Source organism: Emydura macquarii, unplaced genomic scaffold (assembly GCF_026122565.2).
Source record: "Emydura macquarii macquarii isolate MOO-44397 ecotype Brisbane River unplaced genomic scaffold, CSIRO-AGI_Emac_v2 contig_3328, whole genome shotgun sequence".
Taxonomy (NCBI): Eukaryota; Metazoa; Chordata; order Testudines; family Chelidae; genus Emydura; species Emydura macquarii.
Genome location: NW_027133465.1, coordinates 7131080 through 7201047, shown reverse-complemented (window position 1 = coordinate 7201047; position 69968 = coordinate 7131080). Strand labels below are relative to the sequence as shown.

Sequence of the window (69968 nt, the reverse complement as noted above, 5' to 3'; positions counted from 1 at the left end):
CCTGCTCAAGGCAGGACCAACCCCAACTAAACCATCCCAGCCAGGGCTTTGTCAAGCCGGGCCTTAAAAACCTCTAGGGATGGAGATTCCACCACCTCCCTAGGTAACCCATTCCAGTGCTTCACCAACCTCCTAGGGGAAAAGGTTTTCCTAATATCCAACCTAGACCTCCCCCACTGCAACTTGAGACCATTGCTCCTAGTTCTGTCATCTGCCACCACTGAGAACAGCCTAGCTCCATCCTCCCTGGAACCCCCTTTCAGGTAGTTAAAGGCTGCTATCAAATCCCCCTCACTCTTCTCTTCTGCAGACTAAACAAGCCTAGTTCCTTCAGCCTCTCCTCATAAGTCCTGTGCTCCAGCCCCCTCATCATTTTTGTTGCCCTCTGCTGGACTCTCTCCAACTTGTCCACATCCTTTTTGTAGTGGGGGGCCCAAAACTGGACACACTACTCCAAATGTAGCCTCACCAATGCCGAATAGAGGGGAATGATCACTTCTCGTGATCTGCTGGCAATGCTCCTACTAATGCAGCCCAATATGCCATTAGCCTTCTTGGCAACCAGGGCACACAGTTGAAGGTTTCCATAGCATGGCAGTAAGGATGCCCTAGTACAGAGCACAAGCCCTCAGAAGACGTAAGATCTATTTGCAGCTCTGCCACAGACTCCCTGCGTGACCTTGGGCAAGTCACTTGAGGCCAGATTTTCAAAGGCACCTCATTGGATTTCCAAAAACTCCCCCTGGGCATTAGGTGCCTACACATTTTTGACAATCCCACTAGGTGTCTAAATCCCTTTGGGAATCTGGCGCTTAGGCCCAAATTGTCAGAAGTGCTCGATGATTGTAAATCCCAAAGTGAGTGGCAAACCTCCAGTGCCTCAGTTAATGGAGATACTTGCCAGTCTCTCGGGCTGAGCGGTAGTTTCTGAATGTCTGTAAACTCGGCTGAGGTCCTTGTGTGGCATGTGCTCTAGCGGTGCCTGGCACTGATGACTAATCCCAAGCGCCTCTTATAGGCAAAATCATCATGTTTGCTGCGGAAAATTCCGTTGCCTTAAACCCTAAAGCTTATTTACCCATTTCCCGGCCCCAGACGGTTTTCTTTGCCATTTCGCCGCCGCGCTCGGAGCTGGATTCTGCGCCACCGTGGTGGCTTCTCCCATCGATGTCGTGAAGACGAGATACATGAATTCCACCCCCGGCCAGTACAAAAATGCCTTGAACTGCATGCTCACCATGGTGATCCTGGAGGGACCCGCAGCGTTTTACAAGGGGTGAGTGGCGCTTCGGCTCTGAGACAGCTGCAAAACTGCATCCAGGCCTGTCCCGGGCCCATGGCCTATTCCAGGAGCAGCGCTTGCGTTGGTGTAACAAGGCTGCAGTGGAGACGGCCAGTGGGTAGAGCACGGGGCTGAGAGTCAGACAACCTGGGTTCTTGTCCTTGTTCTGCCACCAGCTTGTGTGACCAGGGGCCAAATTTTCCAAAGCGGCCTCTAATGGATGGCTTGGTCCTTGGCCCCCGGCCTGGGGTTTTCAGCGGTAATAAGCATCCCAGTGCAAGGGCCCGCTCCCCTGGCCCTCCCTTTTCTTGGATGGGGATACGCGTCTCTCTCCCGTCTGCCTGGAGCATCTCCAGGCTGAGCAGTTCCCTGCCTTCGCTGTGTTATTCCCAGCAGAGCCAGCCTGCCCAAGCAGAGTTGCTTACTTACTTTTCAGAGACGGTTAAGCGTGTGCCGGCCCCCAGCTATAGATTACCCCACCACTCTCTGTGCATCTCTGTTGTATTCTTAAGGTAAAAGTGCTACAGCAGAAATGTCACAAACAATCAGAGAACCTGCACACAGGCTAAGATGCTCTCTGGAGATCACCCCAGCCCTCACATGGTCTCTGGCAGCAGCAGTCCCTCAGCACCCTACACAGGGACAGGCTTTCCTTGTCGTTTCAAGTTCATCTCAGCTGTAACTCAAACCAAGCCCAGTCCGTCCAACCATCCCTGAAGGATTGGGGCCCTCCATGGACCAGGGGGTCCTGGCCGTTTTCTGGATCAGGAAGAAGGTCCTGAGCCTGTTCAAAACCAGGCTGTTTATCCCAAATCCCTTTCTGTGTTCGTTGAGCCTGGAGAATCCCATCTGAATTCCACTTCCCCAGGAGGTGGCTCTGAACACATGGCTGGAGGAATGCCATCAGCACCTCCCTCCTCCTAGAGGAGTTCCATACAGTGCCACAGTAACACATACACAATTGCGGTTTTAACACAACAGCCCCCACAGGTGTTGATCCCCCTCCAGTCGGGTCTAAGGCAATTTTATGCAGCTTATGTTCATTCCAGAAGGTTTTTCCAGGATATTGTCAGTGTCCCAATAAGCACCTGTTGGCTTCAGGGTCTCAGCGCAGGCATCCAAACTGCGAGATGACCAGAAGCCTTTACTAAACGGGATCCTGCAGCTCTCTGTACCTCTAGGTTCCTGTGTATAAAATGGGGAGAATTCTAGCTACCGCACCCAGCTCTGTACAGCGCTTTGAGAGCTACCGCTGAAAAGTGCTAGGGCCCAGGTGCTCAAAGGTATTGAGGCGCCTGACTTCCATTGAAATCAGCGGGAGTTTGGTGCCGTTGAGAATCCGAACCTAGACCTGTGCCAGGTATTGCAGATTAGTCTGAATTCACATGCTGCTGTGTTTGCAAAACATGGGAAAGAGTCAAGCCCGCCTAACGCTGTTTCATTATTTATGTAGCAGCCTAAGTGAGCAGAGCCATAGATACGGTGTCTGTAGCCAGGAGTCGGGGGCGATGCAGGGCAAGGCTACTGTTAAAGAACAGCAAAGGCCGGAGGAGCTGAGGGTGCATGACACCAGGCAGGATAGAAACAGAGAGGGGGATCCACAAATAGCAGGGATCCTAAGGGAGCTGGTGGTTGGGAGATCCACCACAGGAGGGCAGGAAGAGATACAGCTTATTGTTGGCTGCTGGGGGCATGGAGGGCTCTGCTTGGGGAGCGGAAGAGAAATTCTTCAGCCTCTGTGCTATTGGATCTCTTAATATCTATTGTTCCTTCCCTCAGGTTCACGCCCTCGTTCCTGCGGCTGGGATCCTGGAACGTGGTGATGTTTGTGACCTACGAGCAACTGAAGCGCGCCATGATGCTGGCCCAGGAGGCCTGGGCATCTCCGTCCTAGAGGCCAGCATGGGACAAAGCTTGCAGAGCGGGCTCTCGCGGCTGAACTGTGAGTGGGCCGCGTGTTCCCTGCCGCCGAGCTGGGGCGCCACAGCTGTGGATGGACGGTCTGGAGACGACCGCCTTTTCAAAACCCATTCGTCACAGTCGACGAGATGCCAGAGCAAATGCTGTGAGCTATTTCACCATGGCCCAGGGATGCACAGAACTGACGCAATGGAAAAGGACTTGGAAAAGCAAAACCATCAATGAAGCCAAACTTTAGTAAAGCTTTCAATATGGCCGCTGAGCGCGCCGAATCATCTTCACTCCAAGTGCTGCCATGTGGACAAGAAACTGGAGCATAATCCAAGGGTAAGGGATAAAGTGCAAGGTATCCTTCTGGGGATGGGAGAGCAGTCTAAGGGGGAGGCACAGGGGTTAGCGTTAGGGATAGTCTTATTGAATAGCTTCAGAGGAAGAAAAGAGCCTTCATGGGTGATAGGAAATAAGGAGGAAACTGCCAAGATAGATGGTTCTGTTACAGACGCGGGGATAATTATTCCCTAGCCTCACAGAGTGTTGTGAGGTGCTCGGATGCTTCTGTGGTGGAGGCCATGAACTGGGTAACACTACGCAGGGAGATGATTTGGTGAGGGGGGTCTGAGAGGGGCAGCTGAGAGTGAGGAAATTAAATGAAACATAGGAGGAAAATCAGGAAAGGTTTCCTAACAGTGAGGTTCAAGATCGGCGCCCAAGCGGTGGAAGCCCCGTCCTTCAAGCTGTTTAAAGTTAGGCCTGCTCTGCACATAGACGTATTTCTAGCATAGCGATATCGAATAGGGCCAAGTCAACACCTGGAAGGCTTCCCCGGGATAGGTACACCAGTGTAGTACATCAGCAAAGTGCTTTTAGTGTGGACGCAGCTTATAACAGCAAAATTGCGCCTTGGCTGCATAGCTTATTCCAGCGCCTCCAGCTCTCCTCTCAGCAAAATGAGCTATTCCAGTTTTGCCAGCATGACTGTGTCCAGTAGTTTTTGTTGGAACAGTTGTGTCAGTACAAATCCCACCTCGGCACATCCCCGCCTGACGTAGCTATGCCGGCAAAAGTCGGTTGTGTAGAGCTGGCCTAAGAGTGAGAAAAAAATCAGCCCCCTACTGGCCTAGCTATGCCAGCAAAAGCCCCAGTGAAGACACAGTTACCCCAGCCAAAAAGTCCTGGTGCCAGTATAGTTGATTTCCTTTGGAGAACTGGGATAAGGTGTACTGGGAGAAGGGCTCTCTTGCTGGTCTAAGCTGCGTCTCCACTAACAAGGTTTACCAATATAGTTGTACGGGCAAAGCTGTGCCGGCAAAGCCTTTCCAGTGTGGCCACGTGCTTAGATTGGCTTACAACTGATGAATAGACTTGAGGAAACAAGGCATGTGAAAGGACCAACCAGCTGGAGAACTGCCGGGTCTTTTCCATCTCTGGTCTCTGTCCGATTTAGCCAGCCCAGCTGATGTGCCGGGAAGCAGAAGTGGGATAAATAATGCAAGAGAAGCACCTACCCAGACCCAAGCATTGTGAAACTCACAGCTTCCTGGCTACCGTAGCAGGAAGCACTATATCTGGAACATGGGTAACCTTAGTTCCTCTCTCCCTGTCACAGAGCCGACCACCCACAGATGGATCTGCAGTGGGACACCGCTCAGCTGCTTGCGGTGCATGGAGAAGGGATTATTGGGGAAGCGTTGCCCGCCCCAAGTGGAATAGTGGCCATTAAACTGGGTCATTGTTATGAACCACCTGCGGCCATTGCTAATAAAAGGACTCAAGCTGCCCCCATGGGGTCTCATTGCAGGTCTCCTGTCTTTTCCTTGGCAGATTTAGTTCTCTCTCTCCTTTTCCTATCTGGTCCATGCTAAAGGGTCTGTCCTGTGAATCCAGAGGGGCCGGCTGAGGGATCTAAGCATCAGGTTAAAATTATCGAGAATGATGCCAACACTTGAATCCCAGGGGGGTCATCTCAGCCCTGTATCCTTCTGAGATGGACAAATTAGCCCCCTTGCTTCACTGAAATCACTAACCCAAGATCAAACCAACAGAATCGCTCTAATAAAGGAAAGAAAATGGCAGCTGCAGCAGGCAGGCACCCACCCGGGAAGTGGTGTGGAATTCACCCCGGGGAAGGTGCAAAGACCTTGTGCTGAATTTCCCTTTCAGCGCTGAGGTCACAGGCAGGAGCGATTCGGCGGTATCTGCTCCAGCCCCTTTCAGGCCTCCTGGGTTCACATCCTAAAGGATCAACAAGGGACACACAGTCAGTCTTTTAAAAATCTTCGCAGCTGTCGGGAGGGGACAGTCATTGGTGTCCCAAACGACCCGAGGCGTTGCAGAGCAGAGTCACTGGTTTGAGCAACACCTCACAGCACAGGTATCTTAGGGTCTGCAGACCGAGCAGAGCACAGAGTGAAATTCACCTGGGCAGTCAGTCCAAAGCTTCTGCAGCACCGATCTGGGATGTACGAACCCTCCAGGCTGAAGCAGGGTATGTGCTGCGTGCTTTGTGGTGATTCGCTGCACAGGGGTGAATTTCACCCTCCGTGCACAGCGGCTCTGCAGCCACAGCCAGCAGCCCCAGGTACTTAGAAAGCACTGAAATTCATAACACGGAAAGTTTAGCCAGCACAGCGCCCTGGTGCAGACTCAGCCTATGCCAACAGATGGCGTTTTTCTGTCCGTGTAGGAACAGCACCTCCCGGTGTGACGTTAGCTGTGCCGACAGAAGAATTAGTCCATCAACATAACTGCAACCACACTGGGGGTTAGGTCAGCGTAGTTAGATCAGTCAGGGTGTTTGCTTCATACCCCGACCGATGTAGCTGTGCTGATATAACTTGCAAGGGTAAACCATGCCTTAGATACTGCAGTGACAGGCACACTAGAAAACACTAAAACAGATGCATCACCATTTCATTCCACTTCTAACAGGACTATGGTTATGGCATTAAAGAATTCAGCCATGCCAGAGGGTGTCTTGTATTAGTTCCCTCTTCTGCTGTGTTGGGAAGCAGTATAATAGATTGCATCAAACCACTCAAAGAAGCATTGAGGAGTTAACAGATGGGATGGGTTCCCTTTTCTTTGTGTAGCAAAGTGATGCTTTTTAGAAGGTGTCTTCAAAATGTAACGGGGGGATATCTTGGCTGAGGCTAAGCAAAGCGCTAGTGCGTCCCAGCGCGTTCATGCCCCTTGTCAGCAATCGGTGCCCAGATATGAACCTCTGGTGTTGACGCACAGCGGCGACATTACTATCAAAGAGCCAACCAGCCAATCAGAACAGCAATTCTGAGGTAGGGGTTGGGTCAGGGTCTGGAAGTTAGGAGCCCTGGGTTCCATTTGCTACTCTCCGTCTACACTAGGGAACCCCTGATCAGCAAGGGTTAAAGTCCCTCGTGTGCTACTGTATTACTTTGGGCAAATCACCTGTTTTGTGCCTCAGTTTCTCCATTTGTGGAATTCAAGTGGAGTGAAATTCCCCCATTTTTTAAAGTGTAGCCTCTTTTTTGAAATCCCTCACTCGTCTGCACTTTGCTGGGTGGTTTTCAATCAGAATTCTTTAATTCACCCTTTTAAAAAAAAACAACGTTCCTTCATGCAATTTATCCCAACTCTGCCGGAGCCCAGCTTTCATAGAATCAGAGAAATGCAGGGCTGGAACAGGTGTCAAGAGATCAGCTAGTTCATCGCCTGTGCTAAGACACGATTAAGTAACCTTTGAATCCAATATTCCTCAATGAATCCCAGAAGAGACACTACCGAAAGTCCTGCGTTCAAAGGAAGTGGCAAAAGAAGCCAGCATCCTCAAGAGGATTTCCGATCTCCTGGTTTCTATGGCATCAAACCTTATCTGTTTGTCTAGCCCTTCTGATGGTAAAGGGAACCTTCAAATGTAACCATTGGAACCACTGCCTTTTTACAGCTCAGTAAAGAGAATGAAACAGTAGCACAATGAAATGAGAGCATTCCTCATTCATCTCAACTCTGTTCATTTTAAAGCCTCAGACTTCATGAGCACTTAAGTCAGGATTGTTCACCTTGACAATGCTGATCCCTGGACCACAAAAACCCAGCTGGTTTTAGCCAGCACATCATGCCCTGATGTTGCAGTTGTTTGAGAGGCTATTTCAGAGGCCTAAGGCTGCTAGTTTGGAACACACACGTGATTGAAAATTCTTTTGACAATTCAAGTAAAACAATTGCTACTGTTCTTAACTACTGGTTGTGGAAAGACCAACTTTTTCAAATCTGGGAATTCAGCTAAGGCACTGAAAGTGCTTAAAGAGTGTCCACACATGCCTGGATTTAACTAAATGAATTTAGAAACCACTTTAGTTACATGGGCGCAATTTCTGTATGTAGAGCAGGCCTAAACGGCTAAAGATAGGCACCCAAATCCATACTTAGGCATCTATAAAAGCAACCAGGTGTTGAATGCATGCACTTTTTAATTGCCTTACACCATTTACGTCAGAGCTGTTTTTGATCCAAGATCAATAAAAAGATTCATAGATTTTTCAGAATCATTTTATTTTTCAGGGACTGGTTAGCAGGGGTTGTTTCTGGCAGTTAAAAAGATGCAGTTAGTTGAACATAAACCTCCACTTCTTGCCTGTATCTCATGTAGCATGAAACAAATCATTTTAAATGGCTAAGCAAATCTTACCTCTGTTTTTTCAGGCAATTCTGTAACTGCAATCCCATGAAAAAAATTTCCAAGAACTCTTAAACAGTGAAAGTGTGTGAGCAAACAAATCATCTCCACTTAGATAATATCTGATTATGACTGTTGTTTGATCAAGGGTTATTTGTGCAACAGAACCTCGGCCAAAAGCACAGCCGAGAAATAAGAACATTTTATAATTGGAGAGACCAACAGAAAACAGTGAGATCTTATCCCGTAAGAATAGACTGAATAGAAATGAGGGTACATTAGGGAAGTCTCCATAGCGCAGACTATTGGTCATTTTTAATCTTTTTGCCTCTGAAGCCTGTTTTACAGACAAAACTCTAGTCGAAATTGGTTTATGGTGTCACAGTTGTAGCAAGGAGACAAATCACGATGAAAAAGAAGCGTACTCGGAGGCTCTCTAATAACAGCAGAAATATGAACTCAGAGGAACAGGCTGTAGGCTCCATTCTCATTTATCTCCATTCTGTCCCTTCCCTTTTCATTCTGTTTGCGGTTTCAGGTGAATTTCATGTTCCTGAAAGGTGCTGGGTCCATCGTGCGTGACCTCCTCTGCTTCACAATAGAACAAGGAAAGCAGCGGCGCCAGCTTCGTTTGCAGAAGCGCCACCCCTAAGCCCCTGGCTGACTTTGAAAGGATCACTTCTAGGGTTAAAAGGAGCATGTATTCCCCATGCCTGTTCCGTCCTTTTTTAGTGTCAACATCTCGCTGGGGCCTCCAGGTGTGGTGGTGGAGTCCCCCTCATTGGAGGTTTTTAAGACCAGGTTAGTCAAACACCTGTCAGGGATGGTCTAGGTTTACTTGGTCCTGCCTCCGTGCTGGGGGTGATGCCCCTATGATTCTATGAGGGTGAGTTTTGGGAGGTGGGCACTTGTCCGCTGCAGAGGCCACTGGGTAGCCATCAGATGGTGGCAACCTTTGATCCCTACCAATCTGTGCCACGCCCGCACAGAGGTGAAAGACCTTCTGTCCCACTAGCGCCTGCTAAGTCCTACGGCAAAATGTTCCTGCCCATTGTTTTGTTGTTCCTGGCAGGATTTTTTTCATTTTGGCTTGGTTGGTTGATCTGACCTACCTCCTGAGGAACCAAGGGAGAGCGACTAGGGAAAACCTCTGCAATCCTTGTCATGGTCAGTTGGGTTCTGTCCTCCGTAGCTGCCCTGAAGAGCACCCAAGTGCCTTTTTCACCTCTCACTGCCAGGGAGTGGCTCTCAGACAGCATCCAGCTGGTTCCTCTGCTCCTCACGGGACCCTTTGGCCTCGAGAACTTTCATCTCCAACTCAGCTGGACGGTGCTGATCGCTGTCACTCACCCCCACCCCCTGCACTCAGGAGGGGCCATAAACCCTGTTTCATCAGCTTCGTACCTTGATCAGGGCACCCGCCCCCCCCCCCGCAAGGAAAGGATCCCTTCCTAGCACTGCTCTCCCATTGGCTATTGCCGTGGGGAGGCTGCCCTGACTCCCAATCAGCACAGGCCGAGGCTGGGGAATGGCCACCTGCCAGGGTTCTGGGGCTGGGAAGGGACCCGTGGATCACCCCATCCCTGGCCACCTGGTCGTGCCATCCCCAGCAGACACTTTGCACCAGTTCCTGAGACCGGGGGTGGGGGAACCACTTCTGCCTCCTCCTTCGTGCAATGTACATTGGAACGGGAAGGAAATGCAGCCTGTCATCGGGGTAGCTGAGCAGCCCCCAGTGAGGGGGGGAAGGCAGGCAGGGAAAGGGGGTGATCAGTGGGGTGAGGGTAACACGAGGACAGGGAATGGGGTCGATCAGTGAGGGGGGAACCATGGGGCAGAGAATGGGGGTGATCAGTGGGGTGGGGGTGAGAGGAGAGCAGGGAATGGGGTTGATCAGTGAGGGGGGAAAACCATGGGGCAGGGAACAGGGGTGATCAGTGGGGTGGGGGTGACAGGAGGGCAGGGAATGGGGTTGATCAGTGAGGGGGGAACCATGGGGCAGAGAATGGGGGCGATCAGTGGGGTGGGGGTGACAGGAGGGCAGGGAATGGGGTGACTGCTGGGGTGAGGGGATGAGGGGTGAATATCAGGAGCAGTGTTTAGTTTGTGCCAGGGCTGAGCTGGGCAGTTCAGAGCCCGGCACCCCTGGGCTGGCTGCACCAGGTATGAGTGGAAGTCACATGTCTTGAGCCCCGGCGCAGGAGCAGCTCCTGCAGCGTCCCCTGTCCCACGGGGAGCCGGGAGCCGGGGGTGAGACGGTCACTTCTGCCCTGGAGACGCACGGGGGGGACCTGCCCCCCCCCCAGTGCTGGGGTAGAGCCAGGGGCATATCGCACTCCGCTCCGCACACACCCTGCTTGGAAGGGGGTATCTCACCGGCTCCCTTCACAACCTGGCGTGTGTGTGTGGGGTGGGGGTGTGTGGGGGGGGTGTTTGTGTGTGTGTGTGGGGGGGTGTTATAGTCCCTGAAGCCCTCCCCATGCGGGACGAGGCTAGAGGCGCAGAGGGTGTCTGTGAAGGGAGAACCCATTGTGATGCAAGGTGACCATGGGGGTCACACCCACATCCAGTGCCCCCCCCAGCCCCTGGGGGTCACACCCCGTCCCGCCCCCCCAGCTTATCGGGGTCACACCCCATCCCGTGCACCCCGTCTCCCCAGTTCTTGGGGGTCACACCCCGTCCCCCCAGTTCTTGGGGGTCACACCCCGTCCCGTGTCCCCCCCCAGCTCTTGGGGGTCACACCCCGTCCCGCGCCCTCCCGCTCCCGGGCCATGGGGGCACTGACCCCGGTGCCCGCGGGCGGGGCGGCGGGGCGGTCCCCGGGGACGCTATAAAAAGGCAGCGCCCGGCACCCGCCGCCTCTTCCTGCCCTCCGCGCCCCGCCGCCCCGGACCCCGCTGCCGCGCCTCCGCCTCGGCCACAGGTGGGTCAGCCCCTGCCCCGACTCGCGGTGACCCGCCCGGGCCCCCAGCCTGCCCGGGGAGGGGCCGGAGCCGCAGCCGCCCGAGCTCGCTCCCCGCTGGGGCTGGTGGCTGGCGGCTCCCTCCCAGGGCTCCTGATAGCAGCACCCCACCGGCCCCTGGGAGCAGCCGGGCCCTGGCCGGGGGTGGGGGGGTTGCTGACGCCCTGGGGGCTCAAGACATGCCGGGCGGAGTGGGGAGAATCGGTCCCCTTAAAAACAACCCCCAAACCAATCCCGATCCCGATCCGTTCCTCTTTGTGCCCGCGGGAAGCAGAGCTGGGCTGGCCTGGTCCCAAAAGATGTTTCCTGGGGGCTTCCTCTGGTCCGGCTGCGGCCCCCTCCCCTCTTTGCGGAGCTAAAAGTCCTCAGTAAGTCTTAGCCGGCAGGTGCCCCTGGGGCTGGAAATATCCCAGTCGGTAACCGAGCAGAGCCGCACGGATCCGGAGTGTAAGCCCTGCTTGTGGTGGGAGGCCAGGCGCTGGGGGGGACTTTTGAAAGCACCTACGGGATTTAGGAGCACAGATGCCCCCCCCCACACACACACACACAAATCTCCCCCTGAGACTTCCAAAGCCTTAGCACACGTTTTAGCTCTGACAAAAGCAGGGCCATCTCAGGGAGATGATGATCCACTCCTAATGTGCCCCCGGATTGCAAACTGGGGTTTGAAGTGACATGCCTCGCACTTGAAATCCCTAGGCCAGTGGCAGAGATGAGCCCGGTGTTGATCTGCAACCCCTGAGCCACAGCGGGCACGGACTACTTGGGGCTGCCCGTCTTTGTTTGCATCTGTCTTGGCTTTTTCATGCTGTCTGGAAAGGGCTTTTGTATTTCCTGCAGTCTGGTTTCCTGTGTGCTGCAGTAACAGGCCAGTCTTAGCTGGTTCTGGCCCTGGGGACTGCTTGAATCATAGAAGATGGGGGTTGGAAGGGACCTCAGGAGGTCATCTAGTCATGCATATCAGTGTTTCCCAGCAGATCAACAGGCTGTTCAGGAGAGATGCTGAATTACATTTCGCTTTCATGTTTGCTGCGGTCCATGCACCACTTTTGCATCCCTGTCCCATCTTGCATATTTGCAAAAGTAAAATAAAAAAGGTCACCCTGTGACACGTGCTCTCCTCTTCCTCCACAGGATCAGTAGTATGATTATTAGGGGTCCTGTTTCTAAACAGCTTTCCATGGAAAATAAAGAGAACCAGATGAGCGTCACATTAAGCGGATTTGACGAGCGGGATACCTTTAGAGAATCCTGATCAAACGGCCGTCGTCCTGAATTACTTGAATAAGGTAACTCTGCAACATGCTGTCTTCCGCAATGCTTTTTAGTTGCATGCGTCAGATTTGGTAGCACCGTATGCCTCTGGGACTGAAGTCTGAGCATTGGTTTCATAAAACAAATTGGGCTAAAACCTAATTCTGACTTGGTTGATCCGCGCTAGGTGCTGCTCGGTGAAAGGTCTCTTTCAGGTGGCCTCATTAAATATGTTTTCTCTTCATGAGCCACATGTGGACACTAACTCTTCAAAGATCCGCCTACGCAGGTTTGAGGGGTGGTCTTTGGTTGTGGTTGCTGATCACAACATGGCAGCTGCATTACTGAGTTGTTACGCTCAAAGTCTCTTTAATACGTGACATCCATAAATCCAATGTCTAATCTCCACTGACTAGATGGTTGTTGTGTACATGCACCTCTGTGAAATGGTCCTTCTGCAAGATCTCAGACCACCTGTTCTAGCCTGGCTTGACCAACAGCCATGTTTCTAGAGCGACTTCAGGAGGCAATAAAATGATGCCCTTCTAACAGGTGAAATATTCATTTAAGGGTGTAAATACCCTGATGAGGAGAGATCTCAGCAGTAAAATCCCTCCGTCATGCAGGGTGACTCTGTGGTAGTTATCAGTTCCTGTTGACTCATCTCTAGCCATGACGTGGTTAGAATGGGGGAAACCACCCATGCAGGAAAATCTTAGTGATGGCCAGCACAGATCCTGTCCACACTGAGACCACAAATGTCCTACCCGAGTTTCGATTGTGCTCAAACATAGTGGCTGCTAGCAGAGTGCTACTGCAGCTCTCTCCACTCATCTGGACTGGCTTGTCTGAGAACCTCCTTTGAAACAGTGTTAAAACCACAGATGTGGGAGTGATTGGGGGTTTTATTTTATTTTTAAAAAGCATTACGGGTGGCCTAGTCCCAGGAGTCTTGCTACAGGTGCAGTTAGGCCAGTGCTGAGGGCTTTGGAAAAATGCTACTTGTAGGCGACGCTAGAATTTCTCCCATGCTAGGAACATGGTCATCTGGCAGCTTGATCTTCCAGCGTCTGCGGGACCAAACCGTCCCCGTGATCACACCACAGCTCTGCCGAAGCCCGTTTGGAAACACTGTTGAAATGCAGTTTGCTGCTGTCTGCTCAGCAAGATCGAGGCAGGTTTTATCCATCATGGGGGATCCCTGTATCTGTGACTGTCCAGAGGACAGAGTCTACCGCTTGGTTCTTGGACAGAAAATGCATTGGTCTGGGAAACCCAGCCAGCAGAAACAGTACTCAGAAATAGATGTGCTGTCCTGGTGCATCGGACTACAGAGTCCTACAGCTATGTGCATGCAGCATTGGAGTGTTTTCTTTTAAGGAGCCATGAATTGCCATCGCGGGACAGGACATTGTTGGTCTAGCATCCAGTCCCAATATAGTTCAGTACTAGGTGCTTTGGAGAAAGATACAAGAAACCCGATCATGGACAATGACACTGACACTCCTGTGGCCCTTGTCAATTTCTATCCAAGGATCTCAAAGCACTTTACACTTTTGTTCAAATCTGTGTCTAAATACAATAGCTCTATTTAGGTGCCTCAGTCTGGACATGTTTAGACGCTTGTTTAGGGGTGCTTTATACTGCATTGTGCCTCACAACACCCATGAGAAGTAGTTCCAGTTCTGTATCTTGGTTTCCCCCACCCGCAGGGGAGCTCGGGGTGTGTCTACCGTGATCATATTGAATCCAGTCTCCTGTCTCTCTGAATGTAGCAGATGCTCCTGGGTTTCATGCAGGCCCCTGGAGACTATTGGCATAGGCTTGTTTTGTGGGAGTTGTAACTGCCCAGCTCTGAAGTCCACAGCCTGGTTCGGTATCTGTGCTTCTTAAAACGACTTTGATCTGTGCAAAGTCAAGCTGTTGAATTTTGATCCCTTCTGCTGATTGCCATGCCAGGAGGGAGGGGCTGTGTGTTTAAAGCTGTCTAGTCCCCACATGCCAACCGCACCAGACGCTGGGTTTCTCTGCTGGTCTAGCACCCCGTCACAGCAGCGCTCCAGGTTCATCTGATGTGTGTTGTAGCTACCCCATCAGTCACTAGGACAACAGTCTTTCAGCTGAACAAAACAAGCCTTTAGAATCTAGCTGGGGTGAAAAGGGGGTGGCTGGTGTTGCTATAGCATGGGGAAATATGTGCCACAACCGGCAATGCAAATCATCCTCATCTCCAGCTTTCACAGCGAGTGGGTTACCCGGCTTGACTCACACCAGATCCTGCATGCTGTCCTACACGTACGTCGGCCTCCAGTTGCTTGACGACAACTTCCCTATTTTAAAACTCAGGCTCTCAAAAGCCAGGAAATGGTTACGTCCTAGGCCCATATAACACACCCAAAGTTACCGAAGGCAGAGTAATGCCTGTTTCATCACAACGCAGCGCCCTAAGCTCTAAGGAACGGGGTTTGCATTGGCTCAGAGTTGAGGGTGTGTCTCTATAAAACCCCAAGGGGCGGTAAATGCCCACAGGATGGGTTAAACTTAGCTAAAGGGCAAGTCACCTATTGAAGCAGCAATCCCTTAACTCTTCTCCATGCCAGACGATATTTAAATGTGTTTAATCTTGCAAATTCAGCATGGGAGACAAATCAATAAGGCAGTGCGGTCTAGTGGTTTGATCAGGGAACGTGAATTCGGGTTTCCTGTCTCTTGTAGTCTCATTGATTCGGACCTCATTTGCCCATCTCAGAAATGGGTGTTACGAACGGCACAAGCCCCCTGCTTGCCTCTCCTGCTATGGGATGGGAGTATCTCCTCTTGGAATAGGTGGGAGTCGCTAGTATCCCGGGATGGGAGAACCAGATGCCAGGGATGTAGTGATGCTTCATGTTTGTGGTGATTCTTGGCTCCTGCAATAGAGAAAGTGGTCAGATGTGACCCAGATTTTAGACTTCTATTTACCACTCTTGTTTCTGTCACATCTAGAGTGCGTTTGTCTTGCCCTTTCGTACATCGGAACGCAGCTCGCTTCCTTTCTGCTCCTCGTCAGTCACTTGGCTTCTCCAGAACCAGTCAGAAGTTTGCAAAATGGTTGGATTCAAGCCCACAGATGTCCCCCCGACTGCCACAGTGAAGTTCCTAGGGGCTGGGACGGCCGCGTGCATAGCGGATCTGATCACCTTTCCCCTGGACACTGCGAAAGTCAGATTGCAGGTGAGAGCTTCTGCAAGCCTCCACGCTTATTCGGAGCTCGGTGCCCTTGAGCTCAGACGCTGCCTGGTTCTGAGCAATGGCAGACGTGCCTAAGTATCGAATCTTTAATTATGTCTGGTCTAAGTCCGCCAGCCCCTGGCCAGTCCGGTGAGTCTGCTAGTGCGGGGTCCCACCCAACGACGCGACCACCGCTTTCCTTAGGCCGTAGTGCCTCATTTTAGTGTCGATCCCAGGTTCCACCTGATATTCAGTCTGACTCTTCCTTTATTTCTTCCCACTGCTCCCCGTTACACCCCTTTGTACCGCTCCCTCCTCGGCGTGTCCCGCTTTAACCATGTGCAGACTCACCCCCTCCACTGCGTACCCCGTAGTCACTGCATTGCTAAACTGGACATGCTTAGCCCTTCAGATCTCCCCCTCCAGCCGTGGGGCTGATCCTGCAATGGGGGGCTGGGTGCTTCTTGTTGAGCACGTGGGAGTCGGGGGAGCGTCACGTCTCTCCAGAAACTGAGGGAAGGGCTCCATGCCATTAATTGGATGAAGCACTTAGTGCAAATCCAGCTTGGCACAGAAGGCTCAGTGGGGCTCGTATGTGACTGGATTTTGCGCTCGGCCCAGATTTTGTGGTGATGGGGTTCTGTTCATAATTCAGTGCCAGCAGGGGGAGAGTCATTTGCTACGGGGCCAGGAGGGCAATTGCTGCCCAGACTTTTTGGAGGTCATATGCTCCACTACGTCTTCTATCTCTTCCCCACCCCCAGCCCCAACACGGCAGGATATAATATCCCATATAATGTTCTAGATGCTGACCCAACGTTGGCCTCCCCCGGATTTTTCTGAAACGATGCCCGTGGCCAGAAGGGCCCATTAGATCATCTAGTCCAGGGCTTCGCCAACTTTTTTTGCTGGACCCCCTTTGAAAATATTTCCGGCTGTGACGACCCCCTCTCCCCCAAAGTGATGACCCCCTCCATGCATGTCACCCTTACCAGGATGCCCGGGGACTGACAGCTCCTGATCTCCCCCCCATAATAACTTTGTGACCCCCCTAGGGGTCACGACCCCCCAGTTTGAGAACCCCTGATCTAATCCGTAGCACAGGCCATTTAAATGTAACCCAGTTACCCTGCACTGAGCCCTTTGTCTGGGGCACTGGAAATTTGTTCTGACCTGTGGCGAGGCAGCACAACCCGCTCTTGCTGTAAGCTGGTACTGCTGTGTGGGGTGCTCCAGGCCAGCCTGACTCATAGCTCTTTGTTTGCGATTTCTCTTTGAACAATAAAGGACCCGAAGGTGCAGTCCCGCTCCTGCTCTCCAGGATGGAAATCCAGATGGCACCTCAATGCCCGTGGGCTGGGGGAGTGAGTTGGGCCAGGCCCCCAAATCCCTGTAAAGCTTCTTCATCCCATTCTGTCGTGTACAGATCCAAGGAGAGACCAAGTCAGCCACTAACACGACAGCTGTTCAGTACAAAGGCGTCTTTGGCACCATCGCCACCATGGTGCGGACGGAAGGTCCCAGGAGCCTGTACAACGGCCTGGTGGCCGGGCTGCAGCGGCAGATGAGCTTTGCCTCCGTCCGCATCGGGCTGTACGACTCGGTGAAGCAGTTCTACACCAAGGGCTCGGAGCGTGAGTTCCCGTCGGCCGCCTGTAACCGAGCGCGGGCGTTGGGCTGGGTGTAAAGGTTTGACGTTGCTGCACCCGCCGAGCTCAGTCTAGCTCAAGCAGCGTTGGCGCGGGCGCTTAGGGTTGCAGGTTCGCGCCCGCCGAGGTTCCCCAGAGGGTGTCGCGTGCACCCCCTGCAGTCGGCTTCGCTGGGCTGATGTGAATTTCTGTGAGGCTCAGGTGATGGTTTGGAGAAACCAGCCTCTTGGGGCCTGGTGCCTACAGGTCAAGAGAGAGGCCTGTGTACGTGTGGGCACCGTGCCGTACGGCCAAGAACGGCGCCTCAGCTGCTCCCATTGCTGCGTGTGGTGGCGGCCGCGAGGCTGTCAGAGGGTTTTGGGGTGTGTCTAACAACCAAAGGGTGAGGGCGGCTGTGGGGTTAAGGCTCAGGGAAGGAGGAGGTTTGGGAGCCGTTCTCTCTGGCATGGGGGTGAGTCACTTAACCCCGCCTCAGTTTCTCTGTTCGTGGGGATAAAATGACTCCTCGTTCATTCCTGTGTGAGGGGCTCAACCACTCCAGAGCAGGCTAGAGAAGGGAGGAGAGGAAGGATGGCCCAGGGGCTAGGCGGCTAGTCTGGGCCATGGGAGACAGGCTCCGTGTGTGACACCTGCCCAGCAGGAATAACAGCCCTGCCCTTTCACAGGGGTGCTGGGAGGAGAAATACAGTAAAGGTTGAGAGATGCTCAGCTTCCAGAGCACTGGGCCCGAGAGAGACGGCTCAACGTCTGCAGAGTCAGAGCCTCCCCTGGGTTAACTCGATCTCCCCCTCGCTGGCCTCGCTCACTCGATGTCCTGTTCTCTTTGCTAGATGCCGGGATCGGTAGCCGACTCCTCGCTGGCTGCACCACGGGGGCGATGGCCGTGGCCGTTGCCCAGCCGACGGACGTGGTGAAAGTGAGGTTCCAGGCCCAGGCCCGCGTGGAGAGCGGCAGGCGATACCACGGCACGCTGGATGCCTATAAGACCATTGCCAAGGAGGAGGGGCTCAAAGGCCTGTGGAAAGGTTGGCATGGTTACCGAGCTTGGCACGGAAGGGCCGGGTTCTAGGCCCCAAAAGAGCAGTGTAGACATTCCCGCTTGGGCTCCAAGACCCACCCCTCTCTGGCTTGCAGAGCCTGAGCTCCTGCCTGAGCGAGACCCATCTGCCCAGCTATTTTAGCCCCATAGCCTGACTCAGTGGACCTGGGGGCTGAGTCTTGCTGCATGAGCTCCTGCAGTGTAGACGTACCCAGAGCATTAATTTTGCTGACCGCTTTTTCCCCCTCCCCAATCTACAGGAACATACCCCAACGTGGCCCGCAATGCCATTGTGACTTGCACCGAACTGGTGACTTATGACCTGATAAAGGACACGCTGCTCGAACACAACCTCCTGACAGGTGGGTAGGACAGGCCTGCTTCGGCGGGAGCCCTCGAAACTCGGACTCGCCCATGCAGAAGGCTGACCTTTGTGTCTGGTTATTGCAAGGTGCTGGGTGCTTTCAGGTCAGGCTGCCCAGGGCCGTGAGGGGGATGAATGCCATCCAGGACTAGAGACGTGCGGACGTAATTCTGACTGAGAATGTGGGTTCACACTCCTAAAGCGAGTGAGATGGCTCCGTGCAGGCCGGAGCACGCTAGCAGATACCACTCGGGCATCTCTAATTTCGGACTGTCGCAGTCACCAGAAGTCCAGCCCATTCTGTGTGACAGCAGGCTGGGAGATCCTGTAGAGCTGTGCTCTTGGATGGGCTCCCAGAAAGTCCTGCACCAGGAGGGAAGGGTTTTGCCCCACAGAGCATAAACCCGGTAGCGAGCTGCCATGGCTGACGTTGCGTGTTGTCCCCCGGTGAGTGTTCTAGCCAGAGCGGTGCTAGATCAACCCGCAAGCAGCTGCGAACCGGGTTCCTGAACTGCACGTCTCAGGCGCCTGTCCCCTTTTCTGTCGGGCAGATAACCTGCCGTGTCACTTCATCTCTGCCTTCGGGGCCGGTTTCTGCACCACGGTCGTGGCTTCGCCCGTCGACGTCGTGAAGACCAGATACATGAACTCTGCCCCTGGCCAGTATGGAAGCGCTGTCAACTGTGCCCTCACCATGCTCAGAAAGGAGGGGCCCCTGGCCTTCTACAAGGGGTGAGTAGAGAATCCGAGCACGTGGGAGCTCTACGCGGGCGACCTCACATAGGGCTGCCCTGAGCACACCAGCCTCCCTGTACCTGCCACTGAAATGCAGCCACCTCCAGGGTGGAGCGCAGCAGCTGATCTGTGCACGGCAAAGCTCTGCACCGAGCCAGCAAGTGACACACATCCCAGGTGAGTGACGCTGCGAGTGATGGGGAAGATTTTAACACCTTGGGGTACAGAATAGTTCTGCTTGGGGTGTCTGGAGCCCCTGGGTTCAAGTGTGGGCTGCTCCCTGGGCCACGCTAGAGCAGCCGTGCCAGCCTGACAGCTGCAAGAGCCCTGGGAAGGGGAAGGCAAGAGGACGTAGATCCATTCCCAGCGGTGAGAAGCCCTCTGGAGGCGGATCTGGGTGCCAGCAGCTGAGCTGATGGTGCAGCTGTGTTCTGCAAAGGAACCATGTGCCGGAAGGGCACTGATTACAGATCGGTTCCAGCGGCAGCTCGGTGGATTCCAGCGTGAACCCTGCAGGGCCAACACAGCTGCTGGAGCGCAAGCTGGACTCTTCTGCTTACGCCTCATCAACAGATCCCTTAAGTTGGGTCACGACCCCCTGAAGGCAAAGGGCTGCCATTGGTGTGACAGAGGGAATAGCTCTGTCCTGCAGAGCCTTTATGGCTGGGGAGGTGTAAGGAGGGAGGAGTCCAGCTCGGCTCTGATTCCAGGCTAGCCGTCTGCTCCGCCAGCTCCGAGCCTCTTGCTTAGACACTCAGCCCGTTTGACCCTGAAAATTAAGATCTGGGCAGCCCCGTCCCGCCAGTTCTAGTCTCTGTGTGGGGCCGAACTGCACCCCAGTGATTCTGCTCCCATATAGGTCAGACCGATGGTTCTCAGCCCCATCAGCACGCAGCAGCAGCCCATGTGACATCCTCAGGACCATACAGGTCGTGTGTATATTGTGGGGACGCGGCCCATGTAACACAGAGAGCTGCATATGCGGCCCCCAGGGGTAAACAGGTTGAGGACCCTGGGTTAGCCTGATCCGGCTCAATTCAGATGTGCAGCTCTTCGGTGAGGAAGCACCTGAATTCACATTGGCTTCAGACCCTTGCTAGCTTAGCGCTTCCTGTGCCCGGCTGCCCCACGTGTGGGAGTGTGCACCAAAGGCGAAAGTGTGGGAAATCTTAACCAAAGGAACCAGCTGTGATTCTTCTCCCCTCTCACTGGCTCTAGGTTTATGCCCTCGTTCCTGCGGCTGGGGTCCTGGAACGTGGTGATGTTTGTGACGTACGAGCAGCTGAAACGCGCCATGATGGCTGCCCGCGGTTCCTGGGAGGCCCCTTTTTGAGCCTGCCGATTGGGTGCAGTTTACAGACGTCCCGTCGCACAAGCCCTCACTAGCACCGACTGTCCTGCCTGCGTCTGTCTCTCTAAGATCGTCTCCGTACTCTTCCAAACTGCCCTCGGGTCGCTAACGTGTCGGCCTCCGGGTCTCTGATCTCTTAATTTCCGTTCATCTTCTGGAACAAAACTGCTTCTGGGTAATGATGCTGGGGAAGAGACCTAGCCTCAGTCCACAGGTAGTGGAAGCGAGAGCCGCTGCCCTGGTAGTGAAGGTGTAAATTGGCTTTGATGTGTTTTTGAATGGCAAGTTTGTTTCTTCCAAATTAGAAAGGCAAATGCAACATTCCATCCGGTGCCAAGGTCTGACAGCCCTAGGCTGATGTGACCCACTGAGCAGTAGTGTACGGGATAGGAATTGGAGGTAGCACCTGGTACGTGGCAAAGCCCTGTGCTGACAGCCAGCTCTCTGTTACCTGGCAATGAAATCCCTCTATCGGGAGCTAGATCCGTCCCTGGTGGCAGGATGGGAAACAACCTTCAATTGTATCCTCCCAAGGGGTAATCGCTAGAGCCAACATCTTCTGACTTACGGGCCTGGCCCGCCTTACCCTGTGTTTTGGTGACTAAACAGGTGCTTGACTTTCCCAGCTGCAGAGCGCTTCTGAACTCCCGTCAGCTCAGCAGAAAGTCCAGGTTCTCAGCGCCTTGGAAGACCAAGCCACTTACTTATATGTCTCAGCATGGATTTATGGGACTTGACTTCTAGGCCCCTAACACTGGAAAATGCCAGCCTAGAGTTTTATGTAGCAGGTGGTCCCATATATAGTCCAGGAATAAGGAGTCAAGTGCAGTGATGCTGGAAAATTGGGGCGTGTGGGATGAGATTGATGGGTTTTTTTTGAAGTCCTAGTAACTTTATTTTTTAATATAAGTGGAGAAAATGTAGATGGCCCCCAAGTTTTCTACTGTCCCGTTGTTTCAATGGGGCAGTAAGTGTGTGGTGGAGCAACGATTAACTTATGGTGGTGGGTGTTCGTGTCCTAAAATAAAGCTGGAGTAAAAATCTTAGCCTGCTCCTTGTGTGAACTTGCTTTGTGGAGGAGAAGGCTGATGCTTATAATGGTGCATTGAACTGAAAGGGCCTTCGTGCATGGGCGTCTATGTGTGGCTGCAAGAGGATCTGGCCATGACGAGCAACTTTGGATGCCTGATTTTCATTTTTAAAGGTTGAACAGAGCACTTCCTGAAACGGGGCCCCTTTAAGGTGGGGTGTCATTCTGGGCACCCACAGTCACCAGTCACTTTTGAAAACCTGGTCGTCCATCTGGATGTGCTCGTTGTTCCATCGCTGTGATCTCTGAGCCCCACTCAATCCCTATCGGAATCTGTCCTCTCAACACCCCGGCAAGGTAGGGAAGTGTCCCCCTTCACAGCCGGAGAGTAAAGCCACAGACCAGGTGACCCAGCTGGTCACACAGTGAGTCTGCAGCCCGGCCAGAGACTGAACGCTCAGCTTCCTCTCAAGCCAGAGCCTCGTAACTGCAAAAGTGACGTGGACAAAGTAACTTCCCCTTTGATGAACTCTGGCCACAACTGGGCCTGCTCTGAAAGTTAGGATCGAGTCTCTACCTGCTACGTGTTCAGCTGCGGAGGAAGCCTGATCAACTTACTTTGATGAATTCAAGAAACGGATGAAAACACCCGCTCCAAAACATCCTGACAAAACAGCTGCGCCCTGTGGCCGGGCCCTAAATGTCACACTGGGCTTTTATCAGATGAAGGCGTTAGCAAAGTAGTCCAGCACTGAGTGTGTTCTACCAAAACCTCTCTCCCCAGAGATTCAAATTCAGGGCCCTGGAGAAGCTGCTGCCATAGATCACAAGAACATTAGGAGTTTGCCTGCAGCTAAGACTCAGCAGGGGACACGGGATGAAATAGGCGACAGATTTAAAGCTGAGAGAAGGAAATAATTTACTGCGTGATAAACCTGGACAAATCTCACAAGATGGCAGCGTGGCCAAGAGTTTAAGGATCCGAAACAAATTAGACATTTATAGGGGCAATGAACATTCAGCTCTCGTACATGGGATTAATGGGCTAGAAAAGGCTAACGCTTATCTACCCTGGAATGACTATTCTGGCTCCCGTGTACTTTCTAGAATAACTGCATTTCACTAGCCAGCACCATCGCCCACACAAGAAAGAGTGCTTTAGCTAGACCTATAGCCTGGTTCAGGCTATAATGCCTCTGACTCCTTGGCATATTGCCCTTCCTCTGCCCACAACTCCCCACCAAGCAACTTCGAGCAGTGGATTGTCACCACTGGCTGATGTTTCTCTGACTCTGTAGCCCCCCCCCCAGGAGAAGGTCACGTTGAGGATCAATTTACTGCTATGCCCTAGATTAGGGCCCTGTATTCTGCAGTGGCAGGCGCTGTTTCTGCCCCATCTCTACCCAAATCATGCGGCTCTCATAGTAATGTAACATCTGAAGCTCTGAGCAAAGGGGTTTGGGTAATCCCAAGTCAGACTCAAAGAGCTTGGTGGAAGGCTCACTGGTTTAACGTCAATTGCCTTGAAACCCCATTTAGTTCAAGGGGTGCAAACTTGGCCATGGCCAACCCCCTCTTGGTTTAAAGCTGGCTTACGGCAGTTTAGCGTGCGTCTTCCTCTGGGTGTGCTGTGCACAAGGCTGGGCCCTGTGGAAGTAGCTGTGCCCTAGCAATAGATCCTGGCTGGATACCAACGCTGCTAACGGTCACACCTTGGAGCAGGAGCTGCAGCTTCTATGCCTTGTACAAGGGAGGATATCCGTGCGTCTCTGCGACCATCAGCTGCAATCAGAACAGCAAACGCTACCCCACAGGTGGCTGGCAGCTGCTCCATTCCTGAGACTGGAGCAGTCAATGTTCGCAGCTCTGGACACGGAGACCCTGTCAATACTAGAATAATAGAAATGTCAGGCTGGACGGGACCCTGAAGAGGCACCAAGTCCAAGCCCCTGGGCTGAGACAGGCCCGAGGACACCAACTACTCAACCCCTAGGCACCCAGTGCTGTGCCACTGACGTCAGTGACAGCAGATGAGGCCTGCTTGAGCTGTCCTTTTTCCTGGCACTCTGGGTTGCTCTAACTGCAGCGGGCACAGGGCAAGCGAATCCAGGGGCAGGCAGTGGTACGGGCTGGCCGCTCATGCCCAGCAGTGGGCGCAAACGGTAGCTTGTGCAGCATGTGAGCTTCAGCAAGTCACTTCACTTTTTGGTGCTGTGGTTTAAATGAGAGAAGCAGACTTCCTCCAGGAGGCCAGGATTAGAAAAGTCAGGTTCTTCAGTGGCGTTAAAGTGCTTTGAAAGTCTTAGATGGCAGCTGCTATCGGGTAAGTATTGTGTGTGTCTCAGTTTCAACTAGAGTCATGGGCCCTGTAGCGCACCCACGAGTGCAGCTCTCCCCCGGTCACCAGCGCGTGCACAGCCCCACCGGCACAGCGAGAGCCGCACTCAGGTGTGACTGCTGGATGGAAACTGGGGCTGCACCCATGCTGCCAAGATGCCTGGGGAGCAGCGCTGTTTCCATGGGTTGGGTGCTTTGCCTTTAATGGGGGTGCTGGGCAGGAGGGGGTTAAATCGGGATGGCTGGACCTGTGGGAGTTAGCGGTGAGATGGGAGATGTACATCCATCCCTGCAGGTCCCTGGTCCTGCTGCCAGGTGCTTCCAGCTCACTAATGGGGTGACAGGTGGTTTTTATTTGCAGTGCTGTGACATTTAGCTGCGTTGTTCGCTAGCTACGTGTCGGTGTAGCTGTTCACATCTGGCGGGGGAAGGTTATCTCCATTTCACAGGTGGGGACCTGGGACTCAGACAGGAACTGACTTGCCCAAAGTCACAGGCAGTGACTCTACATCTACGGCTTCCTAGTCTGCTGCCCTAACCATACACTCAGCCTTGCTCTCTTTGCACACACGCAGGGTGGTTTTCCTCCTTTCTGACACCGCCGATTCAGCCCCTAAAGACGATCCGGCAGTGCCATGAAGTGAAGCCAGGAACATGGGAAGTGACTCAGCACTGAGGCTCATCTAGTGCTGTATCCTAGCGCCAATAGTGCCTAGCCCAGCTGGAAGGTGTAAACACCCCACAGAAGCAGATTTACGATTCCACTCAATATCCTGCGCTCTATGAGTTAGAAACGGGCTCAGACCTGAAGCCTAAAGTTACATTTGGGAAGTGATATTATGTTGCTATCATTGATTATGACATCGCAGGCTATTCTTGTTCTCCATAGCTATGCCCAGTCTCCTTTTGGACTCCTACCAAACTCTTGGTATCAGTGACATCCTGTGGCAGTGAGTTCCACAGTCTAATTACATGTGTGGAAAAAGTACTTCTGCTGATCAGTTTTGACTTTGCCCCCTTTAGGCTGTCTCCTGGTGAGAGAGTCAGTCCCTGGACCTGTTCTGTTAGTAACGGTCCCTTTTGCACTTCTCCTGTACCTGTCAGGGCCCAGAGGATGGACGTAGAGTGGGATCTGTGTAATAAGAAGTCCCCGCAGGGAGCTGTCCCTTGCCACTAAGCAGAATTCCCCAATGACTGGAAGACCTCTGAGCCCCCCCACCCCAACTTTTGTCCTGAGACCCAGTAAAACACCATCGCCTCCATGAAGCAGAGACTTTCCCTTTCAAGCAGCAGTGACTGCCAGTAAGTGTCCCTGGATTTAAACTGCCCCCCCCCTCCCAGTTACCTGGCATGTACCATAATGACAGGTATAGGAACCCCCCTAGATTTAATCCTTTGAAGTGTGCAGCAGTGGAAACTCTCTCCTCTCCCCAACACATCTGCTCCGCCTCCATCCCCCACAAACAAGGCCCCATGGCTAAAGCTCCTAGCAGGTCCCTGATGACGCCCAAGAGACACAAGGGGGGAGGCTGGCCAGCCAGGAAAGCAGGGCAGGAGTAAGGAGAAAGCAGCCCATTGCTGGGTGCTGGACGGAGGAGTCAGCAGCAGGAGAGGTGGGGGCGGTGTGAGGCTTCTGCCTGCCTACTGGTGGGGAGGATTACTAGTGCTCAAGCCAGCATTAGGCACAGGGACAAGCAAGTGGGGCTCCTGCCCCTTAGTTAAGAAGTCTCCCAACATGGGGAATGAAAGGAGGTTCTTTATCTACAAGCAACTGCACTTTGCACTGGATAGTCCATTAACATTTTCTGGGGTCGTTCATCCGCAAAGACTTGCCACACTGCTTCAGCCACCTGGGAACCACAGCCACCTCTGGAGTGGAGCATGGCAGCTTTTTAGCAGAGCACAATATCGCTCCATACACAGTTTAGGACTGGCAGTGCAGAACGGCCTCCAGTTGCAATGCAGGGAGGCATTTAATGTGGTCAGGAGAGCAGGGTTGCATGCTGATATAAAAAGTGCTGCTGCGCTTTAACCAGCACAGAGCACAGTTTTGTGTGATGTCAATAACCACAGCCCATACAGTCATGAAAGTGACCCTTTCAAAGACACCGCGCAGCAGGCGAGCCGTTTATCACCCAACTAACATACAGCCAGGGCTGAGCTGTATAAATAGCTAAAACGCTTTATTCCTCTGGGTCGGGGGAGATGAGATCACAGCATCCTCAAGTCAGGAGTGCTTGTCTCAGGAGCTGCTTCTTGGCTGGTGTGAGCCTCTCCGGGAAGCGGATATCAAAATACATGATGAGATCCCCTTTGCACGTGGGGTCGCTGGGCAGAGGCATCCCTTCCCCTGGCACAACTTTGAAGTACTTGGGGCTGCAAAAACAAAGGCCAGCATTATGCAGGGAGTAATCTTCTTAAGGTTGCAGCAAACACACACCTGGTGGCACTGTCCACACATAGAGCGGAGATAATCTCAGTAAGGAGCAAATTGTGCCTCTGTGTGCACCAATGATGGCAGGACCTGGCCCTAACCATCTTGCTAACTGGGATCTATGCAGCACCCTACTTGGACAAACACATGTAACGATTTCTTTGAAGTGCTGTGCTCTGAAAAAATGACTAAAAATGGGCTTGCGGGCGCTCTCTTCGCTTTGTCTCGGTGACTCCTGAGTGGATTTTCTCAGCTTACTAGTAAAAGGATGGATTTCTACCCACCACCCTTGGGATCTGAAAGGCCAGCGGGGTATGTTCTAGCTCAGGCATTGCCATAGGTTATAGAGGTTCTGCACACCCAAGTCTGCCCTGAGTGACATCAGTGCAAGGAGTTTGTGCGGGTGTAGCAAGCTGCTCCTGAGTGGGTACGAGTGAGGGCAGAATTCAGCGTTGCAATCAGAACAGAGCCAACAGTCCCGTTAATGAGCCCAGTTATTTGCCTGCAGCTGTGTGGGCTCTGCTGGGCTGAGGAATAAAAACCAGTAAAACCTGGCATTGTTTGTGCTGTAACCAGCTCTTACTCTGCAGACACAGAAGGAGCAGAGCTGCTCCGCTGCAGCGGAGAGGCTGATTTTACAGTCAAGCCAAGGCTTTCAAAAGCGGCTAGTGATTTTGGGTGCCCAATCTAAGAGCCCTTTAAGGCGGAGCACCCGCCCTCTGCCGATCAGGACTGTTTCGAGGTGCCTCGATTCAAACATCCCAAAGCACAATTGAAAACCCCAGCTTCACTTTTCAGAGCAGACTCACACGTTACTAAAAGCGCCACAGAAAAGGGCCCTTTTTCAAGCCTCTGGAGAGCAGGGTCGTTTGTCTTGATGATTTAGGGTGACCAGATAGCAAGTGTGAAAAATGGGGTTAGGGGGGAAATAGATTTCGGGGGGGAGGCAGAAAAGGGTTGTATATAAAACAAAGCCCCTCATCTCGGGGTGGTCCTGATAGTATGGGGATGTCTGGTCACCCTATGCCGATTGCATAAGGAGCTATTTCTTACTGGACAATGTCGTTGATGGGAATATTAAGCAGTCTGTCATCTAGGGTTTTCACATCCACTGTGCAGCCAATCAAAGCCTGCAAAAGATGGAGAGCGAGGCAATGAGCTACAATGTGCATCGATCCCGTGATTCCAAATAACAGGCATAGGCTGAGATAGTTTGTGCTACATGGGAGCCTGGGTAAGGCTAATACAAATCGGCCTTTACATCCTTAGTACTTGTCCAGGCACAAAAGAATCATCCAGTGTAGGGGATCTTCTGAGTTCTGATAGAGGAGAGCCAGCATCGTCGCGCCTTTCCTCGCACATTGAACTGCCAACTAGGGGGTGTGGCCAGATAAAAGGGGTGTGTGACCGAGGCTCTGCTACACCCCCTGGTGGCCTTCAGCTATTCATGCAGCCCTCAAGCTGATCTACGTTACACTGGGGAGAATCAGATCAGCCCACAACCCACTCAGAATTGAAGGGCTTAAAACCACCTTTGCACACCTCCTCCCGCCAGCTGCACTGTGCACGCCTCTCAGCCACAGCCAGTGTGAAGAGTGGCAAAGTACCAGTGAGTTCATTCATGTGAGCAATGGGGAGAGAAACTGAAGATATTTCTAAATCACTCGCCTTCGCTGGGGATGGAGATGCGAGTAGTGATGTGATTGTCCTTAAAAGGCCTGGTGAGCGCAGAGAAACGTGATAAATGAAGAGACATGCTTTTACCAAAGGGTGCAGGGGCCAGAGAACGTGTGGAACCCTTCAGAACAGAGCACTGTGACTTAATAATGACCCCAGCTCTTCCACAGTGCTTTCCGTCTGCAGCTCTCCAAGCGCTTGACAAAGGAGGTCAGTGTCATTTCCCAGATTTTACAGATGGGAAACCGAGGCACAGAGAAATGAAATGACTTGCTCAAGATCACCCAGCAAACCACTGGCAGGGCTGGGAAGAGAACCCAAAGTTCCTGAGTCCTCATAGAATCACAGAAGATGAGGGCTGGAAGGGACCTCAGGAGGTCAGCTAGTCTAACCCCCTGCTCAAAGCTGGACCAACCCCAAGTAAATCATCCCAGCCCGGGCTTTGTCAAACAGGGCCTTAAAAACCTCTAAGGATGGAGATTCCACCACCTCCCTAGGTAACCCATCCCAGTGCTTCACCACCCTCCTAGTGGAAAAGTTTTTCCTAATATCCAACCTAGACCTCCCCCCCTGCAACTTGAGACCATTGCTCCTAGTTCTGTCATCTGCCACCACTGAGAACAGCCTAGCTCCATCCTCCCTGGAACACCCTTTCAGGTAGTTAAAGGCTGCTATCAAATCCCCCCTCACTCTTCTTTTCTGCAGACTAAAACAAGCCTGGTCCAGCGTTCTACCCACTAAGCAACATTGCCTCCTGTGTCATTCATGAGCACCACATTCAAGACCACCTAGCAGTTGATATTTAAATGAGGAATTTTTGGAACAATTATAGTTAATGTCTGAGCTAATTCTAGCACCTGACCCCCTCGGTGGAGTTCTAGGTGTAAGGACCTATTTCCTTTTACGTACTGGATACTGGATGGCGATGCAGTAGAGCTACAGGTGTGTTGTTGTTCTGGCTTGCTGCAGACTGACCAATCCATAGGACATTGTAACTGGATTTTTAAGAGCGCTGTTTAACATTATGACCAATAACCCCAGTAATTGTACATTCAGCAGCGATCAGGGCCACCTAAGACTATGCTTCAGGACATGAATGAACAGCTGAATGGATCAGGAAGGAATTCTTACTCCACCCGCCATGTATGACATTGCAAAACTGATGACGGGCCCTGTTTCAGGTGGGCGTGGGCAGCGCCTATTCAGACGCATCAAGCATTAGCCATAAATAGATCATCAATGAGATCGTTACCTCTTAGGAGTCTTTGTTCTGAAAAGAGCCTAGCACACTTCGGGGGCACGAAATAAATACAAAATACTGGAGAGGTTGAATCCCTGGGGCCCGATTTTCACACAGCTGAGACGTGTGATTGCACATCTAATTGGTGTGTGCAGTCACCATGACAGCGCGTGGGCGTGCGTGCACACACGCAAGGTAACTGTGCGCACAGAGGGATAATTACGTGCATTTGCAGGGAGGATGGTGGTATCTACAGATGTAAAATTCCATACCTCAGATGCATTAAAATCAGGCCCAAAGATCTTCTGTTCTCCCCTGAACGATTAATGATTAATTCAGCCAATTCAAGAACAGCTAATCCATACAAATTGAGAATTAAGATGATAAATAATAGGCAGCCTCCCAGCAGCCTGACTGGCTGGCCCAGACTGTGTTTGGTCCAATTATAAACTGGTGATTCCTTCCACCCCCAATGCAGATTGTTGCCATCCTACAAAACCTGGCGGCCATATGGGAAGGTAAGAAAGGAGAAGACACCATCCAACTCCCACTGAAGTCAACGTGCATCTCTTCCTTCTCCTCCCTGCAAGTTGGAGCAGGCCCCAAGCACCCTAGTCAGTAACCTCACCTTCCCTAGGGGGATGGTGGCTACATAGAGCAAGTTGTCATCCTCCCTTTTAAACCGTGGATGGAGTTTCTCTCGTACAATGAAGATAATATCAGCTGGGATGATGTTCGGGCCCTAAAATACAAGAAATAAAACAAGAAACAGGTCAGTATCTACACGGACAAGTGCTGTTTAAAGGTCTTTGCCCTTTTTTTTGCTTCTTTCTGATGTCTAAAGAAGGCCTGGAAAGCGTTTTCTTTCATTTTGAACAAAATATTTTTCCCTCATTGCTTTTACACTGCGTGCTCAGGTTCTTAGTACGCTACTTTTCCTGGAAGGCAGGAGAACTAGCAAGGTCACGATATCACAAATACCAAGGAAATGGAACCTCAGCAACTGAGAACGAGAAAGGATTTTAACGAGATTGTTTAAAATGCTTTTTCTTTGTTTCTCTTAATGCCTTTTAAACTCAAACGTCTGACACACACTGGAGCCAAAAGCTGTCTTTGTTAAAGACTCAGGCTCTTGGCTGGCTGGCTGGTTCTTGCTCACATGCTCAGGTCCGATTGCAATATGTGGGATTGGGAAGGAATTTTCCCCATCAGTTTGGCAGTGACCTTAGGAGTTTTTCACTTTTCTCTGCAGCATGTTGATGCGGGTCACGTGCCAGGGTTATCTGGACAGATCTCATTTAATCATTTCCTTGCCATTGCAGGAGCCTTGAGCACTGATGCATCTTGGCCCCTCCTATTCTCTCCACGTGGCACATAATAGTCTAGTCTCCTGAGGGCTGTAATACTTGGTCTCATTTTGGTGGTTGGGTGGGTGTGCAGGTGCTGGGTGGCCTGTGATACACAGAAGGTCAGACTAGATGATCTAAGACTAGTGGTCCCTTCCAGCATTAAACTCTACGACTAGACCTCCCCGCCCTTGGTTAAAGGCTGAGAAAGCCCACTCTGAGCCCTTCAATGAGTCCTCCTGCTAAACCAGATTTAACATCCCTGGTATTCTTACGGTAAAAACAAATAGAAAAAACCTCCCAAACCTCCATTATGCATCACAAAGACGCAAAGCAAAACAAGTTTTCCCTTACTGCAAGACTCTTTAAAATATTTCTAAATATAATAAAGTAAGATGACCACTTCTGCTACTGAAGAACTAGTCATTTATACTGTGCTATTAGAAGAAAGATCAATCAAAAAGCCAATAATGTAAACTGTGGAAGGAACATTCTAGCACAGGCAACCTTAATTCTGGAATTTCCGAACGAGTGCTTAATGTAAGAACAGTCACAGTGCGTCAGACCAATGGTCCATCTAGCCCAGTATCCTGTCTTCTGACAGTGGCAGTTCCAGAGGCTTAAGAGGGAATGAACAGAACAGGCAATCATCAAGTGATCCATCCCATCGTCCACTCCCAGCTTCTGGGAGGGACACTCAGGGCACGGGGTTGCATCCCTGTCCATACTGGCTAATAGCTTGATTTTGCACCCTTACGAATGTTCTTTTAACATGGCTTTTTGGGTGGAATTTCTGTCCTGACCACTGCTGCATGCTTTCCCCCGGCTGTGAAATTCACTCCTGTGCAGAGGGCCAGTACAAGGCACTGGCCACATGCTCCAGGTAAGTGCCATTTAAGCCCTCAAAATACGGTGTAAAGTGAAGCCTTAGCCCAGTGCTCGCCCTCTGCACAGAGGTGAATTTCACTCAACAATATTAAAGTTGTGTATATCTGGGGCCCGATTCTCAGTTATGGCTCCCTGATCCCACAGGCTGATCGATGTCAGCCCCAACCCCAGTGAGTGACAGCAGCCAAGAGCCAGTGCTAATTTATCCCACGGGCATGGCTCCCCTTCCTCCTGACACCCTGCTGTGCTGGGGGCAGGAGATGGAGGAGCCACCTCTCCCAGATTTACACCAGAGGCTTTAGTTCTGATTCCCCAGTGCCGGGGGAATGCCTTGCTGGATACTAATAACTGGATTCTGACCCTCAGCACTGCCTGAGCAGAGCCACGGGGCTGGATCTCAGTGGAGAATCAGGCCCTCATCTTCAAGCACTCTGCAAATATTAACTAGTCAATCCTCGCAATGCCCTGCTGTGGTCGTGGAGGATTATCAGATGGGGAAACTGAGGCAGAGAGGCTATGTGACTTGCTCAAGGCCATGGCAGGAGTCCCTGTCGGAGCAAAGACATGGGACTTGTGCTCCTAAAGCCCTTAGGCAATGTAGAAAATCTCCCCTTTAGCGTCTCTGTGCTTCACCTTGAAATAGGCATACCACCTCAGGCATGTTATGTAGCTTGTTGATTAGGGTCTGTCAAGCATTTGGAGATGTTCAGATGGAAGGTGCGACAGAAACACAAGATATCATTATAGCAAACTGAATGATCCAGTCGGTCCTGCTGAAATCTTGCCTAGCAGTGATGGCCAGAAGATCTGAAAGTCTCCCAGTAAGTTACCTGGTCGCCTTCTTTTTGAAATGTAATCCTGGTGCCCTGCTTCCACCCGGGCTGCACGTCGATAGTTAAGATCTTATCCCTGATGGTGGACGTGTGACCATCTTCATTCATCACCTAGGGTTTGAAACAGCTGATTGGGGCAGTCAGGTTTGGTCTCTTTCTAGGAGACCGAGGTCTTTGATTGGCTAGAATGCCAGTGATGCAGCACCAGCTTTACTGGCAAGAGTCTTTAGGAAACTAAATCAGCTACTGGCTTGAACTGCAGAGCTTCTGGGCACAGGCAGCTCTGCAAATCACAGCTATTACAGCCGTGCCTAGGGACAAGCCAAGACTGGGCCCCACTGTGCTCAGCACTGGACAAGCACAGTCCCTCCCAGGAGCTTACAGTCTAACAGCCAGGATGGACGAACAGCTGGGACAGACGAAGGGTGGGGGGAAGGAGTAAAACACACAGAGGGGACAATGTGATGGGAAATCAGGCCACTCAGAGACAAATGTAATTCCCACTGGAGCCTGCCAGGGAGGCTAACGTTTGCATTGAATTTCCTCTAACTTCCGTGGGGTAGCAGTGGAGTCACTGGATCTATTATTCACGGCAGAGGCCACGTGGCTAAGATCAAGTCTGGCAAAGAGACCCAAACCTGTTATGTTAAAGCTGCTGAAGCCCAGGCTTTTCCTGCACCCTGCTCAGTGCTGTGTAGAAGAGAATCAACTTCTGGCAGGGCCTCCTTTGCTCTGGCAGCAGGGCTCAGTCCAGCAGCATGGCAACTTTTGCTGCCAGGATCCTGACGTGAGCTGCTGCTGTAGTTGGCTAGGAAGGAGAGCCCACTGCAGGAGCAGGGATGGAAGCAAGAATGCCCAGCTGCTCTCTGAACTGCCACAGGAACCCATTTGCAGTGGAGATGGCGTGGAGTTGGGGTCCTGCACTTTTCCACTCCACCCGGCTCTTCTCAGCTGCCCTACACCACTCCCTGGAGCAGGCTACTCCCCACCTGTCCAGTCCCCCGTCAGCTGGGACCCCGAAGACACTATCACAGAACATAGTGATCCCTCACGTCCACTGATTTCAGTGAAACTTCCAGTGCTCTCCTAGAGAAACTCACAATCTAGCCCAATGGGAAAGAACAGCTCTCCCACGACAGGTTCCCTTCCGGCAGCCATCACACCCCTTGTGCTACCGATTCGGGCTCACTTCTCACCACTCCTAATTCAGGCCCCATCTTTCCTTACCCTGCGAGAAATCTTAATTTTCTTGGTGCATCCGTAGAACAGGTCCTCCAGCGACAGGTAGAGATCTCGCTCGATTGGCGGGTCCTGCTTCGCCATCCCCTTCCCCCGCAGCCCTCCAAATGCCGTGTTCACCTCAGAGCCATCTGGGGCAAAGAACTCTGCATATTGGAAAACACAATCCCAACTGTGCATACAAAATGGTGGGCTCTAAATCAGCTGTTACTTCTCAAGAGAGAGATCTTGGAGTCATCATAGACAGCTCTTTGAAAAGAATCCCATGCACAGCTATAGTGCAGCTGGGTAGCAGCTCTGCAGAAAAGGACCTGGGGGTAACGGTCAAAACATCTAACAGAATGTTAGGAAGCATTAGGAAAGGGATAGATAACAAGACAGTAAATATTATTATGCCACTATATAAATCCATGGTGTGCCTGTACCTTGAATGCGTGCAATTCTGGTCACCCCATCTCAAAAAAGATATATTAAAAATAGAAAAGGTACAGAGAAGGGCAACAAAAATGATTAAGGCTATGGAACAGCTTCTGTATGAGGAGAGATTAAAAAGACACAGACTGTTCAGCTTGGAAAAAAGACGACTGGGGGGGATATGATAGAGATCTATAAAAACTTAAATGGTGTGGAGAAAATGAATGGGGAAGTGTTATTTAGCCCTTCACAAAACACAAAAACCAGGGGTCACCCAACGAAGTTAATAGGCAGCAGGTTTAAACAAACAAAAGGAAATACTCTTTCACACAACGCACAGTCAACCCGTGGAACTTGTTGCCAGGGGATGTTGTGAAGGGCAAAACTATAACTGGGTTCAAAAAACATTTAGATAAGTTCACAGAGGATAGGTCCATCAGTGGCTATTAGCCAAGATGGGCATGGATGCAACCCCATGCTCTGGGCATCCCTAAGCCTCTGATTGCCAGATGCAGTGACTGGATGACAGGGGATGGATCACTTGATGATTGCCCTGTTCTGTTCATTCCCTTGGAAGCATCTGACATTGGCCACTGTTGGAAGACAGGACATTGGTCTAGATGGACCACTGGTCTGACCCAGTATGGCCGTTCTTATGTTCAATGACCTGGAAAAAGTTTAGATGCAATCACACCATCAGCTGAGAGTGGCATGAGATAGTGGCCTGAACACAGGTCTGGGACCCAGGCATTCCAAGTCTCTCCTCTGACCCTGAATCCCGTCTCTGTCCTTGGGCAAGTCACTTGGGTCAGAAGTGTCTCTGTTTTTGGATGCCCAGCCTGAATCATGCTGGGCTGACCACAGGTGCCCACAAATCTCCTGCCCTGCCCTGTTCTTGCTGATTTCAGCTGGAGTTGTGGGTGCTCAGTGCCTCTGAAAATCAGGACCCAGGTGGCTCACATCAGCCATCCAGAAAGTGAGGCACTCCAAGACATTGCCTCTTTTTGGCAATTTCCAAAAAGGCCTCCCTGTGCCTCAATGTCCCCATCTGTAAAATGGGGGTGATCTCACCGCTATACCAGCTGGGATAACTTTGTGTCTGTTTGAAAAATGTTCTGAACATGAAGAGCATGAATTCTTATTTATGTGTTAAGTGTTATTCATCATGCTAAAGGAATTCCTGCTTTCCTCTGGGAATCCCTGAAGTGGTTGTCACTACATTTGTTTGGGAGAGTTTTCTTAACTCCCCCCTTCTTTTTACTAAACATAAATGTTACAAGTTTCCATTTCCCGCACAAGCCTTAAAATTAATAATTGGACTTTGCTCTCCTGAGGAGCCTTCCTTCCATCCAAGGCCCAAAGACATTTATAAAGGAAGCCTCACATCCCCACTGTGAGTGGGACAGTAAGAATTGTTAACTCCATTTTACAGATCTTGGGAGCGTCTGGAGCTCAGCTCACAGCACAACGTGCTTCAATGCTGGGGACCTGGGTCTAGAGTAACCTGGGGCTGGGAATGTCTCAGTGCTGGTGGTCCCCGTCTCTGGGGAAATGGACAAGACAGGTTGTACCACTCTTCAGCACCGCCACTCTTCAGATGACCATGGCACGGCATTAAAATCTCAGTGGAGGCTGGCTGTTCTTTGGGTGTCCAGGTTATGGGGCAGTTGCCTTTATTTGAGCCCAGGGATTTTCAAGAGGCAAAAGTGATGGGTTCAGGGGAAGACACTACAAGCCAGCCAGCCTGGAGTGACTTTTCTGTCCCCTGTGTGTGGTTTAAAGTACTGCCCAGCCACGCTGCCATGGAGATATGGGGTGGATTGACAGGTCAGGTAAACCATCACCAATTGCAGAGAAACAACCCTCAAATAGGGGTTCGGAGGGCTGATGGTGGCAAAGGCAAAAGGGCAGGGTCTGGTTTCCAAGTGACTATAAAACATTAACTCACTTGTTGCCAACCACAGGGTTGGTTCTGTTGAAGAGACTAGGCTTGGGGCAATCACCATAAAAACACAACATGAAGTATAACAGAAATGGATTATACCTACCAGCAAAGGGATTATCTCCTCCAAAGAACTCCTTGAAGACTTTCTCAGCATTGCCATGAAACACATAGCCAACAGACCAAGGGTTTTCACTCCCAAATTCCAGGGGGATTCCTCCTTTGAGACCCTCTTCTCCAAATTTATCATAGATGCCCCTCTTCACAGCTAAGGAAGAAAGAGGCAACAATGGATGTCCGTATGCTTTGATCACTTGTATGTCAGATGAAAGTATACAGCAGGGGTGGCCAAACTCACTGACCTCCCACTTCCACCCCAAGACCCTCCTCTCCACTGGGCAAAATCCTCTAACCCCACCACCCTACCGCAGGGCAGAAGATCTGAGCTCCCCATCCCAGTCTGGCAGGCAGAGAATGGGGGGCATAATGGGCTCTGCAAGCCGCACTTTACCTGTAAAAGAGCCACATGCAGCTCACGAGCTACAGTTTGGCCACCCCTGGTATGTAATTCTAGATCCAGGTCTTTGCTTGATCCTGGGTTCTGTCGCCCAAAGCCGTCATTAAGCACCCTCCTTGCCTTAAGTCTGAAGTAGCAGAAAGGATGCTCTTGTACCATTGTGGGGGCAACTTTCTATGGGAGTTTCAACCTCAAAGGCTCATCCTCCCAGCTGGGGAAGATGATACACTGATTGATCCAGGGAAAGGTGGCTGATACCCTCCTCTCCTGAAATCATTTTCCTAATAAGCCATTCAGGTTTGCCATGACTCAGTTTCCGCACAAGCGTTCCTATTAGTCCCAAAGGCCACTCGGTGTCAGTTACATCCAAAATGCAAACATAAACATATACACGCCTATATTCTATACGCCGATGACTATACAGGTACAAATCCTGGCCAAAATGCTCACAACAGCATCAGGCCTGGGAGGTACCTTGCCATCATAGCATGACTCCAGAGGGGCTAGGAAAAGCTCTGACGAAGAATCCCTAGAAAACTTTGCTTTTTTATACACTGTAATAAACAGGTGATGGCATTGCCAGTTATTGGACCTAAGCTAAGGACAGATAAACGGCTAGCTCTGAGTTCTGTCCTCTGCCACAGGCAAGACAAGATTAACGGCTGAGCCTCTTTCTTCAAGGTTTTCTTCTGATCTCATTTTTCTTTCTAACTACTATTTCTTTATATTTCTTTCTAACTATTCACTGACACTGTTTTTATAATAAACTAAAACCTTATATACTGCACCTGGTACCCAATTAACCACATTTTCTTTATGTTTGTGACCTCAACCCAAACTTTACATAAAATGACACTGATATTTGAAGGGTCACCACAAGTTTAACACAAATAACTTTTGTTTCTCTTGACCTCATCCTTTTACATGCTTCGGGCCTATCATTCATGCTAAAAATCCAAATTTAAAATGAAGATGGGGGAGGGGTCATGGACGGTCAGATTTAGATGTCTACAGGTGCAATTTGCCAATTAAAACAAAGAGAAAGAGAACTTCAACTTTCAACCATTAGATCTTCTTGTGCCTGTGCCTGGTGGATTCTCATTCACTGGAATTTTTTTAAATCAAGATTGGCTGTTTTTCTGAAACATACTTCCAGTTCAAACAGGAATTAATGCAAGGGAGTTCAAGGGCATGTGTTATACAGGAGATCAGACTAGATGATCACAATGGTCCCATCTAGCTTTATAATCTATGAATTATGTTATAGTAGAGATATTTTCTCCATGTGTAAGTACTTGTAGACCAGGATCAAGTCACCTCTTAACCTTCTCTTTGATAAACCTAAACAGATTAAAATGTATTTACTTTCACTATAAGACATGTTTTTCAGACCTTGAATCATTCTTATAGCTCTTTTCTGGGCTCGCTCCAATTTTTCACCATTCTTTTTGAAGTGTGGACACCAGAATTGAAGACAGCTTTCCAGTAATGGTCTCTCCAATGCGGTAAACAAAGGTAATATCACCTCTCTATTTCTGCTTTATATTCCCTGCTTTTATCTTCAGTGATCAAGCTAGTTCTCTTGGCCACAGCATTCCACTGGGCCCTGCTCCTGAAAACTGATCAGCACAAGCGGACCTTTACACCAGTGCCATTAAATTCATTGGGGCTCCAAACAGACATAGATGTTCACCAGCCTGGATCAGATTGCAGGAGCAGGGATCAGTGCGGCATGCGATAGATATACAATTAAGTAACTGACGTCAATAGCCAGACAGAGGATACAGCAGCTAACCAGCGTGGCAGCAAAACAGATGATCTGATGTGCCTAATGAAATCCCCCTGTTGAAAGTACACTCTGTGCTTGGATTTGACTTTCCAGTCCTTATCCGTGAACTGCACAGTTTATCTCTGGGAAGAGAAACGTGTTCCTACTTACGATCACTTAACACGTCGTAGGCTTCTGCGAGCTGCCTGAATTTATCCAGTGCCCAAGGTTCTTTATTTTTTAAAGGATGGTTCTTCAAGGCTAGTTTCCGGTAGCTGCAAAACAGAAGCCAGGAGGGTCCAGCCCCACCATGGATGCGGTTAGATCCCGCTCTGACAGGCAGACTGAAGCGCTTTTCACGGAGTGCATTTTTCAAATGTTTACAATCCCAAATCATAAGCAGAATGGATGTGCGGGATTAGAGCCTGATCCTGCTCTCTTTGAAGGGAGCAGAATCAGTCCTTCACACCTTACACCAGTGTTTTCAAACTGAGTTCTTCTCTTGTTTATTGCTAGGTTTGGTTCCAAGGTACCGTGTCTGCCCTGCTGCACCAGAGGAAATCAACAGCACCTAAATGCAACTCCTTGCACTGCTTTGTGCCGTGATCCTCCAAAGTGCTGAACGTTTATAGGGAGTAGCTGGTCTGTCAGTACTGTCAACGGGGTCACTCAAGGCACATATCCTAAAATTATTTAGGCATCTAACTCCCATTGATTTCTAAGGGAGTTAGGCATCTAAATACCACTGAAGATTTGGGCCCAGGTCCTTTCAGGATTGGGTCTTTCAAGGTTAGACACATCATCCAACAGCAGATCCATACCCTACCCGCACTTGAGTTGCCGCACCATCAGAGATATCGCCCTGCATTCCCCTTTGTTTAGCAGATCCAGCACCACAGATATTTTCACTTGGAAATAGTAATGGATGATGTGTTGTGTGTTTTGGGATATGCCTCTCTGAGATCAATGCCTGCATGCAGTTGCTCTGAGCACGACATGCTCCGTTCAACCAGGAATTAATTCAGGGAAGCCATACAGCCTGTGTTATACAGGAGGTCAGGCTAGATGATCACAATGGTCCCTTCTGGCCTTAGAATCTAGGATTCCCTCCCCAGCAGTGTGCAGAGTTGCTGGACCCATTACAGAGGTGCACAGACTGAGGGAACCAGACCCGTCCTCTTATCTTCACAGCAGCACGTGAACACAACACAGCTATCTAGCTGTTAGCACAAAGCAAGGGAATTACTTCTTTTCCCCAAAGCTCTGAGTCTTCACAGTGTACTTTACTGCTGGAGACAATATAGCTGGGCACACACACTGAGGGGGGATCCACACAACCACCCGCCCCCTTCAAAAGCGTGTGCAGCTGTATTGGCCACAACCCACGAGGCGCCAGCATCTCTGCACCCCCCCCCCAAACATCTGCTTGTTCAGGAGCACAGTAAGTGTGCGTCTGTGCAGCACACAGGTGTGATACAGAGATACCCAGGCTGCTGCGCAGATCATGGAGGCACCAGACAGATGGACACGTGCACACTCATGTGCACCCTCAGCAGATGTGCACCTTTGTGTGCCCCTGACACCGCTGGCACTATGGCAGACGTGCACACTTGCGTGCCCTGACACTGGTGGGTGCCATGACACGTGCACACCCACGTGCCCCTCACACTCGTGGGCACCATGGCAGACGTGCACACTCGTGTGCCCCCGACACTGGTGGGTGCCATGACACGTGCACACCCGCGTGCTCCTGACACTCGTGGGCACCATGGCAGACGTGCACACTCGTGTGCCCGACACAGCTGGCACTATGGCAGACGTGCACACTTGCGTGCCCTGACACTGGTGGGTGCCATGACACGTGCACACCCGCGTGCCCCTGACACTCGTGGGCACAATGGCAGACGTGCACACTCGTGTGCCCCCGACACTGGTGGGTGCCATGAAACGTGCACACCCGCGTGCCCCCTCGGCCCATACGCCCCCTGGCGGCGGGGCGGGGCACGGCTGTTCGAGGCACCCCCCGCCCCCGCTCACGCTTTTTTGATGTCGGCGTCCTTGGCGCTGCGGCTCAGCTCCAGCGCCGCGTAATAATCCTGCCCCATGGCGCCCGGCCGGCTCTGCCCCGGCCCTGCAGCCGCTCCGCCGTTGCTATGGACGCCGCCCCGCGGGGGATGCTGGGAGCTGTAGTTCTTTTCCGCCACCCCACTTCCGGGCTCAGAGAGGTCACTTCCGGACTACAAGTACCTCGTGCCACCCTCCCCCCTCCCCCAGCTCAGCCCAGGTCAGGCCCGGCCCTTCCCTGCCCCCACAGTGTGTGTGTGTGGGGGGAGGGGGAGCTGAGAGACGCAGCCCTCCCCCACAACAAGCTAAAGGGGAATAAAGGAGCCGCAGACCCACCCCCCAGCCCCTGGGGGCAGTGGCCCAGCTGGCTCAGTATGGGTCAGGAGCCCCCCCAGGTGACACTGCACCCCCAGGAGCCCACCTCCCTGTGCCACAGCCACGCTGAACCCTTGATCCTTCCTCTGCATGGGGCCTGCTTCTCATCTCACTCTCCCCACCCCATCCCCACCCCATTTCTTCTGCAGAGCCTTCGCCACTGAGCCCCCCCAGGCTCCTTGCCCACTGCAGCGGGTGTGTGGACGTGGGCACCGTGGGGCAGTCCTTGCAGGAGGGAGTGGGTGTGCAGGGTGAGCCCACTTCCTGGTGTGCATTCATGTACAAACAACGCCCAGCCCAGCACAGCCCAGATCCATACCATCCCACACACCATACTGGGGCATGATGGCATTTTATTTTCACAAATATCAAGGACAGGGAGGGAGACAAAAATCTTACAGGGTGACTAGGGAACTGGATTGGATGGAGCCTTGTTACAGTCTGATAAGCCAACCCTATATTCCTAAATGTTCACTGGCATATGGCTTAATTATTTAAAAGTAAATGGTTACTTGTCTTCAGAGTACTTTAAACATATTAACTCAGCCATCACAAATTCAGCTGGGTCTGGTGGGTTTTATTAGCAGATTTTTAGAAGTAAAATGTGGGAAAGTAGATTTTGTAGGTGGGCTAAATCCTCATGACAATTTTGATTGGCTATAAAGTAGTTACGTATCACCCCCATTTTACAGATGGGGAAACCAAAGCACAAAGCGATTAAGTGCTTTGCTCAAGGTCACACAGTGAGTCAGTGGCAGAGGTGAATTAGATCTCTGGAGTTCCTGATTCTTAGCCCACTGTTCACGCCTTGATACCAGGTGAATTTACAAACACACATACACAAACTGTATGGGTAGATCTGTGTCCACAGGACTGAACATTTGTGCTTAGATTTAACTTTTAGATGAAAATGGCAGTCTGCTGTTATTTGAAATCCTATGGCAAAAATATGCTTTTTATCACACTATAAGAGCTATGTAATTACTGATTTAACAAAAATTGGTGGAATTTTAATGTTGCCTTCCCTACAATGGCTAGAACTACAACTGAATATATTTTTAACTGCACAAGAACATCTCAATCAAGCAGAGATCAAACTGAAATCTCAAATTTAATCTGAGATCAAATCATGGCTGCTCATGACATTCACAAACTAATCATACTTGTTGCTGTAAGAAGATAGTCAAGAGAAATGGAGGGGTTGAATGTGACATGGGCATATCAGAGTTGTTTTGCTTTTTAATTAACTGTCTTGAAAATGCACAAAACTTCTCTAGACAGAGGTTATCAGAAGTAGATTCCTTTATTTCAATCAATTCTGCAGTACGGTCACTTCAGATCTCATCTCTCCAGCCTCAAGATCACAATCTTCTCTTAGAAATACCAAAATTGCCCACTGAACGTTGAAAACAGTTCTGTAAATATACTGCAGATACACAGGCTCTTGCACTAATATTGTTTATGAGCTGCTTACTGGAAGAAAATGGCCTAAACTTTGGTTGTAATAAGCAGCACAAACAGCACATCAAGAATTCTATGTACAGCCTTGTTCTTAGATTTTATTAGAACAATGTTCTGAAAGCTTATATATACACGTTTCATATATACTGTACAGTCACAGAAAGGTAGCATCGCTTTTATCTGGAAGTGCTAAGTAGCCTAGGTTCTAAACTAGGTAGGCTTTAGCCTAGGTTCTTAGTTCACCTGTTTTCCACAACCCCCAAATGTTCACAGGTCAGAAAGCTGGTATCTCCTCACCATCCCATCTCTGCAGCACGTATAAATCTGTTTCTCCCATGTAGCTACCTGGAAGAGGGAAATGAAAATATTATTTAAAAATAAAACCTTTTACATGAACCTCGTCTTTGTCCGCTTTTGCCACAAGTTCCTTGGTGCTTTCTCCTGTGCAACCCCATACGTGTGGGGAAAAACTCCCATCCTCTTAAATCCCTCCTTAAAACACACTTCTACCATGAGGCCTACAAACCACAATAACTGGCCACTCGCAAGGTGAGAGACCAGCTGGGGCTGCTTGACAACTCTCAAATAGAAACAGATCCATATTAGGCAGAGACTTCCCCCCTGGTTACTCTATGTGTTAACAATTAGAAATCCTACTGGTACCGCCATGGACAAGGCAGTTTGCTACTGACAGAAGCTCATATACTTCCCAAATGCTATATTATAGTGGATTCTGAACCCAGGAAAAACCGGAAGAGAAATTGGAACATTTGAATGTTTTTATTTTCTGAGATGGGAAGGAAAGAAATCAGCGACTCTCGGAAAGAGCATTAACTCCTAAACTAGTCATGGAACAACACTGGCTTAGCTGAAAATGCAGCCGTTTCCATGAAGTTCTAACTGGAGGAAGAGGACACATTAGTAAGTGGTGGGTGGTCCTATTGAACTGCACTGTTGGGTATGTTTCTTGGTCCACCAAGTATGTACATTTTTTCTTCAGATTTGCCATTATAAAGATGACTGTAACAGCACTTGGGGTCTATAATGTGACAGCCAAGCGCTTTCTAGTCATTCAGCAACAGCTTTCAGAAAAAAAGTTTTTTTGGTTTTGAAATTGTTTCAAAGATGACAGATCAAATGCACTCCATTTACACAATGGGCATTTCTGTCAGATCTGAGAGAGAAGACAGATTTCTCTTGCTCACGCATCACCACCAGGTAAAAGCAGATGCGATTTGGAATATGGACAGTGGGTCAGCTGTGTAAGAATGATGCCATTGCTCTTTAAAATAGACCAGTCTGAATGCAGAGATAGGAGCTCCCAAGTTCTAATCAGAGCTCTTACACAGACTCTCTCTGACAATGGACAAGTTACTTAACCTCTCTGCCTCAGTTTCCCCATCGGAAAGGGACAAATTACACTACTGTTCCTCAGACACACGACATGAGGATTTGTTTTTGAAAAGTGTTAACATTGTTCAAATAAAATAGTCAATTTAAAAATTCGCTTCTCAAAAAGGTGCCAGCTCTGTTGGTTGCCAAATCATCAGATAACGGCAGCCATTGCAGGTTGACACCTTCTTTTCCCCCTTGCCATACTCAGGCCAACAAGAAGTAGACTTAGCCATTACCTTGTATACAGGGTCACAATCTGCTTCTGTGAGATCAATTACGTGATCAAGATCTTGCTGAATAACAAAGCAGGTTCCATCACCTAGAAAAACATCAGAACATTTAAGGAACACAGAATTACTTGCAAGATAAGATTTCACAACTACAAACAGATGCAGGTTGGCATATATAAAAACCGTTTTGTATCAGAGCCCAATCGTTGCTTTAAATCAGAAGAACTGCACTTGTTACAAAGGCAACAGAGCCCTTTGAATAGGGGTTGTAGGCTTGACCCTCCGAAGGTTGGGGTACCTCACGGAAGGGTCAGTTGTTTGGAGGAATGATGACCAAAGAACATGAGAAGTGAGGAAGTTAATGAAACACTGATTAACACTGTTCCTATTATGTCACTTGTCATCTATTTGCTGGGGACGTGTTCTCTACGGGTACATCTACCCTTGAGCTGGAAGGTGTAATTTCCAACTCAAGCAGACATGCCCTGTGCTAGCTCTGATTGAGCTAGTGTGCTAAAAACAGAAGTGTAGCCACAGGGGTGCGAACAGCGGGAGGGGTTAGATGCCTGAGTAGGATCCTGTCAGACGTTAAGTACATATTTAGAATGGCTAGCCCCTCCCACCACTTGCATTCCTGTGGCTACACTTTTGTTTCTAGTACGCCAGCTCCCGTGTAGACGTACTCCAAAATGTTACTTGGACAGCCAGCTATCACCTTGCCCCACAACCCAGAAGTTCACAGAGAAAACAGAACTGCATGATTACAGTGACATGTAGAGTGATCATATGGAGGGATGTGAACATAACCAAGAGCAGAGACAAGAGCAACTCCAGCTAGCCCTTTGGAAGCTCTTTTCCAGCACCAAACTGGAAATGTGTCAAGAGGTTAAAAAAAGATACAATCTAAAATCTCTGGTCTTTGGTCAGAACATACATATCAAATCCTCTTAATTCACTGGGGGCCTGCCACTGAACTGCTTGGTATAGCCATTTATACCTCTGCAAAGTGGGTGGGAAACACTCCCAACTCAGAATAGCAGCATTTTACACCCGTCTTGCAGAGCAAAGCAGTGGAGAATCAGGCCCTTGTTTTATAAACTGCCTTGATGTTTTTCTTTGGCTCATGTGACTGCAAGCAGAAACTGATGTGTCCACATTCTGCAGAGAAATGTGCAAAAGTGACTTGGAAGGATTCTGATTAAGGTAACCATGTTGCAAAGTAAACACTGTTGCCCCAGCAACTCTTGTACTACCTTGGCTGGCAATAAATCCATCTCTATAAGGGAGCAGACAAAGCACTGGTGCTCCTGATCTATGAATGATCTGAACTGGAGCCCTAGAGAAAACAGCAAAAACAAGGTCAAAGTACTATAATCAAAGACCACACTCTTGTATTGATTTAGATGGAATAAATGGGCCAAAGGTGTTAACATAACTCAGTCACTGTTTAATCATGTGTTTGCCATGGTATTAAAAAGGCTGAAGCTGCTGTATGCCAACCCTTGTCCAACACTGTTTAATGTTAAACATCCTTGTAACCTTTTATTAAAGATAAAAGAAAAGAGGGAACCAGTTAAAGCATTTGAAAGGTGAAGCATTAAATAAGACTTTCATTTTAACATCCTTTGTTCCTTTTTCCTTTAGCTGGAGAGTTTTTAGAAGGACAACTCCCTTGTCTGACAGTCTCTTAGATTATATCAAAGATGGTAATAAGTGTCCTTTGGGGGAAAAGAGAAGTTAGTTGAGATGAACTGGAGCTGTTGTTGTTGCTGTTGTTCAAATTTGATCCCATTTCATCCCACGTGATGTTGGGAATCAGCTGGAGCTGGTGGTGATGTTATCTGGGTCCCTGTCTCTGCCTCCGTCTGGTCAGGACATTTCTCAGGCTTAGCATGATGAAGGCCCAAGATCCCAGGAGATGGGGAGGGTGGCAGCCAGGATGGTGAAGCTTGCTTCAGTAGCCTCTGTTCTTCCATTTTGTCCAAAAAGTTTCTTTCTTCAAGGATGTAAAAGAAATCCAACCCCTCAGTTTGTCTACCAATTAGGCCTAGATTTTGACACACCAATTTTGGTTCATTAATTTGCAGACCCAAATTTTCTTGTTTATAAACCCTGATCTCAACACAGTCTTTGAGCTACATCAGTAGGTTTTTTTTGTTGGACTAATTCCATTTTTCTGTCTGGTTTTCTTGCACCTGTTTATAACATAGTTTATTAAAACTAACATGACCTACTTTCATGGTTAATTCCCAAGCAGGCAAGAAGTTATAGGCCCAATTGTCACAACACTGCCCATATGCAAACCTAATAAAGAACAAGCAAACAGAACAGACCAAGAAGGTGCTTAATGATGCATCAGAAAACCATTTGCGTCACATGAATCATGCAAGTGAGATTGGCTAGCTGGTGGTTAGCCACCATGGACAAGGAATAAAAGTGGAAAACTAGGGAAGCATCCAGTCTGCCAAACTCAATATTTTATCCTTCAATGGATGGATGGGGACTCCTCCAAAGGCAATTCCAGAAGATATAAAGGGACCTAAATGCTAGCTAGTTTGTAGTCATGCACCAGGATTCCCTTCATACAGAATTTCAAAGAGAGATTATCCTTAATGAAATAGATGGAAGCTTGGAGATTATCCAATAACAGAAAAGGAATTTTTCAGACGTGGAATGCTAAATTATCTTGTGTCTTCATCCGAAGGTACCATCTTGATAACTCCCAACTGGAATGTGCTTTTGGCAATAATATATACAAAGTTAATCGTAGAATTGTAAGACTGAAAGGGACCTTGCAAGTCATCTAGTCCAGTTCCCTGCACTTATGGCAGGACCAAGCATTATCTAGGCCAGGGGTCCCCAAACCACAGCCCACGGGCCACATCCAGCCCACCAACACATTTTGACCAGTCCACTCCCCCTCCCCGCCCCGTCCCGTCTCTCTCCCACGTGGGCCTAACGGCACCCTGGCCGGATCCGCACTGCTCCCCACCCCAAGCAGTGCCATGCGGCGGCCATTCCCTCTCCCCACCCTGCCTCTTCCCCCACCCCTCTCCAACGTGACATGGGCCCAGCTGCTCTGGCCCATCATAAGAGCAAGACTAAGTTGTGTGGTCCTCACAGCTGAAAATGTGGGGACCCACATGATCTAGACCATCCCAAAACAGGTGTTTATCTAATCTGCTCTTAAAAATCTCCAATGATGCAGATTCCACCACTTCCCTAGGCAGTTTATTCCAGTGCTTAACTACCGTTAGAAGTTTTTCCTAATGTACAACCTAAACTGCCTTTGCTGCAATTAAGCCCATTGCTTCTTGTCCTATCCTCAGACATTAAGGAGAACAATTTTTCTCCCTGCTCCTTGTAACAACCTTTTATGTACCTGAAAACTGTTATCATGCCCCCATCAGACTTCTCCAGAATAAACAAGCCCAATTTTTTCAATGTTTCATCATAGGTCATGTTTTCTAGATCTTTTATCATTTTTGTTGCCCTTCTCTGGACTTTCTTCAATTTGTCCACATCTTTCCTGAAATGTGGCACCCAGAACTGGACACAATACGCCAGTTGAGGCCTAATCAGCACAGAATAGAGCAGAGTTACTTCTCGTGTCTTGCTTACAACCCTCCTGCTAATACATCCCAGAATGATGTTAGCTTTTTTTGCAACACTGTATTACAGTGTTGACTCATTTAGCTTGTGATCTATTATGACTCCCAGATCCCTTTCTGCAGTTCTCTTTCCTAAGGAGTCATTTCCCATTTTGTATGTGTGCAACTGATTGTTCCTTCCTAAGGGAAGTACTCTGCATTTCATCCTATTTACTATTTACTCCAGTTTGTCTGGATCATTTTGAATTTTAATCCTATTCTCCAAAGCACTTGCACCCCTCCCCCCCGTGCTTGGTATCATCCACAAACTTTATAAGTGTATTGTCTATGCCATTATCTAAATAATTAATGAAGATATTGAACGGAATCAGACCCAGAACTGATCCCTGTGGGAACCCACTCGATATGCCCTTCCAACTCGACTGTGAATCACTGAGATCTACTCTCTCTGAACGGCTTTCCAACCAGTTAAGCACCCACCTTATAGTAGCTCCATCTAAGTTGTATTTCCCTAGTTTGCTTGAGAGAAGGTCATGCAAGACAGTATCAAAAGACTTACTAAAGTCAGGATATACCACATCTACCACTTCCCCCCCATACACAAGGCTTGTTACCCGGTCAAAGAAAGCTATCAGGTTGGTTTGACATGATTTGTTCTTGACAAATCCATGCTGACTGTTATTCATCACCATATCATCTTCTGGGTGTTTGCAAATTGATTGCTTAATTATTTGCTTCATTATCTTTCTGGGTATGAAGTTAAGCTGACTGGTCTGTAATTCCCTGGACTGTCCTTATTTCAGATGGGCACTATATTTACCTTTTTCAGTCCTCTGGAATCTCTCCTGTCTTCCATTTTGAAGATAATTGCTAATGGCTCAGATATCTCCCCCGTCAGCTCCTTGAGTATTCTAGAATGCATTTCATCAGGCCCTGGTGACTTGAAGACATCTAACTTGTCTAAGTCATTTTTAACTTGTTCTTTCCCTATTTTAGGCTCCTACCCTACCTCATTTTCACTGGCGTTCACTATATTAGACATCCAGTTGCTACTAACCTTTTCTGAGAAAACAAACAAAAAAGTCATTTAGCACTTCTGCCACTTCCACATTTTCTGTTACTGTTCCCCCCCTCATCGAGTACTGGGTCTACCCCATCTTTGGTCCTCCTCTTGCTTCTAATGTATTTGCAGAATGTTTTCCTGTTACCCTTTATGTCCCTAGCTAGTTTAATCTCATATTGTACCATGGCCTTTCTAATTTTGTCTCTACATGCTTGTGTAATTTGATCTAGTTTCCACTTTTTTGTAGGACTCTTTTTTGAGTTTCAGACCATTGAAGATCTCCTGGTGGTCTCTTGCCATACATCCTATCTTTCCTACACAGTGGGATAATTTGCTCTTGAGCCCTTAATAATGTCTTTTGGCAGTTTTTCAAACTCTCTTGAACTGTTTCTCCCCTTAGGCTTGCTTCCCATGGATTCTTACCTATCAACTCCCTGAGTTTGCTAGTCTGCCTTCTTGAAATCCATTATCTTTATTGTGCTGTTTTCCCTCCTACCATTCCTTAGAATCATGAACTTTACCATTTCATGATCACGTTCACCCAAGCTACTTTCCACTTTCAAATTCTCAACCCGTTCCTCCCTGTTTGTCAAAATCAAATCTAGAACAACCCCTCCCCTAGCAGTTTTCTCCATCTTCTGAAATAAAATCATAGCACTGTGTGTATGAGTTAGACTAAGTGCTTTCAGAAGAAAGAAACACTTGGCACTGGGCAGCTCAATTTAAAAATACTCCATTGGAATGGAGGATTATACTGCAATCACAAGGCACCGCTTATCTATGGCCTAAATAATTAAGCTTACTGTCAAAGGCAATGGGAGACAGAATTTCCATCTGATGGCAGCCGTTTTCAGTTGCATTGGTTGTATGATGGCTGATAAAAGAAAGAAATGCTGCTGCTTTGAAGAGTTTTACATTTAATTAGTGCATTATTGAGATTTTAAGTGTATGTCAAGAGCATCCAGAGCTTTGAATGGGCACATGCTACATAAGACCAAAATCTAAATAAAGCAAGACAAATTCCATTTTTCAGTATCTCGGTGGTCTATATAAAATGAATCTGTACTGTAGTCTCAGTGTAGTTGCTCATAGAAGAAAGTCTACAACAAAACCACCACACACGCGAGTGGCATCCTCATTGGACATCTCTACAGAGATGCCAAGGGCTGAACGGGAGACAGAGACCCAGTTGTTCTCTCACTTCTAACTCTCAGTTCAGATCAGGCTTGAAGCACCAAGATAAGGCACTGAGAAAAAGACTGAACTGTAACAGACTCTGCTATGCCTGTTCTGTGGCTAACTGTAGAAGCCAGCATCCCAGGGAAGTTGGCACAACTAGAGCTTGTGCTATATCTGCTCTATAGTCACCAGGGCTTCAATTTAGCTCCTTTACTGCTTTATACGCCCTCCCCACAGTCTGCACTCACTTTGTATTCCTCACATCCAGCTGATATATATTTCCGTCCTGAGTCCCTGCCAGGAGATAGATGCTTGAGAGGAATGTACAGCAGTTAAATGCGTCGGATCCAACAAAGAGAAACACCTGGGAATGAGAGAAGGGAAGAATTTAAGTATCAGTTTATTCACAGGTAACATAAAAGACGAAACCCAGCAGCTTTACTCTTAATAAAAGAGTCCCAGGGAAAAGGGAACGAGTGGTTTATTTAGGAAGTCAGAGATATGGCCACTGAGGATGTAAAAGTGTAACCCTTTAACCTGGGCGGGAGGGGAGTGGCAGCTGGGCTCAGCTCCTCACGAGCTAGACCAGCTGGGCAGCTCTTGCTGGCAGGGAGGCTTGGAGCCCAGCACAGAGAGGGGAGGTGGGGTTAGCCCACAGCTGCACTCGGCTCCCCGCAAGTTCCCCGGGAGGTTGGAGCCCAGCATGGGGGTAGCTGCAACTGGGCACGGCTCCGCCCCCTCCCATGTGTTTAACCATTTAAACATTCTATTTTTAGAACGTTTAAATGGATCTTTAAACAAACTAATTTTTACATTCCTAATGGCCACTTTATGTGACCAATTATCACAGACAACTATACACAATCTGGCTGATGCAACACAGCTCTTTGCTCTGCCCCAAGACATCCAGAGGAAATAATGCAAAGAAAGCCTCCAGGAGTGATAATATTGGGCATATAATACCCTCCATGGCCTTCCTCCAGCCTTTCTTTCAGGCCGGTTTTCTGACTCCTTTCCCTGCTAATCTTGCAGCAGGCTCTCTTGGTCTCTCAGCACAACTGTCTTACAGTTGGTGGAAGAGTCTTCTCCAATGGAGCATTTGCCATCTCTCCCTTTCTTTTCCAAACTCATCTGTTCTCCCATGTCCTTACCTCTTCAGCCTCTATCCTCTATTTAAACTTTATAAGAGGATTTAAATCTGGTCCATGTTTTGGAAAAGTACGTACAGATGATATTATACAAGAAGAACGTGTACTATGGAAGCCACACACCTGTCACAATACCTGAGACTGTACTTTATAAGATCAGCGCTACCGATCTTAACACATTGTGCAGAGGATCCACTGCCTCAGCTTATAGTCACTGGTGTATAAGTGTTTAAAGCCAAATAAGATCATGAGACCTTAAAACACATTCTCGATGCTTTATGAAGTTCATTGGTATTTCAACCCTTTGCTGCTTACTTTAACGTGCCAGTCACTGTCTAGACAGAACTAGAGGATTTGTTAAGACAGCGTTTGCTCTGTGGCAGCAGTACTTGGTTTATATATATATTCGGACATCCAGAGCCCAATGTTTAAACACCTTCTAAACCAATTTAGATTAAAATATATACAACAGTCGCTATTCATTCACTCCTCATTCCATCTGACAGGAAACGTCAGGGAACGATTCAGAGAGCAGAAAAAAGTGCTTTTTAGCCCTTGGAAAGGAGAGTTAGAAATCGGGATTATAAACTCCTGAGTTCACAGTGGGAGATGTAGTTATGGCCTGAGATTTGTTCACTCCACAGATGGAGTTATTATGAAGAAGTCTTGCATAGCTACTCCCAACCACTTCCACATGCGTCATTACTGGTATGTCAGGCTTTTGGGCCTAGCACACCCTTGGTCCCTCCTTCTTCAGTCTGTATCACAGGCCCCAGTATGACATCAGCGCATACTTCCCATTCCCATTCCAACTTGGGATGCTTTATGTCAGCAGCTTTATTTCTATGATTCTCCAGTGTCAGAGGAATACCTTGCTGGCTACTTACAACTGGATTCTAGACCCTTTGCATTGCCTGTGAAGAGCCAAGGGGCTGGATCTCAGTGAGAATCAGGCCCTCATCTTCAAAGCATTCTACAAATATTAACTATTTAATAGACCCTCCCTGCTAGTCAGACCAGAGCATGCACAACTGACAGGAAGGCAGCAGGTACTGGTCGGTAGACCTCAGGTCTCCATCCGGTTCGATAGCACAGTTGCTTGATAAGATAAGGCTGCTCTAGCGAAGGACATTTTGGCAAAGGCCAACATAATTGTAAAAATTAGACACTCTGAAAGTTTGTTGTTGCTGATCAGAGAAGCCTTCACTTTTAAATGATCTCAAAGATTGTACTGGGGGTGGGACTCAAATACATTTTTCCAATGCATTTTGAAAAATAATGTAATCCTTCTATGAAGGATTTTTATAAGGAAACATAAGAGGCAATGAAAGCAAGCTGGCAAGATTATGCTACACTGATTGTACACTGGGCTTTCAAAATGAACAACAGTTTTTAGAAAGATTGTACTGAGGTTTTCTTTCTTTCTTTCTTTCTTTCTTAAGCGATTAAAGCATTTTTCTAGTATTACAACATACAGGAATAAAACCAATCACCACCATGTATTTGAAAGAGGAGACCTTAAAATCCAAGGGAGAATTTGTGTGGACACTTTTTGTAAAGCTAGGGTTTGCCCTGGTTTCCTTGGCAAAAATTTCCCCTCCCTCCACTTTTATACTGTCAGTGACACCACCCCCTGGAGAAGGCCGTATTTCTACTGTGCTGTATGCATAATTTGCAAATCATTTTGGAATTAGACACGTGATAGAAAGAACATTTTGAACCTCTGCATTAAAATCTAGAACACAACATATGAAAGGGAGGAAATGCAAAGTTATAGCTCCCACCACACCTCTGCCCCTTTAGTGTTAAATTTATGCCTTAATTTAAAGGGTAATAGCCACATTTTCTGAATTTTGTAGTTAAAACTTCTACTAGCAATTTTTGATTTAATTTCCTTTAGGGGAAAAAAAAGATGATTACACACTGAAAGGAATTCATTACATATCCTCATTTCAATGTGCAATCACTGCATTTGTTTCAATGCATCATGCTCCCAATACGCATGCTCCAAAATTTAAGTGGTGCATTGCACAGCTGCATGTCATGGAGTTAGGAGAAAAAGCATATTGCAAACAGACATTAAACACGTTACAAATGCTTGTTAACATTTCATCTTACAGGTTAAAAGCTGCCAACAGGATTTGAAAGGACAGTAGTGAATGTATCTCCTGAAACCCTTACCAGCTGCCTGCTCTGTAATCCCATGCCTTGGAGCTTTTTGTCTTCCCGAGCTAACAGCAGGATTTTCCCTTCTGTCCCAATTTCACGTTCACCTGTTAAAATTCCAATCGTTAACATCATTCACAGTGATGCAAGGAGTCAACAGAATTGGAGAGGATTATTCTGATGGTACCAAAACAGGCTGTACCTCTTTCTACATGGAAATCAAGAGGGCCCCTTTGAGGCTGAGACCAGTGCTTGGTGTGGCAAAATGTACAATGCTGTTGGGGTTGTTAGGGGAAGAAAACACCCTTTTAACCACGGAGGAAAAGATAAGGAGATTCATACACCAACAGACAAAATACTAGTTTCCAAATACATAAATGTTAGATGTAATATACACTACATTAATGGATATTACGCACACAGTATTAATATACGTTACACACACACAAATAAATGTTGGGAAGTTGCATGTGTGTGTGTATATAGACATACACACTACACACACACACACACACAAATAAGTGTTGGGAAATTATGTTAACTAAATGTATTATGCTCTCCCTACAGTTCACCCACTTCAGGTATCCCACTACACTTTGCAAAGCTGAAGTCAGCTTTGGCATTAGAAAATGGGAAGGCTGTCAAAGCCAAGACATGTGAGTGGTGTGTCCTCGTACAGGTTCTGATGTCTCTCTACATCCAACTGGGTTTGGAATGTAGCATCCAAAACAGAGGTGCATAGTACATAGCAAAAAAACAACTGTTAAGAATTAGTGGGCTGGATTTTAATGATGTGTGAAGACTATTGTAACTTGTAAAATCATACTAGAAATACTACTACCTGAAATGCCTAAATTTGAAGCACATCTTCCATGTAGGGTAACCATGCTGTGAGATAAGAATTGCTTCCCAGAAGGAGGGTATGTATGTCTCCTTTTCATGTTGTACGCTTTGTCTTTAGACAATACATTTGGCTAAGTTTGGTTATTTGGTCTCTAACCTTTTTAAGAACAAACAAGGAGTGTAGTCAAATAATTGTCTACAACTTTTAGGTCATATCATGCTCTATAAAGGAACTGGATTCTTAAGCTTCTCTCAGGACTTCAGCGATCATCCCTGGTGACCTGTTTCCTCTTGTATCCTTGTATTGCTCTTGAGTGTATACTGTCAGATGGGCAGCAGTTCCATCCTCAGCAGTCTTAAGTGATGAAGGATTCCCCTCTCGTAACAGAAGTTTTATATTTTCCCTAGACTCTGCAGATGGCACATCTGAACTCTACGTTTTTAAGTGAAAAAGAAAATTTCCATATATTACTTACTAGGTGCTTTTTCAGGTGAGCCCAGGTTTATTGTATTGTCAGCAACACCCAGAGCAATGCCATTCACAGGAGAACCACAATCTGCAACAACACCTAGGCAAGCAGATTTCCCACAATCCCAGAGGCGGGCAGTGCCATCTCTAGAACTGGAAATGACATTTCTTCCCCGATCTACAATGGCTGTGTCCAGGATACCTACACCAAAGCAAAGAAAACCTCTCAGAAGGGAAGAGATGAGGAAGTTACAGCAAGGTTGGAAAGCACACCTATCTTGCTTTAAAAAGCTGGAAAGTATGCACCAGAATCTTATAGCCAGCCAGCCAAATTAGGTGAAATCCCACTGGAGTTGCATCCGCTTACTCCAGCACTGCATCTGGCCCATGAGTTAGATAACCCCATCATGAATTTGGACAAGCTATTGGTATTTGTGTATTCCAGCTACAGCAACATGGAAAGAGTGTTTCTTACCAACTGTTAATGTTCCCTTACATACTATTTTATATCACCTTTGTTTTTAACATTTAAAGATGATATAGGACTTAAGAGGTGTATTTGAACAGTTACAGAATTTAATTAACAGTCTGCATACAGAAGCAATGTTTGCAATTCATCTGCAAAGCATTTTGCACTTTCAAAACACACACAAAAAGGTCAACTGAAAATTACAGTAGGTTCACTGCAGGATATCAGAAAGACATGGCATTAACATTTTGCTCAAGTATTTGGACAGGTATTTACATTTTATAATAATGCTCTGCACATCTAGAGTGCCTTTCAGTTGACCACGACACTCTGTGAGATAGGCAAAATGAGGCAGAGTTCATGACTTGTAAAAGGTAATACAGATAAATCAAATTAGTAGCTGGGAATAGGTCTGGAAGCCCTTTGCTCTAACCACACTACCTCCAATAGGACGTACACACATTATGAAGGATTTATCTAGGTACAATAGAATAAAAGGACTAGTTTCTTTTTTCTCTTAGTTAAAATAGGAGGTCTAACCCATCAGGTAGGTGTGGGAATTAGCCTATGGAGAGACAGCTAGCTTATCATTTAAGTCAGCTGCTGGGTTTTATTTAAATTTTTTGAAAGACTTTATTTATGAAAGTAAAGTCAGCAACTGTGCCAGAATGGATGCCTGACAACATGTATGCACCCACTAGACGCTTCTGCCTTTCAAGGATTAAGAAATATTGTGAGATACCAGTTTTTAATTTTTTAACCCAACTTGTGTGTACATTTAGTGTTTATAAATGGTGTTGGATTAACAGTCCCTGAAAATCAAATCCTTTATTCACAGAAAAGGTCTAGCAGAGACAGGCCTCAACCCTGACATGGAGGGCCCCTCTCTAAGGGAAAAGGGAGTTCATTCTCTAACACCCTTCAGGCCTTTGCCTCCTTTCTGAGACCGAGATAGATGTCACTTAGTGTCAATACTGGTAGTTTACACAATGGATTCACATGCTGGGAACTGGACTGAAACCCACCAGCTCTCTTCACATAGGCCACCACACCTAGTGTGATCTCATTTACTCTACAAGAAGTGACAGGAAGGATAAGTAATCAAAAATACTCACTAGAAGGAATGAAACCATCCAGATGGGTACTCATGAACTAACCGTGTAATCTCACCATTGCCTTTCCCCTCCCCTGTCCCCTTGTCAGGTAATCACCCTCTCCTAAATTCAGCATGACGCAAGAGACCTCATTCTCTGAGGCATGAACCATGTCTTTACGTGCTTTAAGAGGCACCTAGAACATTGCCAGACATTTGAAAAATAGATCATCTGAAGCAACCTTGATTAGCTGAATGTCTTGGAGAATGCTGAATAAGCATTAATAATGGAAGGAATTTTCAGGGTGACCCATATAATTCAGGGGACATGAGCCTATTTAGGATAGCAAGGAATTCGACAGTCAAGGTTGTACAGAGGAGGAACAAAATGCTACCCTAGCTCCATGTTCACTACTCCGAGCAGGCTATTGTGCTGTTCTCTCCCTTCTTGTCCCCACTACACAAATTAAAAACCTGAATTGCAACAGGAACAGCTTCAGGTGTTTAGAATAGCAGCCATTTTTGTCTGTATTTTATATACAAAGGCTTGGACTCTGTAGAAGATATTTGAAGCATCTAATGTTAAGTGTGCAGCACAAAAATGTAATAGGTTGATGCTTGAACGTTAGCTCTGTGGTATGATGTAATTATACAGACAGCAGATTAAGCATTTTAAAGGCTAGTTTTTGTACCTCCTTTGTGACCTTTAAATGTTACTACGCAGCTGGCATCTTCTGCTGACCAGATCTTTAGCTGGGCATCCATTCCCCCACTCAGAACCACAAGGCCCGACGGGAAAAACCTGCAACAATTCACATCATACACATGGCCTTCCAACAGTCTCTGGAAAAACAAAGAACTGTGTGCTAATTCCACTGTCATCACTCTGATGCCATCCTATAGTAAGTTATTTAGTACTGGAAAAGCACGATGTTTCTACCTAAATTGTGGACAACATGGACTATCTCCACATTAGCATGTGCGTCTGGGGCAGACAAACATCTTTTTTGTTTGAGAAGATAACAGATTTTTTAGACAAAGGGAATGCAGTGGATCTAATTTACCTAGATTTCAGTAAGGCATTTGATATGGTTCCACATGGAGAATTATTAGTTAAATTGGAAAAGATGGGGATTAATATGAAAATTGAAAAGTAGATAAAGAACTGGCTAAAGGGGAGACTACAACAGGACATACTGAAAAGTGAACTGTCAGGCTGGAGAGAGGTTACTAGTGGAGTTCCTCAGGGATCGGTCTTGGGACCAATCTTATTTAATCTTTTTATTACTGACCTTGGCACAAAAAGTGGGAATGTGCTAATAAAATTTGCAGATGACACAAAGTGGGAGGTATTGCCAATCCAGAGAAGGATCGGGATATCATACAGGAAGATCTGGATGACCTTGTAAACTGGAGTAATAGAAATAGGATGAAATAGTGGAAAGTGCAAGGTCATGCATTTAGGGACTAATAAGAATTTCTGCTATAAACTGGGGACACATCAGTTGGAAGTGACAGAGGTGAAGGACCTGGGTGTATTGGTTGATCCCAGGATGACTATGAGCCACCAATGTGATGTGGCCGTGGAAAAAGCAAATGCGGTCCTTAGATGCATCAGAAAAGGTATTTCCAGTAGAGATAGTGATGTGTTACTACTGTTATACAAGGCATTGGTGAGACCTCATCTGGAATATTGTGTGCAGTTCTGGTCCCCCATGTTTAAGAAAGATGAATTCAAACTGGAACAGGTGCAAAGAAGGGCTACTAGGCTGATCTATGGAATGGAAAACCTGCCTTATGAGAGGAGACTCAAAGAGCTTGGCTTGTTTAGCCTAACCAAAAGAAAGCTGAAGGGAGATATGATTGCTCTCTATAAATACATCAGAGGGATAAATACCAGGGAGGGAGAGGAATTATTGAAGTTCAGCGCCAATGTGGACACAAGAACTAATGGATATAAACTGGGCATCAGGAAGTTTAGACTTGAAATTAGACGAAGGTTTCTAACCATCAGGGGAGTAAAGTTCTAGAATAGTCTTCCAAGGGGAGCAGTGGGGGCAAGAAACCTAGCTGGCTTCAAGGCTGAGTTTGGTAAGTTTATGGAAGGGTTGGTATGATGGGGCAGCCTAGTTTGGCAACTGACTGATCTTTGACTACTAGCGGTAAATATGCCAATAGCCTGTGATGGGATGTGATGGTGTGGTGGGTTCTGAGTTACTACAGAGAATTCTTTCTGGGTGTCTGGCTGGTGAGTCTCGCCCACATGCTCAGGGTTTAGCTGATGGCCATGTTTGGGGTTGGGAAGGAATTTTCCCCCAGGACAGATTAGCAAAGGGTTTTTTTGCCTTCCTCTGTATCATGGGGCACAGCTCACTTGCTGGTGGATTCTCTGTACCTTAAAGTCTTTAAACCATGACTTGAGGACTTTAATAACTCAGTCATATGTTAGAGGTTTATTACAGGAGTGGGTGGGTGAGATTCTGTGGCCTGCATTGTGCAGTAGGTCAGACTGGATGATCATATTGGTTCCTTCTGACCTTGGAGTCTATGACTTCTATCTAGTGGGCTACCAACCTGCAATCTGAACCCATGAGTTGGCTCGTCAAATCTAGCAGGCAGATACTGGGTCCACTACTAACGAAGAGTGCTATGCCTCCAGCATCTCGAGAACAGGCAATTGTTAGGCCCATGCTCAAGAAGCCATCTCGTAAATGGGAAGAAGCGATTCATACCACAAATAAGTAGAGATATAGGTTAAAGTGGGACATGGTCAAATCCCCCATGCACAAATGCAGTTTTAACATAGCCAGTTTTCTACGGTGGGAATAGTTCGGTGTGTTTACCAAGCAGATTAGAAGCGGACAGTGAACAACTGTGCCATAGCTCCCATCACTTCTATCTATCCCTCTGTGTTCTAATATTGACACCTATCACCGTGGCCTCTGAGCATCATTTCCTTTGGGAGACTACGCCATAGATCTTTGACTTCAGAAGTGGAATTTAATGTTAATGCCTCACTCAAAGGACAGAACCATAACCACACTGGACCTCAGTGCACAGTCATCATTACTTAGGAAGCAAAGCCAGGGCCGGGACGCTGGAATCTGTGAACCTGAGACAAAAAACATACAAGAACTCAAAGATATAGCCCAAGTTCTTACTCTTATTTCTCCATTAGCAGCCTGCCAGATTTTCATGGTCCCATCGGTGCTAGTAGATACGCCAAGGCCCCCGCCACTGGAAATATCAATGCAGGTTATCTGTTTGGAAAGACAGTGCCATTTTACGTGAGCCTATGAACACGTGCTTTTTTTTTTTTTTTTTTACTCACAACCACAAAGGAATTTTGCATGGAAGGAGACCTGCTAACCAAAGCATTCAGTATTAACATCTATATAAAAGAGGTATTCAGCAGGGCATCTGAGCAATCATAGTCAATCACTTCACATACATAACTGAACAATTCTGGTCTGATAATACTCTCCACATAAATAACACCTCTCATCTGAGGACCTTTTACAGACCTTGGCCTCACAGATGTTAGGAGGCACTAGTTAATACACGTTAAGAACATGTTTAACAACTTTTTGGTTCTGTCATTTAGTTTAACAAAAAACAAAAGGGAAGGGAAGGAGGCTTGACAGAAAGGAGTGGTAGCTAAAATGAGTGTTTCCCAATTAAGTTGCATTACACAAATATTCTATGTCCCTCCCTCAAGGACAAGTTGCTGATATGACCCAGGATTCAGACATGTTGAGTGACTGGAATATCTGACTTGAAGCCATCTCAGTTTCTTACAACGGGGTGACTTAAGCTCAAAGTTGTGCCCGGGCAGGGAGATGGCATGGATTTTTAAGTGCAAATCCAGAGCATGTATGGATAGCAATAATTACATTTCAGTTGACCAGACCACGTTTTTGGTTGCCCTGGGTTGAACAGGGGCCAGGATTTTTCTAGACTGTAGATACAAGCATCTTTTTGCAAATATGAAACTGAAGTAATGAGGTTGCACAACTGGCCCAAAGTAACACAATCAGCAGCAGAATCTCAACGCTGTCCCCTGCTCTAATTGCCAGGCAATATTCCCTTCCTTACGCAATACTGTACTTAAGTGCAGCCTCTTCTGCTCAACTCCCAATGACATGAAAGGGCACTGTGTTTGTGAACACAGGAAAACAGATCCAAAACAATGAAACATCAGGTTTGAAATACTCAGACACCCAGCAGCCACAGCCTGAAATTCTAGTACGGCCGACTACATCCTCAGTAAGTAGATAGACTGACTCCCACGCAGCTAACCACTTTTTGTGACGGCAAACATTTGCCTTATATCCTTGCACAATTTGTCTTTCCCCACAATACTGTGCATCATCGCTGTGATCTGGTAAATAGCTTTCTTCTACTCTGAAGGTGGCTGCATTTTAGTTGTGGATGAAGGAATTTTGCACGGCATTGTGTAATCATATCACTTCATCCACTGATAAAGTACAGCTACTCCTGGGGTGGAATGTGACAGCCGGGTAACAGAACATAGCAACAGTGAACAGTTTAGGACAAAACGTTAGGAACAGCGTTCAGCTGAAGGAAAACAGAACATAATTACTCCAATTGGAACTCTGATAGGAGTAAGGGCATTAGCTCCAGCATTCTAATAGAAAAGAATATGGGATCCTTACTAATCACAAGTGATCAATGCTCAGGTTTTGTGTCTTACCTAACAGAGCACATTTAGTGACATCATACTGAGGCATCAGTTCAATACCAACTCAAAATGAAGAATGCCACCAAATTATTTGCCACCACAGGTTTTCCCTGGTTTCCTATCCAAGCAATGACCTCGCCAAACTCAGTTTAACTCACGAGCTCTGAAGCAAGATCACAGCTAGAGGGGACACGACTGCAGATCAGCTGTACTCCATTCCCCATTTTAAACACACACACAAAAGTGAATTTGTGCATTGCTTTTGCGTTTACAACTATTTAACATTCTCACACACGCACAATATTACCAGAGATCGTAAGAGCTCTGCTGGGTGGGGCTATTCACTGAAAGTACAAGTCAAGTCATTACAACAATAATTTAGCATGATTTGGTCACATCAATGTAAGACGACAACGGAGTAATTCCACAGACTACTCCAATCCTCTCAGCAGTAACACACTACCTGGCAATGAAAGAATTAGACATCGCAAAGCACTCTCAGGCAGACACTAAAAGGTACAGTGTTAATGTTTGACTAATACAGAAACTTTCACAAGGGATCAATAAGCAGGCTGAGGTAACGTGTGTTCACTCAGACCAAGATGCAGCAGGTAAAAGTGATAACTGGAGCGTATACTGTGTCTGCTTGAAACTCATCTACCTAATAATGGATATTTATCTCAGTCTATTTCCAGAGCCAGCAATCTGCAGCCCATCATCCCCATTCAATAAATTCAAAGCACAGTCGAACAAAACAAGCAAGCAATCCCATTCACATTGCAAAATGGGGAAATGATGAAGGGCTTCTGGAGACACTTATGTATTCATGGAAGTCAGGAAAAGCAATTCCCCTCTATTTATGTAGCTGACATTACTAATCTGACTTTCCCTTAACACAACCTCACTTTCTTTCAATACATAGTTGTAGAGTTGTGAAAATGCCACTTTACCCAAATAGACATGAGCATCAAGATGTATTTTCACAAAGAAGCAGATAACATTTATTTTTCAGCTTCTACTATGGCATTTTCTGTGGCATCCATTACCATAGGATCTAAGCACCTCCCAAGTAAGTTAGATCTGTATAGCCCATCGTAGACTTCACAGATTTCTGCTCATCTCCCTTCTGTGGCATAACAGGTTTCATTTGGGATATACATGTTTTTAGTTTCTTTGGGTAAGACTGATGTAGAGAGATAAATTCAGCCAAATCAAAGCCTGGTTTGCCCAGCAAGCCCTGCCGTGCGGTCCCTTCCAATGTCAAAATGAAAGTTCCAGATCAAATTCAGCTTTGCCCTGTCACATAAGAACGTGAGCAGTTCCCCAAAATCGAGACTGCAGAAAAGGGAGGTAAAAGTACTACATGGGAGTAGAGGAAGGGGAAGAGCAAATGAAAAATCAGAAATATCCCACAAAAATAAGGATGGTCTTTAAATGAAGAACAAAGCTAGAGCAAGGAGATGGACTGAAAGCCCAGGAAAGGAAGGAGTCCTCCGTTTATCCACAGATCAAGCACAGTACAGGAGGCAGGAGCGTGACCTTGCCCATGCTGTCCTGCCCTTGTGCCTTGCCTCTGAACTGGAGGGTACTTTAAGGGGTGAAAGTAATTCATTATTCATAAACCATTCAACCCTAGCCTCTCTGCTGAGTCTGCCACCAAGGGAGTTAAGTATAGCGGTAACACTGTGGACATCAGAAAGACAAAGTTCATTTAATCTAGGACAACCAGCCACTAGCCCAGCAGCTTTGCCACTACAAACTTGGTCTGGACTTGAATTAGAGGCCTAGAGTTGAAGAGCTCCAGACCATTACTAGTCCCCTAGTCTCACACTCTAGTTTTGTAATGATTTTTGCTGTAATTCATCAATCTTATCCCTTCATGATGGAACCTGCTGGGGGACTGGAGTGAGCTGAGACTGGAGTTAAAGTGCAGGAGAGAGGAAAATTGAGAGAAAACAAAAGCTAGCCAGAAGGGGTTGTGGGAGAAGGGCATCCTTCCCACATTTTGGGCAGGCACCATGTCACCCCATATGTTCGTACGGGACCTGTCACAGTGGGGTCCCTGTCCTCATTGGAGCCTCTGAGTGCTACTGGAATAACAAACAAAGGATCTCAATCTGCCCTTTTACTGAGACACAAAACAAGGTGTCGAGGTGAAGTGACTTTCCTCATGGACATACAGGAACTGTGGCCCAGTCAAAATCCGAATGCTTGTTGCCTGATTCAGTCTTGTCTTTTAACCACTAGACTATGCTTCCTCTGTGGGAAAGTGAGCTAAAAAGTGATATTTTTGGAGCCCAGTTATTGAAAGAAGCATGGTCACTGTGTAGGGTGAATGTAGTGCCTCTGATGTAGTTAGTCCACAAATCATTGCAGTAGATGTCAAACTGTGCCCACTGGCACAATGCTGATCCACAGAACTGCTTCTGTCAAAGGGGTGAAGCATCTAGTCATTGAAAAGCAACACTTTCCTATTATTTATTACAGGTATTTTAATACTACTCAGAGGCCTCTATTAGGACCAGAGCTCCACTGTGCTAAGCACCGTACAAACAAGCCTACAGGAAGATATGGACCCTGCCCTGATGACATTACAGTATATTATGCAACAAAACCCAAATAATGTAACAACAGGAAGAGTGAGAATACGATGGTTTTACATCACTGGAGAGATTTTTTTGTTCTTTATTATAGCTAGCCAGTTTCTTGTAGTTGTCAAAGCAGAGTTGGATCTCGAGAGGGATTCTTGGGACCAAAGTTTCCAGTTTACCAAGAAAAACAAGTGCCTCTCTGCATCATACGTGACTGCTTCATGTGTTTTGGGAGGGGGGTGTTTCTTTGGAGGAATTTAATCATGATTAGATTAGATTTATAGGTGAGCCAAAAAACACAAAAGGCAGCAAAATGCAACAGCACCCTCCTCTTGCATGTAACCAAAGGGATCTCTATTTTAAGCTGCCCAAAGGATTGAATAATTTACTTTGGATTGTTTTCATACACCGCCCCTTTAATGTACTGGAGAGAGAAAGTTTAAAGATAGAAAATTGAAATATTAACTTAATTCCAATCTGATTAGAATAGTTGGTTGCCAAGTTACGTTGCCCTCCATTTGCAACAATTGCAGACAGACAAAGAATATTATTAACATTCATCTCCATGTATCTCTCATTCATTCAACAAAATTACTTACGCTTTTCTGATGAATTCTACAAAAGCTTGTGAATGGTGCCAAAAATTTTGTGGAAACGTTTTCATGAGGGCAAGAAACGAGTATGCTTTTCTAAAGGCGGGGGGAAAAAGATTATAATACTGTTAGAATTAATTGTACAGAACTATATGTCTTATGTGCACATACACATGGAAAAACAATCTTTTAAAAATAACGGCCTTACTGTCCCTTCACCTCCTACCTGCTCATTTTATTCACTAAAAACTTGTTTGTTCCCATCAGTATTGCAGAGGCAAGTCAATTATGGGAGAACAAACGATGTGATCAGTTTACCTCATCCCTGCCTATTGCAGGGTTTCTTGCACCTTCCTCTGAAGCAGCCAATACTGGCTAAGGTTGGAGACAAAAGACTGGGCTAGATGGACCACTGGCCCAATATAGTTTGGCAATCACACTGTGATTTTATTCAGCTTTATGCACCAGAAACATCAGCTAACTTCCAGTTAGAGGATTTTCATCATTGATGACATAAAAGGCAGGGAAAAAAAGCACATCTGGATTTTCAGACTCCGGGCTTAACCTGTGGAACTGGCAGAAAAAAATATTTCTTGATTAAGAAACCTAGTACATTTAGAATCTTGATCATGAAAGGTGAGGAATATCCTCATCTTGCACCTCTCAGTATCGGATGTTGGATCTGGATCAGTGAAATAAGAAAAAGCCTTTAGATTTTGTTTTTATGCAGTTATGTATCTAACCAATCCATATTTACAGTAAAATTGCAGATAAAGCCATGTAGATGGTTTTGAAAAGCAATTGCTGACACATGAAGACACAAAAGGCTCTGATTTAAGGACATGCATTATTTGTGCATAAAGTGTAAGGGACTTCAGTCCATAGGAAAACCTGAAGAATGACTCTTACTAAAGCATAAAGCTGTATTTTCATCAAATGGTTTTCTTTCCATGCATGCTTCAAATACAGATTCATCTGACTGGAGGATAGCAGCAAGCACAGCCAGGGATGAAGATCAGTCAAGCCACAAAAGAATATAATTCACGGCCTGGCCACACAACAACATAACTTCAGGATATATAGAGAGCATTCATCATAGTGGTAGCTAAGTCCCAGTATACCTCAGTGGACAAAGTATTTGGCCCTTCACTTTTAAGATTAAAGATCTGAGAGTGAAAAAAGTTTGATAGCCTCTCTTCATGTCTAGAACACATTGGTCTAAAACCAAAAACCCATCATGTGCAATTAAATTCAACTGGTGCAGTTACCATGTCTAACCAGGACAAATTGTTAAGCACTTTCTACACTAAGGTTCAGATCATAAGGCAGTACAGGGAAGAGCACAGTGTATTGCTGGCATCACACTAGTGAATGACTATAGCATTTTAATTTTCTGTACTAGTTACTTGCTGACCCTTCAAACATACAAATACACTGAAATAAAAGTACCTTTGTTATTTCATTTACAACAAATCCTTCAGAGGCTGAGACTTCTGGAATTCCATCTGAGCCCACTCCTTGGCATGTCAGGCTGCCATATAAAGTAGATTTCCCTGCAGTACAAAGACATTAAAGATCAGAGAAAATGATGATTTAGCTTCTTAAATACTTCACATGTAAATATAACCCTGTATTTATTTTCGGCCTTCAGCAATTTCAGTGACACACAGGCAGCCTGTTCAGATCCAAAATCTAATCTTCCTTTATGAGATGGGTTTTTTTTTTTTTTAAATTAAAAACTCCATCACTAAGTGAGATTCAATTTGGACAAAGGCACTAAATACATCAGGGAGAAAATTCATGAACATGATTGGTGCACCCTCTCTATCAGGCAGAGAGGAAGGTTTGGGATTCACTGATTATAACAGGGGAACACAGAGGGTAAGAATGGGAGCTTTTGCTTAACTCAAATGGTCTGACAGGTTAGTAAAGAATAAATCTGACCAGATAAGCTTAAATGCTTTTTTGAACCATAAAATTAGATGAAAAAAATGCAGTAGATATATTTTAATTTAACTAAAGCAGTTGATAGTACGTCAGGAACACTTACTTGAAAAATGAATTCACTTTAGCTGGGATAGGAACCATGTCATATGGTTTGAAGTTTGCGATGACATTAAGTTAGGAGGAGCTGGACATGAGTGTACACCCTGACCTAACAAAAAGGGGCCTAGACACAGGCAAAAAATAAAACAGGATTCTGCTTGGAAAACTGGAAGACACCCACAAAACAGATAATGCTCAGAGATGCAAGAGTGAAGTTTGACAGCAAATAAGACAAACGTGGCAAAAAGAAGAAGGTTATGAGTTCAGGCTGCATACGAAGCAGCATCACATCACACTAAGCAACAGCTGTTCTCTATACAGACTCAATGTGACCACAGCTGGAACACCATGATCAGTTCTGGGTGTTTCTACTAAGATATTGACAAATTGGAGGGAGCTCCTGGAAGAGCAATATGAACATGAGGTGGGAGTTATTGATTTATAATGAGATTGTAGGAGTGCTAATGAGTTAAGGTAGGGTTGGGGGAGTGGCTCAGAGAGCTAAGAGAAGCATATACAACTATTTGAAGGGTGCAAATGCCCAGGAGGAAGAAGCATCCTTAAGGATCCTGTTCTAAAGAAGTTCTTATATTACCCTCCTCACCACCCTCATATCTGAGCACGCTCCAGAATGCATTAACACCAGTTACACATGGTTCATTCTTTCTCACTTCCTCTCACCAGGATGAGAAGCATGTGCAGTCCAGGGTTTTTGTTTATTTGGGCTTTTTACTTTTAAAACGTAAATTTTGCTGTGTGTTTATGTTAGAGATGGCAGGTCAAAACAGCACACATTGCACTTGAAATGGAAGTTGAGGAGGTTTGTGGTGGCCCTTAGTTCCCAGGGGACTTTGTTCCAAGATCAGAGACCAGCCCCGGAGAAAGCACAGATAAGCTTCACTCTTATGTTAAAAGTTCCATCATGTCAGAGAAGCAGAGTTGCTGTGTACACTCTTCATCCCAAAACTTTAGGCTCTTTTAGATATCCTAGGCCCAGACCACAGGTGCACCTTGAAGATATGGACCAAGATCTTGCACTTGACCCCATATTCTATAGAAAAACACCGTAGAGAGTGGACGACAGGTGCAGCAGGCTTGCAATGGTCCACGTTGATGAGGAGGTGCCCTGAGGCCTTCTGTACTACCTGAAGTTTTCTAAGGGTTGATGGCTTCATGTCCAGGTATAGCTGTAGCCCACGAGAGGTCAAGTTGTGGTCCACTAGATAGTGTTACTTGCAGACGTTGCTATGTGACAGCACTGATGAGGAGTCCAGGTACACACCTAGACTACGGAGTCAACTGATCAATTGTGAGATTGTACCTTGAACGAACCAAAGGAGACTCCACTATGGCTGCAAACTCTGATCTAACAGGGCTTTTCCCTCTTTACATTTTTTATTCTAAAGAGCTCAGCATGCACATGTTGTGGTTCACCCCAGCTCTTTTGAAGGAGAGCAGGAGGCAGTGGAGTACCATGGCTCTCTGGCGCCCAGGGTCCATACTTACATTGGCACTGCCCCGCTTCACCCCCCCCCCCCCTCGGCAGCACCCAGTAGGGGGGAGATCTGCAGATCCGTGTCCTGTTCTCCCCTCCTCCCCCGTTTGTGGCACCGGCGGTGGCAGTGCCTGGGGGGGTGGTGTCTGCGGTCCCACTCTCCCCCATTGGCGGCAGCAGCAGCCTTGGCAGCACCCTGTGGGGGTGGGGGGCTGTCTGCGGGTTCATTTCCCACTCTCCCCTCCCCCTGCAGTGGGGACCGCAGGGGCTGCCCAGTGGAGGGAGAGGGGGCATCATGGGCTCTGATGCCTGCGGCTCCCTCCTTGCACCCAGTGCAGGGATGGAGGAGCCAGGAGAACACTCTGGCTGCCTGCGACAGGGGATGGGATGGCTCCTTCTCTGACAGCCTGGCCAGCACCCCTCCCCAGGACAACACCCAGGGGCCTGCGCCCCCTCGGTACGCCACTGTCAGGACGGCTTCATGTGGGCACCTAGCGCTGACTTTTTTTTTGGTGAGGGGAGGACTCAGGGGAGCTGGGGGGGAGGCTGCTCCTCCGCTCCAGCCAAGGTAGAGTTTGGGGGGAGGGAAGGGGGGACTAAATGACGTCAATGTTACTGAAACCTCCTGCACCTCCTGTAATCTTTGGCACCCACCAAGGGGGTCCCAGACCCCAGGCTGGGAACTGCTGCCCTATATGACGCGTCGTGTTACAGGGAACCCCGGGGCTGGGCTCGTTCTGGAGACTGTGCAGGTCAGCGCCAGGACACCTCCTCCAGCGGCGGGGCAGCCTGTCCCGCAGGGGCCGGATTCGGGGAGCGGGGGAGTCGGCACGCACCTGGGCTCCTGCAGCTCAGCCAGGCTTCACCTTCGTTCCTCCTGCAGACAGCCAGAGAGAGAGAGCCTGTCACTTACGGACCGGACCGCAGCACCGGGCGGGGCAGGGCAGCCAGGAGTGGGGGGGGGGGAGGCTCGGGGGGGTGGGGGGCGTCGCTCCCCAGGAGGGGGGGGTCCCTAGGACAGGTCTCGGGGGGGCAGCTCTCCGGCGGGGGGGGGGGTCACCGGGCAGGGAGTACCGCTCCCGTGGGGGTGGGGGCGGGTCACGGGGGTCATTCCGGGGGGGGAGGGGCCGGCTCCTACCTCAGCACCTGGTTCCAGTCGCTCTGGATCCGCATAGTCGCCGCCATCTTCCCTGGGCACCGGAAACGCCTCCTCCTGACCCGGAAGCAGATGGGGAGGCTCGACCAATAGGAAAGCGCCTCCCCTCCCCATCCTTAAAGGAGCCGCGCGCGGTGCCGGTGCGGTGCCGGTGCGGTGCGGTGCTCCTGCGGAGAAGGCTGAGCTGCTGCTGCTGCTGGGCTTAGGTTAGAGCGGCTGCCTCCCCCCCCCCCCGGTACGTCACGTGACGTGTCGTGACGTGACCCGGCCTTGGCGGGGCTGGGGGAGCCTAGCGCGTCCCGCGGGCCGGGCCGGGCCTGTGGCGCTCGGGTCCTGCCGGTGCCGCGGGGCCGAGTCAGGCCCGGCTGTCGTTCGCTCTGCTCTCCCGGCCGGTTCCCACCCTGGCCGCTGGGATCTGCCCCCCCAATTCTCCTCTTCCCCCCCCCCCCTCACACGCACGCCCCGGGACCTCGAGCAGGGAGCACAGGAATCTCCCCTTTCGGTGCTAACCCGCTGGGAGAGGCTGCCCCGCGCTGTTCTAGACGGTGGCCACGCCCCACCCCAGCAGTGGCTGCTTTTCAGCGGCCGGGTCTGCGCGGGTGGCTTGGAAAGCGCCTTGTGCTCCTCGCCCAGGAGGGGGAGGGTCACGCTGTGTGATGTCAAGTGTTTCCATGAGGTTCTGCGCAAGGGGATCCCCTTCCCATCTGGGGATCCCCTTGTTTTAATTGATTTCATTCCCCCGTAACCCCTGCCGGGGAGGGAGATGTCATCCCTGTATCAGACGCTCAGAGGCAGAGAGAAGTTACATTGTCCACTACTCTGTATTGGTACAGTGCCTGGCACAGTGGAGCCCCTGATCTTAGTTGGTCCCAGGTACAATGGTCATAAACATTAATTATTATTATTAATAAATGACTTGCCCAGTGTCACACAGTGGGTCGGTGCTAGAGATGTCTCTCAACCCGCCAAGGCCCAAGTGGGGCATACAGTGTGACAAGGATTCAAAATGAGGGCCATCAAAAATGGTTCATGCAGTAATGTTAAAATATTCCATCCCTTACTGGCTCTGTCTATAACCTCAATTTCTTTCTGATGTAAATACCTTCCAGCAGTAAGGAGGAGAGGACACCAAACATGGATGGAACATCGGTCATGCTGGGTCAAAAATGAGCAACTGTCCTCAAAACTAGGGACATTTGTGAGGTGTGGGGGAGATTGAAAATCCAGGAGCCCTGATTTTCAAGCCCCTGCTCTAAGTACTAGGAAAGCTACCTCTACTTTATAAGTCATGGAATCCTTCAGGATGAGAATAAGACAAATGTAAAGCCATCCTTATGGCCTATTACCAACCCCCGAGCATTCAGAATCATGACTCCAGCCTCAGAAAATCATGAGACTGTCTTTAAAATAATGGTATTTGGTGGGGGGGAATTATTTGGGACTCATTTGATTTATCTTCTCGTTTCTGAGCCTTGAGGATGCAGCTAGGTCATGCATGCAAGCTTTTCTCCACAGTCATGAGGTCTATATGCAGTTTGCAATGGTTTATTTTAATGAAAGCTGAGGTTCTCAGTCACATGAATCTAGGAGCTGGGACTTTAAAAAGAATTGTGACCCTCTTGATAAAATCATGGGAGATTTAAATACTGTCTATACTACAATGGCATGTGCAAAAATGCCCAGTGTTTATCAATGACACAGTTACAGGGCTTTGATGGAGGGTGGGAGTGGAGGTGG

General features: G+C 48.2%; 5 protein-coding genes across 9 annotated transcripts in view; 3 read left to right on the top strand and 2 right to left on the bottom strand.

Annotated features, from left to right (window-relative positions):
• LOC137143495 (putative mitochondrial transporter UCP3) overlaps positions 1–4994 on the top strand; it is a 12421-nt gene extending 7427 nt beyond the window's left edge. For 3 of the 4 annotated variants that reach the window (XR_010917177.1, XR_010917176.1, XR_010917175.1), the window contains 3 exons: positions 1096–1276; positions 3062–3529; positions 4809–4994. Coding sequence is in view for 1 of the 4 variants with exons in the window: in XM_067533297.1 (XP_067389398.1) it covers positions 1096–1276; positions 3062–3176 (296 nt within the window). In the remaining 3 variants the exon portion in view is untranslated. Of the gene's footprint in view, positions 1–1095; positions 1277–3061 lie in introns of all 4 variants that reach the window. The other variant, XM_067533297.1, reaches the window with a different exon arrangement.
• A 5729-nt stretch (positions 4995–10723) lies between these two features.
• On the top strand, positions 10724–21463 carry LOC137143470 (dicarboxylate carrier UCP2). Its single transcript, XM_067533254.1, has 8 exons — positions 10724–10776; positions 11950–12104; positions 15055–15282; positions 16706–16913; positions 17759–17953; positions 18228–18329; positions 18883–19063; positions 20285–21463. The coding sequence occupies exons 3-8, from the start codon at positions 15157–15159 to the stop codon at positions 20397–20399; spliced, it is 927 nt and encodes a 308-aa protein (XP_067389355.1). The 5' UTR covers positions 10724–10776; positions 11950–12104; positions 15055–15156; the 3' UTR covers positions 20400–21463.
• Positions 21464–25415: 3952 nt separating this feature from the next.
• On the bottom strand, positions 25416–40217 carry DNAJB13 (DnaJ heat shock protein family (Hsp40) member B13). Its single transcript, XM_067533193.1, has 8 exons — positions 40120–40217; positions 38254–38357; positions 35904–36065; positions 33430–33587; positions 32200–32313; positions 29764–29877; positions 27272–27348; positions 25416–26160 (listed from the first exon to the last, which is right to left on the bottom strand). The coding sequence occupies exons 1-8, from the start codon at positions 40185–40187 to the stop codon at positions 26007–26009; spliced, it is 951 nt and encodes a 316-aa protein (XP_067389294.1). The 5' UTR covers positions 40188–40217; the 3' UTR covers positions 25416–26006.
• A 1588-nt stretch (positions 40218–41805) lies between these two features.
• Positions 41806–63622, bottom strand: PAAF1 (proteasomal ATPase associated factor 1). 2 transcript variants are annotated; one of them, XM_067533222.1, is made up of 9 exons: positions 63541–63622; positions 58810–58908; positions 56341–56491; positions 54094–54288; positions 52790–52881; positions 49709–49824; positions 44861–44943; positions 43614–43696; positions 41806–42327 (listed from the first exon to the last, which is right to left on the bottom strand). In XM_067533222.1, exons 2-9 carry the CDS (start codon positions 58843–58845, stop codon positions 42250–42252), a joined length of 834 nt encoding a protein of 277 aa, XP_067389323.1. In that variant the 5' UTR covers positions 58846–58908; positions 63541–63622; the 3' UTR covers positions 41806–42249. The 2 variants fall into 2 exon arrangements, with proteins under 2 accessions (XP_067389323.1, XP_067389324.1); XM_067533223.1 differs by lacking the exon at positions 63541–63622 and having other exon boundaries at positions 56341–56450.
• A 4773-nt stretch (positions 63623–68395) lies between these two features.
• COA4 (cytochrome c oxidase assembly factor 4 homolog) overlaps positions 68396–69968 on the top strand; it is a 3334-nt gene continuing 1761 nt past the window's right edge. Inside the window, exon 1 of the mRNA XM_067533225.1 lies at positions 68396–68437. The gene's annotated coding sequence lies outside the window, so the exon portion shown is untranslated. The remainder of the gene's footprint in view (positions 68438–69968) is intronic.

Coding starts and splice junctions, on each gene's coding strand:
- DNAJB13 (XM_067533193.1), bottom strand. CDS start 40,187: ATGGGGCAGGATTATTACGCGGCGCTGGAGCTGAGCCGCAGCGCCAAG. Junction 38,358..40,119: donor GACGCCGACATCAAAAAAGC/GTGAGCGGGGGC, acceptor TCTGTTTTGCAG/CTACCGGAAACTAGCCTTGA. Junction 27,349..29,763: donor CCACCATCCCCCTAGGGAAG/GTGAGGTTACTG, acceptor CATCTTTTGCAG/GCTTTGATTGGCTGCACAGT.
- LOC137143470 (XM_067533254.1), top strand. CDS start 15,157: ATGGTTGGATTCAAGCCCACAGATGTCCCCCCGACTGCCACAGTGAAG. Junction 18,330..18,882: donor CGAACACAACCTCCTGACAG/GTGGGTAGGACA, acceptor TCTGTCGGGCAG/ATAACCTGCCGTGTCACTTC. Junction 19,064..20,284: donor CCCCTGGCCTTCTACAAGGG/GTGAGTAGAGAA, acceptor CACTGGCTCTAG/GTTTATGCCCTCGTTCCTGC.
- PAAF1 (XM_067533222.1), bottom strand. CDS start 58,845: ATGAAAATCTGGCAGGCTGCTAATGGAGAAATAAGA. Junction 54,289..56,340: donor ATTTAAAGGTCACAAAGGAG/GTACAAAAACTA, acceptor GCTTTGGTGTAG/GTATCCTGGACACAGCCATT. Junction 42,328..43,613: donor ATTGTGACCCTGTATACAAG/GTAATGGCTAAG, acceptor TCCCTCTTCCAG/GTAGCTACATGGGAGAAACA.